Below are 72089 nucleotides of genomic sequence, written 5' to 3' on the forward strand. Positions count from 1 at the left end.
GAAGCAATAAATATTTACATTAAAACCCATGAACTTTTGGTTCTTAATTTCATGTTTCTAAAATGGAGAACATTCTCTTACTCAGTGAGGTATTGCAAACATAAATTCATGTTTATGAGACACAGAGAGACATTATTATCATTAGTTCTGCATAGAGAATTAAACATGAAACAACAGATTGACTTCCTGAGAGAATAACCTGCTGAGAACTTTGAAGTTCCCAGACTATTTGATTAAAATAGCATGTATGCAAAAGAACAAGGGTTGCTACATAAACACGACAGTACTGGAAAATAACTGTAGGATTTCTACTCGAAGTATTTGTTAAATACTCATGACTGTACTTTAATCACATATAAATTAGAACACTCCTTCAAAATACCTATACCTACTAAGAGTTAGGCTTTTTTTTTTCTGTGAATAAACTGTTTTTTTCCTTCTGTTAAGAATCTTATCAGTACATCCCAGAAGAGGATCCACCCTACTGTTCCCAAGTAGGGCAGGGGACATGAAAGGCAATGGTGAACCACTACTTGGATGTTTGGCATTACAGAACTGTTTGAAAAAGAAGCAAGTCTATTACAGATTTAGATGTAATGCACACAGGTTTTTCTTTCACTACTTAATTTGTAGGTGCTTTGGATCTGTGCAGTGTTAAGTGGCAACAGTTTATTACAAGTGAAGAGCAAAATGAAATATCTTTAGTATGGTAATATTAGAAATCTAAATAATTATTTCTCTGAAAGATTAGATAGTGTAAAGTAAATGTGCACTGTGATAGGGTAAATAAATATCTGTATTTTTTAAATTCATAATAAATTTATTTTTGGCATCTTTTCAGCCAATCCAGAATCTTGCAGTTATAGCTGACCACATCTGAATGCATCACTGGCTTAGCAATTCTATTTTTCAAGAGCACCCTTACCATGCTCCGAAAATAATGCCTTCTATTTAATTATGTTGATCAACAACTTCAGAGATGGATGTTGGTGGTATGACAGATGAACCTTCCTACCAATATTTCCATTATATTTTGTTGCCTTGTTACGGATAGCAGCAGAGAGGTAGTCAGAGCAAATGTCATCTGACATGGAAGTAGGTATGAAGAAACAGTGTGTAATTGAATTACTCCATGCAGAAAGAATGGTACCCACAGACATTCATTTACACTTGTTGAATGTTTCTGGAGACAAAACAGTGAATGTAAGCACAGTGAGGCAGTGGGCAGTGTGTTTCAGCAGTAGCAATAGCAATGTGAAAGATAAGTCAGGTTCTGGACAGCCATGAACAGCTGTCACTCCACAAAATAAAGATCACCTAGATCAGCTTGTCCATACAATTCAGATAATGGTAGCAACTATGTTGAAAAAAAGTGCTTTGTAGCTGAGAATATGCTCTATCAAATAATGCTATTGTTCTCTTTGTACCTGATTTAGTTGCCAAAAAAAGAAATAGGATGCATTACTTTCAGAGCGACTCATATTTATTGCACGTTCTCTGAAAATTATTCAAAAAGTATGAAAATTGGCTTATAAGGAGTTTTTGTTTTTTTGTTTTCTTGGTTTGTGGAGTACACATTGATGATATTCGTTGAATACTAACCTGAATTTCAAAACCATGTTCCCAATTTATGTTTTCCATTCACAGCAGGAAATAATACAGTGGAGCAAATGAATGCTGGATCTCATCCAGCCATGGAGTCTGACTACTATTCACATCTGAACTGTGAGCAATTAATGTCTTCCCACAGGTCAGTTAAGCACAGCCATAGGGACCCATTTCCATGGGTTATATGCACCTTCGAACAGGCATTTATATACCATAAATTATACACATGATTTGAAGAGCAGTGCTTTGCAGCTTCCTTCCATGTAGGCTAAGCCTGTGTTATTAACTACTTATACATAAAGCATGCACCACAAGTTAATGGGCTTAAGGCTGACACAAGGCTTTCAATAACCTCTGCAAACAGCAAGAACTGCTAGCCACACATACACATTCCTCAGCGAGAACTCAATATTCCAGTTTATAATAAAGTGCCTCTTATGGTTAATAGTTCCAACAGACTATTTTAGACCATGCTGTGCTCTGTAATATGTGAAACAATTTTGGGCTGAAATCACTGATGCTTGAATGTTTTGCCAACTTAATTGAATTCTGGTTCCCCATACTTGTAGACTGAACAATTCAGTCCATTCTTTTCCAGAATCAAAGCCAGATGCCACATGGCCTATCCCAGTTCAGCCTCTCTTCCAGTGCACGGCCAACAGCCTACCAGAATATTTTCTCTATCTTATTCCTCTTGAGGACACCATACCAACCAAGAGTCATCCAATTTCAGTGCATCTTCTTTTCCTAGTTTTGAGGTGCTGACAGCCCTCCACAATGAAATCTGTCATCAAATCCCCATAGTCTTTTGTCATGGAAATAACAGGTCTCTTCCCCAGTGAAAAAAATCAAGTCTTCGCAATTCTCCGCGTCTGGTTTTCCCTAGAAGTGTGGAATGAGGGAGGGACAGAGAAGATCCCAGAGGAAACTTCAAAGGATGTTTTGTTATTTACTATAAGGGCAAATAGCCATTCAGACTTTCTCTGCTTTTCTTTCTGAAGAAACTTGCACTAATTATTTAAAATAGAAGGTTAGTATTTTCATCTGGGAATTGTCCTATTTTTTTCACAGTTCAAATTTCTGCTAAGAACTATTTCTGCCACAGAGTAGTGAATGAAATTAGATTTATTTCCAAAATCTACAAAACAAAACAACAAATAAACAAACAAAATCAATCAACCAACCAACGAAACAAACTAATAACAGACAGGGAGAAAAAGTGAAGGAAAATGGAAATGGAAAAGGAAAAGAAAGGAATAAGAAAATAAAAAAAAAGAAAAAAGAAAAAAAGAAAAAAGAGTAAGAAAGAAAAAGAAAGAAATAAAAAAAAAAAAAGAGAAAAAATAGGAAAAGTTTAAACACATCCATGCTACTATTTGCCTGGTCCTGTCTGGCTAAATACTTCAAAACTAGATGCTATGCATACATATATATATTTTAAATTCTGTATTCACAGAATTTAATCGTATCTGATTTGAATTCTCTAGACATAGTCTTGTAGTTAATTCAAAGCCATACATCTAAGACACATTAAAAATATCTTTGACAGGAACCCCAATAAAGTGCATTTTAAATGCTAAAAATAGCAGCAGTAGTTACCTTTTTTTTTTTTCAGAAGGAGCATCTGCTACAAACCTACTATATTATAGCTTATTCCTATAATGTAATACTATACTACATTATAGTATATATATATAAAAATATAATAATTATTATAATATGTTATATATAATATAATACTATGGTCAAGCAATATATATTTTAAGATTAAATATTCCAAACTCTACTGATATTTAATATCTTTCGTTATATCCTAAGATATAATGCCACCAAATATCTATATATGCCAAATGTATACCCTGGTAGATGAAAGACTTATGTCAATATTCTTATATTGGGTAAGAACAACAACAGAATGCTCAGAAGAGAGGAACTGTGGGTTTTGTTTTAGGAAGACAGGAAGATTAATAAAGTAAATGCAGGGATTTATTCAAACAAATGCAAATGAATTGTCAGATCAAGCTCATTTTCTTTGTCTCCTCTAAATAAAATTGCATCTAAGTTCTTGCAAAGTGTTTTTGTCCTCTTCTGGGAACACAGTGTAAACACAGACTTTTAATATTTGTGTTTTTATGTATAAAAATCCATGAACAAAGAGCTTCACCACTCTAAAGGTCGCACAGCATTTCAACAATAGGTTTAGTTGATTTGAATAGCCTTTTGGCATGTTGATTTATGCTGTAAGAATGGCCAAGGTTTTTAACAGTTTAAACAGGATAAAGGGGTAGAGAGAGCATGCTGGGCAAAATGCATTCCAAAATTTAAGGTCTTGAAATGTTTGAATTAAACCAAAGTGACATGCATTCATTCTTCGCAAATTTGCTGTAATTATATCTTGAAATTCTGAAACAAGGCTGAGATCACCCGCCAGCTGATCTGAGGGGATACTGGTTCCCATTATAGGAACTACATTTCAAGCTGTTGGCCACATACCTAGACATTAAGTAAATGGTGCAATACCTCTGTTAATATAAAATTATTTCAGAACTAAGGGCATTTGACCAATCTTTGCTGAAGATGTGGATGAAAATCAAAGAGAAACATAAAAAAAATAACTAAGAGACATAAAAAAATACAATACTGAATTATCTAAAATTAGTATAACAATACGGTGCAATTTACCTGAGCCTTTTCTGTGTATGCATCTCTTCTGACTCTATTTGCTAAAATAGAGCCAGTCTGGTTTACAGATCACATATATTAGGCTAACCTGCTGTGTGAAGGAAGGCTTCACATCCAGGATAGTAAAATTACTACTCAGCATCAGTAACTACAGACTTGGAAGACTGTCCTAAAGAAGCATTTTTTATAATTATTTTTTAATGCATACAATCTGAAGTTTTGGTTCAAGATGAGCCTCATATTACTGTATGCTGCTGCATACAGAAACCTGCTCTTATAAAGTTTCCTAGGCACCTGCTCTTGGCCAGTATCAGAGACAAGATGGCATATGACAATACACAGGTCCAGTGCTGCTGCCCTTATGCTGGTCAAGTGGCTCAGGAGGTGTGCTTGCACAAATCCATTAAGGCATGTATGAGCATCTGTGCAGGGTAGAACAAACCTGATGAGACTTTCCTGCAATCTGTTACAAGCTCATTTACAGGATAAGAAGCTGCAGTTTGTATCACTGCCTCTTTGTCAGATATTTAGGCACCTAACTTGAGGTGTTCAAGCTGGATTACAACAGCTCCCTTTAGAGATTTCAGCTGCCTTTAGAGATTTCAGAGTACTGCAAGTACTGCACCAAAGAAATCCAGCAGAGCTGAAATGCAATGGATTTGCCACTTGTAATGCAGCTTCAGACAAATTTTCTACTTGTAGTTCATTTTATATTAAACATATCTTTTAACTCCATTGTTAACATATCTTCTAAGGCATTTTCTATTGAAAAGTATATACATTTATGTATATTATATGTATGTATACATATATATATGTATACATATATATACATTTATGTATATTATACATATACATTTATGTATATGTCTGCATGCATAATCATGTTTGTTTTTTTTTCTTTTACCATGACTGCCTGTATTATTTAGAAAAATATTTTTTCTTGTTTTGTGCTTTAGCAATTGCAACAAATACATACCATTTTTCTACTTTATGTTTCTGAATAGAAAGTAGAGCTGCAAAGGACTTCCCACTGAGATGCACTTTCCAAACAATTTATCTACTTTGAATGTAGATTTGGTAAGTGCAAGCTGCACTGACAGAGCTGCTGTACAACTTGCAAAGCTTTAAGCAGGTGCAAATGAATTCACTTCATCCTGAGAACCTGCACCTGGTGGAGTGCTCTCCTTATAGACAGCCGGAGTGAGATGGAGCAGCTTCTTTCCAAACTGAGACAAACATATGTGCTGAATTATTGAAACAAAGTTCTATTGCAGGATCATTTAACTCTGATAAGCAAAGGTGGAAGCTCCATTTTTTTTTTTTTTTTGAGAATATAAGTTACTAGACACAAACTTTCTTACTCTTGAAAAAGTTTTCAGTTTCTTTTTATAATTATAGAAGTTAAATTTATGGGTAGGTCAGGAAAAATAAAGGAATGTGAGAGAGCCTTGAAACTGGAAGTCATTTAAGGTGAATATTTGTTATTATTATTGCTATTTAAAAGTGCTATATGTCTCTGATGTGTACTAGAAATAGGTATATTTTCATGACATTACTACATTTACTAATACTGAGAAATATGAAAAAAAAATCAATGAGTACTTCATCCCAAATGGGAAAAAAACCCTGATTTTTAAAAGTTCACATTTACCTATTCTATTCCAATATTTTTCTTTATCGTTTCTTTTTCTTTACTGGCAGGTTCCAGACTCCCTTCCTTTTTTTCCCTTCTGTTTACCCTTTTCTCCAGTGTTCTGCTATTCACTGTTGGCTGCTTACTGTTTCCCTGTAATACCTCTTTCACTATTATTTTTGGTTGTTCTCTCTTGTTCTCCCTCTCCTCTAGATGTCTCTTTATGCTTTCAAAGGAAAACTAATGAATAGCTGCCTTTCCCTTAACATACTCACACCCAAATCCACTGAGTGCTAAGCTTTCTGCAGCTCCTCCACTGTTGCTCTTCTTTGTCTAATAGAATACTGGTTTTTCTTTTTCCCTTTGCTCAACTCCCTGTACAGAAATCAATGCTCTGCTATGCTGAGTGGAATGACCGTAATGCAGAAGACCCAGAACAACAACCTGATGCACAGAGAATTGTTCTCTAAAAAAAATCCTGCCTGCTGGAAAATGAGAAGGAGGTCTCACTTTGTTTCATCCATAGAGTGTAATAAATCCATCTTTTTTTGCTTATCCCTCCCTCACTCCCTCCAATTCAGAAGTGAACAGCTCAGGCTTAAAGGATACTAGTTCTAAGAAAGGGCTTAAAATCTGTTCCTTATTTACTGTATTGTAATCTTACGTAAGATCTCAAAACATAAATGCTATTACTCTCTTAAAGGCAAAGAGAGGCTATTACAGGGGCCAGAGAAACCTTTTGGTAGATTAGTGGGCTGTCCTCAGATTAGAAGACACGGAAAAAAAGTCTCTAATCCTTGACAGTATTTCTCTGTCTTTATCTCCTCTGGTGGCTGGTGGGATTTGCAATGTCTATCAATGTCAGTCATTGCTAGTTATGTCATGCAATGGGTTATGTTTTGAAACAACACAAAACCTGATCATTCAGAAATGCATCATCATGCTCCAGTGCCAGAAGAGATGGGTCACAGTGGATTTCATATCCGGCTAACACACAGAGGTTGAATCTGCTTTCACTTGATTCAACATGTTTTTCTACAGCAGCTTTTTGTTTGTTTTGTCTTTACCTCTGATATTTTTGTTCTCCTGCGAACCATTTGTATGAGCATTTCTGATTCTGAAAATCTGAGGTTTGATTCATTCATTCTTCAAGCTGAAATATTATTGGTTTTATTTCCTGATTGGCTGAATGTAACTGGTGGGTTCAGACCCACTGCTGAGGTGAGAGGAGAAAATTCCTCTGAGGAGACCAGCCGGGAGTCTGTTCAAACAATCACAGGATTTGACCTGCAGAATCAGGTTAATCAGAGTCTACTGGATTTCCAAATGGATTCTGTTAGAAAATTGGCTGCATATTATGCAGAGATGGGTACAGAGAGATTTCGCGATGCTTACTGAAGTGTTTCAGCTAATCTTATGCTAGACTAGTGCTTCGCACTTGACTCTCAACTCTCAGCTTTTCCACAAGTATATTTGATTTGAGAAAGTGAATGACTCCTAGATAAAAAATTGTTTGAGGCTTACTGACAATTCATTTAAAGCACAGGACGGTTAGATGGATGCCTGGGCTGTGTCTTTGCTAACGTGATTCATTCAAATATTATAAAGTTATCTGCTTCATGTGAATTTGATCTGAACAAGTGTTTCACTTTTTTCTTGGAATTATGCTAGCTGTAACAGTATTTCATCACAGACAAGCAGACAACTTCACTTGTACCAGCAAAAGGACAGAAATGAATGATTTCAGTTGCCTTCACCATTGCTTTATATTGTTTCTAAATGGACACCATTGAGTATCGGGAATATATTCTTACCCTCTTACCTTATATTTATAAAGTATTTAATATAACAATGCTGAGGTTTTTCATTTTCAAGACTTTAAGCAAGGAATGACTAATTAATTTAGCTGTTTGGCATAGGAATGATATGGCCTTGATTCCTCATGCAATTAGAGCACACTTTTAACTCTGTTTGGCTAGGCTGCTTCCCAACTAGGCATTGCGAGAGACACTGTGTTCCACCCATATTGTTATGATGCTGAAGTAATGCTGTAGAGGAACCATTAGGTCACAGCTTGAACTGGTGATTGAGCACCTGGTGAAGGGGTGTGGCTGACCCATACAACACAGGCAAATTGTTAGCAACTGTGCTCCGTAGGTGACTAGAAGGGGAGGACCCTGGGGCCATCCTGGGCTTGTAAAAGAGCCATTCACCTAAGCTGCTTCCTGTGAAGGTGTGCTGAGATCCCTTTCATCAGCTGAGTAAGTTCAGTTCTTCTGTCTATATAAGATTATTGGCTTGCTTGTTAATACTTTACCTGGTATTGCTTCCAATGCGTCAAGATCTAATATGGTGTGTTTTATTAGGCCTACTTACTAGTAAGGGAAACCAAGTCATGAGAGGAGCGGCTGAGGGAGCTGGGATTGTTTAGTCTGGAGAAGAGGAGGCTCAGAGGAGACCTTATTGCACTCTACCACTTCCTGAAGGGGGGTTGTGGTGAGGAGGGGGTGGGCCTCTTCTCCCTGATAAATGATGACAGGACGAGAGGGAATGGCCACAAGTTGTGCTGGGGAAGATTTAGATTAGATCTGAGGAAACATTTTTTCTCTGAAAGAGTGGTCAGGCACTGGAATGGCCTGCCTAGGGAGGTGGTTGAGGCACCATCCCTAGTGCTGTTCAAGAAGCGTTTAAATGAGGTGCTAAGGGATTTGATTTAGTAGTTCAGTGGGTAGGGATGGTGATAGGAGGATGGTTGGACTAGATGATCTTGTAGGTCTTTTCCAACCTAATGTACCTATGAATCTATGTCATGAAAAAAAAATGAAGAAACTTAGTAGAAAGCTGTAAAATTAGTTCGTTAAGAGGCGTAAAAATTGAAAAATTAATCTTTGTTCCACTAAGTTACAGACTCGTTTTGAGGGAGGAGTGGTGTGAATGGACAAATTAGAGTAAGGGTGAACACTGCCATTCCCATGGGAGCCCTTTCTTATTCTATGCTCACAAACACACATATAGACAAACAAAATTTCTATATCTATCAAAGAACTTGAGTGGATAACATGATAAATGCACATCTTCACCTATCAGAGGGTGAGCTGCTCCAGAAGGTAGACAGAAGTGGAAAATGTAAAAGCATATCTCTACAGATAGCTATATGCTTGCATTGCTGTAGAAGTATCATCCCATAGGTGGGATCTTGGTTTTGTACTGGGTGTTTACATCTGCTTTTAACGTTCACGGACCCATCTCAGCTGTGTGACCGCTTCGTTGTTGTGTCGTCATCCCCGTGCCCACTGCCGCTGGGTGGGAGGGGACAGGTGACGGGTCTCTCTCGCTATGCCGCCTTTCTCCCGCGCGATGGCAGCAGCTCGGAGCAATCCGCCGCTGGGAGGGGGGAGAGGATGGGGGCTGCAGTCCGAGCCCGGGCCGAGGGACATGGAGCAGCTTGGGGGCAGGGGCAGGCGGGGATGGGGCAGCGCGGTGCCGTTCTCTAATGCGGATTTGACTGCGGGAGACGCGTCATTTTTCTAAGTGCTCAGCATCTCTCGGCTTCTACTTTCCCGAGTGTGTTTTCAGAGTTCCAGTTATCGATTGGAGTATGTCTGTGAATGGATGCTTCCCAATTAGTCTGAAACTTTTGAAAACAGAAGGGTACGGTTTTTTTCCTTTATTAACTACAACTTTTCCAGCAGTTTCTCCCCAAGTTTGCAAGACCAAATATATTTCTTTTGGTGTCTGAAGCTTTCACGATAATGAACTAAGTCAAGAAGATCAAACTAGGCTCTAACTTTTTATACAAATGGAGTAACATTTTTATTTTTTGCTGAAATGCAATTTTAGGATGTACTATGAAATACATCAAGGATTGTTTGTTAGAAATGAAAAATCAGTTGCCTTTATTTTGTCACAATGTTTTCATTTATTTGCTTACTTATTTTATATTATCTGATTCAGAGAGGAGCTACTCATTTTGCAAAGCTCTAGTGGACCTTGCACAAGTAGCCCAGGGAAGTTGGGGTGTCCCAGTTCTGTAGGCATTCAAGGTCAGGATTAATGGGGCCCTAGGCAGCCTGAGATGGTGGGTGATAGCCCTGCCCACAGCAGCGGGTAGGAACTGGATGATCTTTGAGGTCCTTTCCAACCCAAGACATACTGTGCTCCTATACACAGAACCTTCCAGATTTTTATTTGGAATTGCAATAGAGCAATTAGATGTTAAACTACTGTTGTTGATTATAAAAAAAATGAAGCTTAGAAATTACAGGAAGCTAGATATTAAGTGTAGAGTCTGTGTGTTTGTGTAAAATCTCCTGGAAGAAACTGGTTATCTGGGAAGAAAATATCTTAGGGGTGAACAAATAAAACTTTAAATGGAGTTTTGATTTGAAATTTGATTCTCCAAAATAAAGTTTAAAGCAGTAGAAAACAACACTTGACACAGGCTGCAGTTAGAGTGGAGTGAGAAAACCAGAGTATTGTTTTCCACTGAAGCCCAGACGTTCCACTTAATGAGACTGGATACTGTGAAATGTGCATATTAGGGGGAAGGATCAAACCATGTCTGTTCACTGACACAAAGGCTGGAACCAGGGTGTCAGTTTTAAAATCAGCAATATTGTGTCTGTCTTCTCTTTTTATTTAAAGAAGCCCCATGAAAAATAAGTCTTAAATACATAGCTCCAAGAAATTAAGAAAGTCCTTCTACAGCTTCTTGATTTGTGTATTCCCTTAAGAAATAAGCCCATCTGAATTCAAGTCCACTTGGAAGGAGATTTGTATTTAGATTCTTTACTTCTCTAGAGACACTTTTAAATGTCAGACTGAGACTTCCTTGTTTAGAAGATCAAGCCCTGTAACTCTTCTTTTTTTTTTTTATTTTTTTTCTTTTTATATTTTTATTATTTCATTTTTTGCTGTTTTGTAGGCTCAAAACTGTATTACAGAAGTTTGTGGCAATCATAAGGAAAACACAGTGTTCAGTATTCAACAGAAAATCACTGTCAGATACAGGAATTTGGCATACAATTCCTCATGTTAGCCACGGAAGTCTTATGTACTGGTAGATAAAATCTTAGAGCTTATTTGCTCCTAGTTGGTCTGCTGGCTTAAAATAGCAACTTTATATTTTCTGTTCTTGTTTTTTTCTTTTTTTTTCCCCCCTTCTCTTAGGCATGTAATGATTCTGAACCCTATTCATATTTCCTTGTCTGCTTATAGGTTAAAAGTTTATTTATTATTATAAACCCTTGATGATTTATTTCAGCATTTCTCATAGTAGGATGAAGTCAAACTTTTACCTTCAGTGAATAAAAATGTTCAATACAACAGTGGCAGGAGTTACAGAAAGGAGGCTTTCCTTTTCTTGCCCTCCTGTTATAAATCTGAATGCATTAATGACCTTGGCATGTCTTGTTGAAAATTAGTGACAAGATGAAAACAGTTTCCCAATGGAGACAATGATTAATTCTCTAGAAAAATTCACTAGGCATCAATCAATCTAGCAAAATTGCTCAATGGTGTTGTGCTAGAACACGAAAAGATAGCATTTATGAATATTAAAAGATTTTTTTAAAGTATTAGGCTTATAAAAATAGACTGTTCAGTAACATACTATTAAATTAGAAACTGTGTAAATATCTTAAAGTACACTGTGATTGTCAGCTATCCTATGTGGAATGAAAAAGTACATTGGCATATTATTCCATCTTCGCTGCATGAAAATTAAAATAAATGTTTACTCTGTGGTAAACTATGGAGGAGAGCAGCATGCTTTATGATACTACCTGGAGTATAATCATATAGAAAGATTTTTTTATTTCCATTCTATGAATAAAAAAGGTCTCTATTTCCTAAGGAGATCTCTGTTTTGTTCTAAATTGGTCAAGTCTGTATATCTTGAGATTGGCCTTTTGGCTGAATGATAACAAAGTGTTCACTGTGTGGATTTTGTGACTCTACAATCTGCTTGGGCTACTGACATCTCAGAATTCACTGAAGAGTATATGGCTGGAACTAACCAGTATGCCAGTGAGGTTTATGTTTGTGTTAATTATAGTTCTATACATTATAAATGTTACTGATGACATACTCCTGCATATACTGCACATGGATTGTTTAATATTAATTCACTGTGCATCATGTATTTAGAGGCTAATCAATGCCCGTATTAAATGCTTAAGTAGTATTTTAAATGCTACTCAAAAACTTGTGTGTATAGTCAGTCATATTTCAGTTTCACAATAATACATTGGCATCTATTTAGTACTGGAAAACATTTTTTTTTCTGTTGACAATGTAGCACTGAAAACTGAATGTTAGCAAGTTTATGAAGGGCCAGTTTTGTACTAGGATACTCTAGAACCATCTAATTAATTAATTAATGTGGTATCTGCATAGGCCTATTAGTTGTGTGGCAGCTATTTCAGCTAGTGAAGTAGCAGTAACTTTGAAATAAAATTAGCCTTGATTATGCTGGAAGGATACCACTAGGTTTCTGTCATTATACCCCTGAGAAGACTATTGCATTAAAATAGCAATGTGACCAACATGGGACCAAAAGATCCCAGCAACAGGTAAATGTAGGCTGCTCCAGAAATAATGCCTCCTACTTATTTCCTTCGAAACTACAACAGGTACAGTGGACAGAGTAACACTATTTAATGGAGCATGTTGTCAGCTACTGAAGGCTATCTTTCAACAGTTGTCACCAGTAGCTGTGCGTTTTCGCTTGCTATGAACAAGAGCTTGTGTACCACACTCATGAAAATCTCCACCAGCAGAAGTGACCCAGTGTTTTACAGCTGCTTTGATGGCATTGTTGCTAGTAAAATGTTGCTTATGCTGTCCAGTATGCTTTATGGTCTTTTAACTGTTACGAGGCTTGGTGTTATCATCTGGTAAGAGAAAAGTTGTCTTTTCTGGCCTGACTCAGGAAATTAAAGTCTCCAGCTTCATCTGCATCACGATGTAGTGGTCAGAGTTAATGGCTTGTCCAAGTTACAACAAATCTTGAAAGTTCATCCCTTTCCTATCTGAAAAAGCCAGGGCATATCATTTCATCTGCTGAGGGTTGTTTACTGAACTTCAATGAAGAATTCATTTGTCACCATTTTATTAACTGCTTTCTGGACTCCACCTTATAGTAGTGATACTACTTCTCATCACTGGCAATGATGCAATACAGGAAACTGTAATGTTCAGCCTTGTATTGGTTCAGTGCATTCTGACAAACTTTTATATGGTGTTCTTTCTGTTCCTGTGTGAGAACTCATAGTACTCCCATGGCACAAACTTTGTGGTATTCTTACACTTACTCTATTGTTTCCAGCACACTGATGCCAATATTCAGCTCTTTCTGCAGTTCCCTTTTTGCAGTCTGCCAATTTGCATGAAAGAGCTGATCAGGATGCTTTTCATTTTGTGGCACAATAGCTATGCATGGCTATCCAGAATCTGGCTTGTCTTTCATATCACTGTCACCACTGTTGAAGCATACCATACAGTACCTTGCTGGAATCACATCACTGTTTGGTCACCATAATGTTCAAGCATCAACGAATGTCAGTGGGTGCCATATTTTTCTGCACGGGGAAATGAAATTCCACTCTTTTGCTGTATATGCACTTCCATGACAGACACCATTTTTCCAGTCTGCCCCTCTGCTGACATCTGTCACACGGCAGTGAAATGTAATGGGTTACTGGTGGGAACACTGATCCTCTGGTCATGGGCAACAGAATGAAACGGGAGGCATTACTTTCACAATTACTTTTAATTCATGATTATTCAAGCTCTATAGTCTCAAAATATTCTGGATCATCTTAAATAAAGGACTTCAAAATGTATTATTTTTTTATGCTGAAGAAGGACGCGTAAAAGAGGAGAAGCATTTGAGGTGCATGGGTAGAGTATTTGCTGCTTTGATAAAGGAAGCTGTAAAAATGATGAGCCTCTAGTCTAAGAACATTTTTGTCTTAAAGTTGATCATACTGTCAGCTTCATATATCACCTGCAGAAGTCTCTGTTACAAAGAAAAAAAAAAACACAACAATTTTCCTTTTTCCACGTTCCTCAAAGAAATCTATTAAAATTTTTAGTATACCTAATCCTGAAAGGGAATACGTAGGTGTATGAGCTGTGCTTTGCTTCAGCAGGACTAAGCTTTTAAATGCAATAGAGTTTGACAAGCTACAAAGGTTGCCATAACAGTAACTGTACAAAGGACTACAGTGTGATAGATTATTTGGAGTTTTTCATTTAGATTGTGTCTCAGGTGTGCATGTCCTACTTCAGAGTGGGGATACAAGCTGTGGCTAAGTTCAGTGACATTCGCTGTTGCTTAAGGGTCTAAGTAGGATTCTGAGTGAGGAAATGCCAGAGTTAAGATGTTGTGTGCCATCAAGGTCATCCTGAGTTTGAACTTGTTCAGCATCACTTTGTTGTGTGATATGGAGCTGAAAGGCAGAACAACATCTGCTGTTACATGAAGGAGCTTTGGTTTGCCAGTAAATCTTAAACGAATACCAATTTTAGTCCTTTGAGCAGCAGATTCTTTTGAACTGTTGGATACAGGGATCACAAGGATCAATCAGGCTACTGCAGGCAGGATGTGTTCATTCAGTAGCAGCAGCTTTGGCACCAGAAAAGGATTGTTAGAGCCTATTTTCCTTTTAGCAGCAGGAGTAAGTGCTGTAAAAACAAAACAAACAACAAAAAAACCAACACAACAGGACTCGGTGATATTGCATGATGCATAAACAGTGCATAATCCTCTGAATGTGCAGGGAGTTATTTACTAATGAGGAGTAAGAACAAAAGTCCATTTGTTACAGTTATAAATGCTTTATGCTGAATACCTAAGTTTGAATTGTTGGTCAGGGATGCCTTTGTCTTCAGAAAGGAACTCTGAGAGCATGTAGCACTTTCTAGCTCCTTCTTTGGAATTTAATCAGAAAAGTCCTGACATTAATGGATCTGTATTCAGTGGCTTAAGCTCCACAGGTTTCTATTTTGTAAATCAGATAAAATGCATTCATTTTTTTGTTAACAACCTGAAGAAAAAAAGAAGTGTTTATTGGATAGATTTCTATAAACTATCATGGAATAATACCTAGGACGTTAGTAACTAGAAGCCAGAAGGGAAGGAGAATGAAAAAACATTCTGATATGCACCATCCTGGAAGTTACACTACTGAATATCAAATAGTACACTGTCAGAAATTGGTATGAAATAAGATAAGCAGAGACCACCTTATAATAAAATTCACTGTTTTTATCTTGTCTTAGGAATGCTTGTGTATACTCAAAGAAATCAGCAATAATGAAAAAAAAACTAATATGTGTTTATTTTTTGTATATTTTTTTTCCATGAGCACAGCTTTGGCAAAATAGTCAAAAGCTGTAATAATAGGATTAAAAGATGTCTGCATACAGGCAAGCATGCTTACAAGCACACATTCACTTTGTATCTTGACTAGCAAATTTCTATTAATTATTTTGAGACAATAAATTAAACTTCAAAACAGAAACTGAAAGATCAGTAGCAGAAGGGTTTTGACAAATATAATACCTGCAGCTGCATCTCTGTTTCTTTGAGAGATTTGATTTGACATGTAATCATGTTAGCATTTGGAAAAGAATAAAGTTTGGCATATGCTAGTATGTATTTTCCTCCTACAGAGGACAGAAGTGGCAGGCACCCTGCTATACCTTTTAAATTGTTCCCTTATTGCACAAATTGAAAGAGAAATATTTAAACATACTTCAGAGGTTAATTTATAACAATTACTTTCTCTCTTTAAAGGCGCATTTGTTTCCTGTTGCTTGAAATCTATAAAAATACAAACCACAAGAGACCACTAAACCTTTTCAATTCCCCTAAAAATAAATAAAATTAAAAAAAAAAAAAGACGAGCTTTCTGAAGGAGCAAACTGATTGTATACAGTGGCCATAGACGTGCATCATATCATATATCTTTGCCTTTCCCTTCTTTGGAAAATGGAGATGGAACCACCTTGGAAACACCTCAAGTACATTGAAAGAGATGAACCCTCAACATTCTGTTGAAAACAGAAATTTTATTCCAGTTATAAGTCCCAATTTTATGAGACATTGGGATCTAGCCTGCAGAGGATTTTGAGGTTGTGCAGATATGCTGTTTGTTAAAATGATGTCAGTGATAATGTCTAGCAGCAAAAAACAAAGCAGGACTCAAGAACTGAAGCCAAACAGTGTGGAAGAGAAAAGCTGAGAGACCTGGGTGTATTCAACCTTAAAAAAAACCAAAAAAACTTAGAGGGGATCTGATCCACATCTATGAATATCTAAGGAGTGAGAGGCAAAGGGATGAGGCTGGAATCTTCTTAGCAGTGTGTGGTGATAGGATGAATGGAAATGGTCACAAACTGATGTGTAGGAAGTTCTGCACAAATATGCATAGGAACTTCTTCCCAGTGCAGTGATGGAGCAGTGGCACAGCTGCACAGAGAGGTGGTGAAGTCTCCTTCTCTGGAGGCGTTCCAGACCCGCCTGGACGCCTACCTGTGCAACCTGGGCTAGGGAGCTGCTTTGGCAGAGGTTTGGACTAGATGATCACTAGAGGTCCCTTCCAACCCCTACAGTTCTGTGGTTCTGTGAATTCTAAGGCAAAAGGTCCCATTGAAGTGTGGGAAAAAGTTCACATGCTTCAGCTAGAGAAAAGGAAAGCAAAAATATTTTAATGTAATGTTGTTACCCAAATGAAAGAGCATGTTGATTTTGAACTATATATAATACTTTGTTTTCATTATTTAAGTGCTAAACTTTCTCCAATACAGTGATGACACCATGCAGAATAATATGCTCAATCTAAATAAAATCAGGAGCCTGATATAAAGGTGTTTGCAAGTTCTTTAGTTGACTTCAAAGAACTTTGGTTTTACATCATTTGATTTATTGATGTTTAATGTAATTTGATTTCTGCATGGAATGTGTGAGGAAGGAATGTAAGAAGTTTCAGAGATTAAGCCACTCAAATCTCATTCGATACTGATTAGGGGAATATAACAGAGCATGCAAATAATAGGCACATGATCCTAGAAAACTGTGGACTATGTGCTTCCCTGGAGGAGGAGACAAAAGGGACAATTGTCATTGTGGGGTTACGAATGGTAATTTCTTCTGTGAAAAATTCACTCATTGTAGTGACTGAAAACTCTCTTTGCATAGAGAGATAGAGAGGGAAAAAAATATGTTGAGTCTTGTTGACAGACTAAGTAATCAAGTTTATTCATGCACAGCCTGGAAGACTCAGTGTTCAGAATTTTTTCTGCGCAGATTTATTCTGTTTTTACCGAGGCCAAGCATTTATTGCTATCATTTTTTGACCTAGCAGATTATCTGCACTCAAGTTTCTCTGTGTAGCTGGACATTAGTTTTCCCGTTTTTATTTCATTCAGAATCACCAGTGACTTGTGTTTTCCAGCTCTTAACGTGACAGATAACAAGGACAATAGAAAGAATTCTGTGACAGATACAACCTTGTTGGCATCTGCAGGTGCAAACATATTTTCAGTTTAGCTTGCTAAAGGGCATCAGTTCAGAGCCTCGGGTGGTTTGGAACATATGCTGCCGATAAAAATAATAAGAAATAAACGTATTTTGAAAGTAGTTGTGCAGGTGAGTTTGTACAGAACATTTAACTGTTTGAACACTGAGGAGAAATATTTGATTGTGTCAGGTTAATGAAATACCCATGGTGAAAAAAATAAGCCTGCTAGAAATCTTAGAAGCAAAAATACATTAGTGCTCTTGTACACTGTTACAGCACTTAATGTTTTCTCTTGCAGTTTCTTTAGAAGACAATTGCCCTTGGTATCTGAGTGATATTTCAACGCTTCTTTATGGCATCTACCCAGACTCTTATTATTAAGCATTTCTTTTTTCATTAATAATTGATAGCCGTGTTTAAGGTTTCCAGTTGAAAATATCTCTCAAATCTACTTTATTAGATTTTGAGTAAATGTTCCCCAAATCTCCTTAGCATTTTGTTAAAAATGAATGTCATATATCTTTTGATAAAACCCACAGAGTTAAGTGCCTAATAAAATACTACATGACTAAAATGACTATTAATATTTTAGCATTTTGCTGAAGTATGAGTGTTCTCCCAGCAAAGGTATGAATCACTGGTTTTTCATTTCTTTAATTTTTTATTAATTGGTACTTGAGGCAATAAACCATAACGCACAACTTTGGCTTCAGATAAGGTTTAATGAGTGCCTGACCTCTGCTTGGATAATTCTCTGTCAGTGAACTGATTCAGGATAACCCTTTGAAGCTTGAATTTCTGTATTGAATGCTAGTTGCTTTTCACTGTCCTTGACTTAAATACACAGTACTGAAAGTTGACTTTTTATCTAAAATAAAAATGGGTTTCTATATTAAAAAAAAAAAGCTGTATTTTAAATGACTAATTTAGTGGAAACTTTTTTGTGTGTGTTTCTCTGCTTCATCAGTTACTCTGCAGTAGAACAAAAGTCTGATTATAGCTTCAGCTGAAGAGTACCCATATTAATATAACTGTGTTATATAGCCTACTAAGTTGCCATAATCTGCATGACAGCTCTTCCACCTAAGTATATGCCATTCATATGAATACATAGTAAAAATCTAGCAGAGTAACTCCTGATTCTTTTAGAAACACACAGAGTGTATCTACAGAAACCAGAAAAGTTATTACCAAAATGAAACTGTAAGTTTTGTAGGGGTACTTGAGTAGGTTTGATAGCTTCCTGGTAACACAAAAGAATGCAGACATCTAACTGATATAAGCTTGACTCAAGTCTCCTGAGAACAGAATTTACCAAAGGGATCTCTAGTATTTTCTAGTTCTGGCTGGAATTTGAAATACTTTGAGTGCAACCATTCATGCTTTAAATTGAGATTTATGTTTTCCTCTCTGAACCCCGTTGTGCAGATGGGCATGAGAAAATGGAAAAATAACCAACTTTTTATGACTCTAAAAATTTGTTTCCAAAAAAAAAAAAAAAAAAAAAAGGATGTAGATTGTTTAAAAAATAAAAATAAATAAAATAAAAAGCAACCAAATATTTCAGCACAAGTAGCCCAGTTCTGGGCTCTGAACATATTTGAGGGAGACAAAAATTAAATATGTTCTCTGACCTTTGGTAGATGCACAGATTAAGGGCAAATACCTCTTATGAGCATCATGCACACTGACCAGTGTCCTAAGTGTGTACCTTATATTCCCTGTATGGAAAGTCTCAGGCTTCTGAGACATTTTAAACTTCAAAATAAATATCCAATGATTAGAAAATACCATGTACTAGCAGTGTTTGGGGTTTGAGCTTTCAAACAGGAAACTTGAAACTAACAGTCAAGAATATGCAGACAAGGGAGAGCTTACCCCTTATTTTGTGAAAAGAGATAACTAACATGTATTAAAACAGTATCCTTATACCTCTATGATGCCAGGTTAAATCAGAAGACCTAACATGAATGTTAAAATATTTCTATTTGTCAGTGTCAAAGCAACTTTAAAAAAAAACAATACCTTTCTAATATTGTTTTCCTTTTTTTAATAATTCACATCTGTGCAGTCAAATGTAATCTCAGGTGAATTCTTCAATAAATATTCTGAAGAGAAAATAATAATAGTCTTAATTTCATTCCTAAATAAATATGTGCTTTGGTGCTTTGCTAAAAATTGTGACCCAGGCCCTGGTCTCATCATTTGCACAGATTGATTTGAAAGATTTGAGAATTTTTACCTGTGAAATCTGCCAGTTCCCTTGTGGAGTCACATTCAATTCTGTATGAAGATTTGGACTCAGTCTTCACATTGAACACGCCAATTGCAAAGAAAACATATCAGGGCTAACCTAGAAAGGAGAAATAGATCTAACTGCTTGCAGCTAGCAGCATAAACCTATAGAAACAAGCTGCCTCTCCATGGTTAAGATACTCCACTCCAGTGAACAGAATTAATTAAGTTCATTTCCATGCAGGACTGCCCTTGGTCCACAGAGAGTCAAAGGGCAGTTGAAGAGTATAATTACTTGTGTTAAAGAGAAAATGGCAATGGGAGTTAGCCCAGCCTCACAATGTGATTTAAAAGAACAGCATGCCTTTATTGTATTTTTAGTTTGATGTGGGTGAATTACAAAGCAGAGGAAAAAAGCTCTGTGTGAAGCAGTACTTACTAGATATAAATGGAAACACTCATTCAAATTCTTTATTCAAACTAGTAAAAAAGGGAAAAAAAAAGAGGAAAAAAATTCTATCACTTCTGATAACATATCCTGCAGTATGAACAAATGTTTCCTTGAGGTTGTCATTTGAAAAAAAAATAAACTTCCAAGTAATAATTGTTAGTAAAACCTTATTATTTTCTAGATGTTGTGTCTGGTCATTTCCTTAGATCTGGTAAATACTAAGAACTTTTTCTACTTTATCTTCCTTTGTACTGCACCATTCACCAAATGTTAAAAGCTTAACTAACTTGACTATAGACTCCATATTCCTCCAGACCTTTTCTATACCTGTGTAGATACATATAGATATTTTTGCAAGATATTTGTCAAGTTTCTGTGGCCTTTTTTTTTTTCCTCTACTCACTGTGATATCTGGGATAATTTCATACAATTTGGCTTATGTTTTTACACTTTAAATGAGAATACATGTTCTTTTCTGCCAGAAACGGATTTCTCTGCTACTTTAACCCTTTTTGTTGCTATATTGAGTATTTTTGATTCTAATAATAAACAATCATCCTGCTGTTGTGCTCATGGTATTCCTGTCATGCATCAGGACTATAGTTATGCCCTGTTGACATGGTATAAATCCGATGTCATGAAAGGACTGGAATTTACCCATTTAGTTAAAAGCCAGTCAGTTTTAGGCTTAAGCAATACTGTCTCCAGCTTCCTGTATTACCACTGTAATTCAGACATCTAGGTTATAGTATCATCTTAACTGAGAATTTTTATTTATGTATAAGTTTTTTGTAATTTACCTCCTCAATTTTATAAAAGACCATGTAATTGTATCTCTAAATTTCTCTAGACTCTCCATAGTCTTTCGTGAGATATATTTCTGTTAGATGTTGCTTGATGAAAGCATGTTGGCAGATCTGATAATATAAAATGAATAAAAGAGCAAGTCTGCGCCAGGACTTATAACCCACAAAAGAGAATTCCATTCTGTTGAACTGCAGATATTAAAAGGAAAAACACAACACATTTACACACCAAATAAATAAATAAGAATTAAAAAAAAATTGAGAGAAGAATTTTAGAAAAAGTTTTTGTTTATGTTGAAGTCACTGTGCTTACTGACTTGGACTGAACATTTTGTGCAATTTCAGTTGAAAACACTTCAACATGAAAGCTAAAACAGACAATATCGACTGAAGCAACGATAATGGCTGAATAACTTGTGTAGCAAAAATAAGATTGCTCAGAGCAGCCTTCAAAATTTCACAATGATTTTAAAAATATTGGAAGGAAATAAACGAAATATGAGACTTACAATTCAAAATGCACAGATGCGTAAGAAAAATGGTAGAAACAACATAATAATATGTAGTTATGTGACAATGTTCATAGACTAGAGCAGCATAAAACCAAATTGATAAGACAATTCAAAAACATTCAACATGGCTATTCTGCTTGTGTGGATCTAGTCCTTTGTAGATAAAGGAAGGGAAGGAAAGAAATTATTTGAAAGAGCTTTCATGACTGGAAAAAGACATGGTTGTTTGCCCAGTTGTTTGTGTAGTATTGTGAAGTGCTTGTGAAGTTTATTGTATTTCAGTAGGAGATACTAAAAAAACAATTAGAAGAACACAGAGGCAACCACGTGTAGAAAAGTCTTATAGACTTCAGTGACAGTATTGCAGTTTCGTAGGCTTGGGTATTTGATCTCATTTCATTTGGAGCAGCAGTGGACAGTTCAACAATACTGCAATAAACAGAGGAAAACTTCCAGTACCTCAGCCCAATATTTTGTTCTTTGCAGTGAATCTAGTTATGTTTAATATTACAGAAGTGAAGGGGAAGCTGTTTTCTGATTTTTTCATACCTACCAGATTTGTTATTTCACAGTGTTGGTGCCTGATATCATCAACAGAAAGTTCTGGAGGAATCTTTACCCAACCATGTTGTATTTTACGGGGTAGATAATATTTGGCAGGGGTCTTTTCAGTCTCTTTCATAGGTTATAGAAAAAGCCATGGACAGCTAGGCTTGTGACTTTGATGGCTGAGGACAGGTGACATAAGTCTCCCTCACAATGGGTCAATGTGTAACAAAGCTTTCTGCAGGGAAGAAAAGCTACAAATTAATGGGAAAAAAAGAAAAAAAAAACAATAACAAAAGCAAAACAATTACTGATTTAGAAATTTAACATTACATAACCTGCAACAAGTGTTTTTCTTGGGTGAAACTGTCCTATCCTAAATGAACAGGTTCTGGCAGTGTCAACCCATTTGAAGAAGTCCTATGTTATCCAAGTAAGACAGGAGAAAGCTGGACTAAGCCCCAACCAGCTTCAAGATTGGATAATTCCTGTCTGTCAGCAGAGTGCCTGACTTTCTGCAGGATTATGAGAAATCTTTTCAAGCCTTGGCTTGAAATGGCAGCCTTGCTACCGTTGAGAATGGGAACTTCCCAGCACCAGGATAATGTTCTCAGAAGAATTTGCATTGCCCACCTGACATGTTTAGGGAGCTCCATTCCCTGGACTCAGCATGTAAGTAATGATAAAAAGCCTTCAGAAAGATATTCTGAGCTGAATGCATCTTAAAATCTCAGGTTTCCTCCTGCAGGCTATAGAGGAACCATGGAGAGACAAATTTACTAGTTTAGGCCCAAAGGGTTGCCTGTTCAGGGACTCTAATCGTAGTCTAACCTGGTAACTAAAGGATGTGAATACTCCCATAGAACCATATTAATTTATTTGATGTTTTGAGATCTTAGGAATGTCAGCACATCGTTTCTGATTAAATATTAGAAAGTATAAATAACTCAAATTTAGTAAACTACAAAGCCAAATAAAAAACTTTAAATAATTTTCCAGTAGTTAACACCATCAGACATTTCAGTTCACTCAGGTGATTCTAATGTTCTCAACTCAGTACGGCATATTACTGTGTAAGTAATGACAGCATAGGTCAGTAGTGACGAATATCAATATATACAGATGGGTACAAAATGTGGATGAAGCATATCTTGCATTTTGGAAGCAATCTAGTTCCCAAATAACCACATAAGTTATCTGGAATCCTTCAAAGCTCTTATTAGGTTCATGTACCAAAAGGTACAGGTTATCTCAATGTTAAAAAGCACCTCTTGCCTTTCAGGCCTCCAGATAACATAACTTAAGTTTTGACCTTCAACAATTGCAAGTCCTTTATTGCATTATTGGACAACTTCTGAAAGTTAAATGATGGCCAGTGTGGAACTAGTCCTATATTTGTGTGCCTAGCTAAGCAGATTTGTTTGTTTTCCTAAAAAAAACTTTATTTTCTGAACTTATTTTTTAATTTTTTCATAAAATACAAAGATGTCCAAGTAGTGCACTAATACATTGAAGTTTCAGTGTGCTTTTTTAAATCAGAATTTGGATGTGTCATGGTTTTATGATTTTTGGTATTGGTATTCCACGTCATAACATCATGTAGGGCAGTTAGAGTTAAAGAGCTCATGCTCCAGCTGCATGCTGGGTACTTTTGTCCAGGAATCGAACCCAAGTCACAGCGGTAAGAACCCCGGCTCCTAACCACTAGCCCAGGAGCATTTTCTGCAGTTTGCCTCACCTGGAGCACAGTGCTTTTTTAACTCTAAATGCACTACATGACATTATGATGTGGAATACCAATACCAAAAATCATAAAACCATGACAGGATGAAAAAAAGATATGAACATTAGCTGAGTAATAATTATGCTTAAGATCAGAAAAGAAACACTGATGAAATAATTCAGACCTCTTATTCTTTGAAGGATTTAAGAGAGTAATAAGAACATATATGCACACACAGTATAGATTTACTTTTTTTTTTTTCTTTGCAACTATATTGAGATGAGCTTTTTTGGTATAGATTTTCAGTCTCTCTGACAGGAATAGTATCAACACTTTTCATCTAAGAGTTTCTTCTGGATTGAGTTTGTAACAGGAAATAGCACAAAATTTTTGTATTATCACTATCTGAACAAGATGTCTTTTCAACCTGTTTCCTAATCTTAAAGATACCAGGAACCTCAGATCCATTTTACAGCCTTAAGCTCTTACATCAAGTATGTGGAGTTCAGAATAGAAACTTTACAGTTAGTGATAACAGACATTGTACCAAGCAGGTATGTCAGCTCAGTACAGGTTTTCACATAGCAGATTTGTCTTCATCTCACAGAGTATTTCAGATTCACTCTCCTTAAGGCTGATGAGCTGGTATTTCCTTCAGGATTTCAGACTACATACTGAAATGTATATAAAAAAAAAAATTCCTTAGTGATTTCAGTTCATTTTTGGAATTTGGGTCATTCTGTCTTCCCCTGCCTTGAGATAACCAATTAAAAAAAATAAAAGCTAAAGAATCAGAGGAAATATCTCAAACTTTGATGGTCAAATAACTCAAACACATGGTCTTCAACAGCATCAATTTAATTTTTCATAGGGAAAACTTAGTATCTTGGGACACTTCATAATAATCATGACAAAGTTTTTAAAAACAAAAACATTTAACAATTTAATCATTACCAGAAGAGCATATGATGAATCTAATGGAAAAAGATGTACCTTTTTATAAATACTGCCAACATGTAACAGATTTTCAAAATTCAGTCCTAAATTTCTTAAAGAATGGCACTTATAATCATTTATAATGGAATATTTTTTTATTCTAGTGAAGTAGTTTCTATGGTTACTTTTTTTTTTTTGTTAAGAATTTTGTTCATGCATTATTTAGAAATCATATTTCAAAAACTTAATTTTGTTTAAAAATGACAAATACAAGTTTTCAGGCAATGTAACAAGGCTACTTAATAGTTTACACCCATAATTATATTTTTGAATTTAAAAATTCCTATTTGGATTACAAATTATATTGTACTTGCTCTCACAATAAAGCAGTATAAAAAGGCAAATATGAACTGAAATATTTTGTATTGGTAAAATAAAAATTTTCTATCAATAACAATATTCTTCCTGGTATGGTAAAATAAAGAATTTGAAAGATGTTGTATATTGATTATCTTGAAAATCATACATGTTATTTTCCAGAAGGCTGAAAGAAATTTGAGAATGAGCAGCAAGTTTTAAATAATCACAGATTTTGATATCTGCCATGAGCAAAATAATAGAGAATATGACATAGGATTCAGTTATTAGAAGACTAAGGGATAGATATATAATTAATATTATTTGACAGTATTTCCAGTACTTATATTTGGAAGCCATGATGGGGATGGTTGCTTATGTTGATGGGAGATATTAGAAAGAAGCACGAATGTTGGATGTGGTGTGCTTGCAAATATTATGTATACATGACATTTAAACTGGCATGCTCTGGGCAAGCAATTTGTAAGCACGATTAACTTCAGGCTCAATTTAGCTAATTTAAGCATCTAAGTAAGAGTCATGTATTTGTGTCAGATTCCTTGACATCTAAATGACTTAAATTGGGGTTCAAATAATTGTACAAGAAAAAAAAAGTGTGTCCAGAATTTATAAGAGTTAAACATGTAATAAGATTGGTACCCTCAAGTTGTTGAAAGACAATGTAGATGTGTCTCTTAATTTTAGGTAGTGATAGGCAAACTTCACTCTCAAATTTTTGCTATATCCTTATTCCTTTTCCTGTTTATTTCACTGCTGATCTGAGATACTTCTCCCACAGAAATGTGAGCTATGTCATGGATATAATAATTTCAAAATAAAATCACCTTAATCTGTATAACTTTCTCAAAATTTGAGACTGTTTCACTGAAATGAAGATATGAATATCTAGAAATGCTAATATTAACTACCAGTGGCTTAATTCTTTATTCTAAAATGGCTAATTGAAAAATGAAATAAAAAAAAAAAAAGCCAGTTTTCTTCCCAGATTTCTTGTATTCTTTTAGTTTTTATTACTAGCCCACAGTGTCATGTTCTGTTTCTGTGTTATTAGAATCAGGTTAGCTCACTTGACAGAACGTTCATGTGGCAGAGAAAAATAATTCATCATTTTTTTTGTATTTAAAAATACTTATGGGTTGTCTTTGTCATTAAGTTTGTTCTATTTTATCTTTTTTTTCCTCTTCATCAACTTTGTGAAAATTTTCACAGCAAAAAATGACCACAAAAATGCCTCAGTTAGCTGTGTAACTCACTGAAAATGAGAATGATGATTAATACAATCTTTGGCTGAATTTCTTTACAGCAGCATGTAGTAAAGGTGTAACTGCATTTATTATATTCGTATTTAGACAGGCTGGAAATAACATATCTATCAAGCTTTATGTAAGTGACCTTTCATGAATGTGAAATGTTTTCCCCAACTCCTGCCCCACAAATTAATAGGAAATTATATGGCTGTTACATGAATCTGTTAAATGGATTCAGAAATGTCTGACAAAGGAAACATTCATAGTGGTAACTATACAAATCCGCTCCCACACACTTTCTATCTTTTTCCTTTCTCCAGTATTTTTCTGAATATTTTTTCCTCTCCATCTTACTCATTCATGACTTCTCTGTCTCCAATTTTGAGCAACAAGGATATTTTCTTGTTTATTTTGTTTATTTCATTTATCTAAATAGCACTTAACAGACATTTGACAGTCACAGAATAAGAGAGTTGCAGGGGTTGGAAGGGACCTCAAGAGATCAAGTATAATTCCCTTGCAAAAGTGGTACCCTACCTTAGGTTGCATATGTAGGCACTGAGATGTTGAATATCTCCATAGAAGGAGATTCCACAACCTCTCTGAGCAACCTATTTCAGTGATTAAAAGCACTGAAAAGAGGTACTTCTTTTCAAGTTCCTTTGTTCAAGTTTTAGGCCATTACTGTTCATCCTATGGCACTGTGCCACCAAGACGAGACAGGCTTCATCCTTTCGCCTCCCACCTCCCTTCAGATACTTATAAACATGTATCAGATCCCCCCCCCCTCTGTCTTCTTTTACCCAGGCTGGACATACTCAGGTTATTTTGGAAGTTTTGCAGGCTAAGTTCAGATTGTTTGAACCAACTCAGGAAAAAAGTGATGTGTTTTATTAGCAGCTGTAATTAACCAGCAATTAGTGATCTGTGTCTTAAAGATAAAAAACAGCAATTCAACAGATAAATCACTTACTAAATGTTAACACACATTTACACATTTCTGAACAGCTTCCTACATTTGATTCTAGCAAACTCTAATTGCATCCACATTCCCATGCCTCCTACCCCAACTTACATGCACTCACTACACTGGGGACAATTTCTTACAATAGCAAGAATGGTTTTGGTTGCTAATGCCATCTTGGACAGTTTGGGGGTGTCCTACTGAGATGAACAGTGTACACACACATTCCTATCTCATTTTCCTATCTCATTCCTATCTCTCTTTTTCTGGACTTTTCTACCAAGTGTGGACCACGCATTCTAGAGGTACACTGCTCTGTCTGACAGAACAGGAATATGCACACAGCCAGGACCTTGAAGGAAGATAAGAGACTGAGTGAGAAAGGATCTGAGAAATGCTTCCAACAAATGTTCTATTCCAGGTCTTGTTGCATTATGTGGCCTCTGACTGCTTTTCAGTGTCATTTCTCCAACACAAGATTTGACATCTCATAGCCCATCACTATTCTTTTGGACATACATGTGGCACAAACTTTGCAGAGAATATGCATTGTGACGTGGCGTTGGTAGTACAGACCTAGAAAATATAACCGAGATTATCTTAGGATGTGATAATTAGTGTTATGCAGAAGTTTCACCCTCCCTCAAATGAAGACTCAGCCCTGGTTATTGTTTCCTGTTAGGCATAATAACCACTTGGCTGCTGGCCAAAAATAAATGACTTTTCCTCCTACAATCTGAAGGCAGGGTCCAACCTTGAAAAAACATTTGAAGATGTCTAGTGTCTTCAGCCAAAATTTACAAATTGTTTTTCAGTGATTAAAATCGTGTTTGTGGTAGGCAAAACATTTTCTGAAAAATTATTTACTCTCTGGCCTGAATTACACTATGTGTTGTGGAGCAGACATTATTGTGCATGAGGTGTGTTGGAAAACATATCCAGAAGGAATGTTCTTTCTATAAACTTGAACAACTTCAATATGAATGTATTTTCATTTATTTTTAATCTTAATATTTTCTTAATTAAGGAGATATTGCATTGCATAGTATCAGTGAATTATATCAATTGTTCCTTGTTAAACCACAAGTCATGTTACAAAGCAATCCTATAATAAAGCTTCAGGGCTTTCCTAATTACAATGACAGTTCTGTGCACCATAGAAAGTAGTGTTTTTAGAAACACCAGGCAAGGAAATTAAAAAAAAAAATAGTTCTTAAGACAATCAAGGAAATATTAAGTATCACAGTATCTTAAAAAACATAAAATGCTCCATTTTATGTATGTTCCATCAACAATCTTGTAGTCTTCTAAAACAGGAACACAATGCTGTTAGATAAACACAAAGGTGGTACTTGTTATATTGTTTTTGCAAATGGAAAGTGGATGAAGTTTTTACATTACTAAAACTCTCTCTACAAGAAACCAACCCAGGTTTCAGTTCTTTTTCTCTGCAGCTGGCCAGAAAATGCTGTTTGTGAATAAATTGAACATATAATTGCAATCTGTCAAAGGGATAGTTTATAGGAAAGGAGTATAGAGTTGGCTAACAAGGATGAAGCAGAAGGAAATTGCACTGTGAGATGTTGATTATTTATCTGATTGTGTAACTGACAAATTTAGCATATAGGTCATGTCCACACAGGACAGAAGTCTGAAAACCAGAAACATTTTTGTTGGTGTTTGTTGCTAAATTGCCATTAAAAAGAGTGACAAGTGATAGAGTACGCTTGATTTAGAACATCTCAGAGTGTATAGTTCTTTTCTTCCATTTCCCAAGATATTTGATTATTTGAAGAAAAAAAAAAAAACACAACAAAAGCACATTTTTTAAAATGTAAGTTGATCTTAAATGAAAATGCCCTCTGAAATAGAAACACTGTCATTTCCTGAATTGAATGTGTCTTGTAAAAACTATGAATTAGTACTTTTGAGAATTTTCAATGATAATCCTGTCTAGCCATTTCTTTTTTCTCTTTTTATTTTTTTTCCTTTCCCTTATTTACCAACAGTAAGCTGTAGGCTTTCCCTACAATGACTTCAGTAGCAAATAGATTGGACTCCCTGTAACGGTTCCCAGAGTAAGGTGATTGCAGATAAGAGGTGCTTGTCTTAGGATATTAGATGTGTGGAAATGAATGAGAAGTGGGAATTAAGTACTTGAATACACAGAGGAATAGGCACATGTCACATTTAAAGAAAATATTCTGAATAAATAGAGCAAGGAGATGAAATAAAAAAAAAGATGAGATATTCAACAAAATATGAAATCTGTATTGAGTGCTACAAAAGGTCAATTGCAATGATTTATTTCTTTCCTCTCCATCAATGATACCTGAACTAGCTCATCACAACACACCACAATTTATATCAATTTATATGTTCATTTAATATGGATCAAAAATTCCACAAATAGGCTCCAGTGGTGTTAGATATAATAGCATGTAATTGAATGTAGGATGTAGAATACAGGAAAATTATAGGAAACATTGTAAGAAAATAGCAGATTCAGACAGGAAAGAGTACTTTATTGTCTAGCTTTATCTCAATCTCTTATAGCTGTAAGAATTCTGATTCCATCACTAAACTTCTCAAAAAAAATGAGTCTGTTGTAGAGTGGGATTTTATTCATGGACATGTTTCAAGAGATTTCTTAAAATATTTTATTTTTAATGATATCTTTAGATAACATTATGATATTTAGATATTATATTCATAATGAAGGACTGATTATTCATTGATTGTAACCACAGTGGCTACTCCTCAAGTGAACAGCCCCAATACATGTACAATAGCTAAAATTTGCACATGAAAATAAATTGCATTCTGAATTCTTTAATTAGTTGTTGATTTAGGATATTCTGTGCGAGATATTCATTTACTAACTGAGATTTGCAGTTACTAACTTACTGTGACTTAGGGAAGGAACTGAGGCAGACATAGTAATTTCTTAAGGAATAGATGAAGTACGTGTCTTCAGGTCAGCTTTCACTTAATTTTATGAGAACATCAAACAGTTTCAAGTATTTAAAACAAGTGCTCAAAATAAGATTATCACCTGAATTTGTATCTGTTTATTTACTCCATTTTTCTTTTGTTTATAAATATCTTGAGGTCACTTGTCTAAAATCTCTAAAAGATGCCATCACACATGAAGAAATATAAAATAAGAATTTAAAATTAAGTGGTAAATAATAATATCTTAATTTATAAGAGGGGAAAAAGTGGTATTGTGAGGGATGACTGATCTTTGGACCTAGAGGGAGACGTGAAAATTTAAGTGTTTGGCAAAAGAAAAAGTATTCCCGTTGAACCAGAAACTTATGAGGCAGACAGAATTCTGTACAGACATTGCACCCGTAAACTGTCTTTAAAAAAAAAGAAATAAATTATTGGCTTAAGGTTTAATCTTTCCTCCAAATTTTGAGTGGAAATGCTGTTCTGAGTTGAGTCAGAGTGTGTAGAAAGCCATAAAGAAGAAGTGATAAGCATCCATCAGTGGAACATGAACAGCTGAACCGTGAGAAGCTGTTTGCCTATGTCTCATAGACTGTGTAACTGGACTTCGGCTGTTGCTTGTAATAAAACTTCTCAGTAGATTTTCTTTCATTATATTTCAGCTAGTTTTGACCAGTAACTTCTGAAAAGCAACTGAGATAGATGTCTTTCATAAGTTCTTAATTACAAGGTCTTAATCTGAAAGTTGCTAAAAGGGAATGGTCTCCATTTGCTTATAGTACACCTCAACAAATCTCCCTGATTCCAGATTCTTAAAACTAAATAAAAATACACTATTTTTTTTCTTCCTTTTTTTTTTCTCTTCATTTGTTTTTTAAAATTAATAGAAAGATAAATTCCAACCTGACACTATTTCTAAACTCCAATATGTATTACAGGGTTTGAGTGCTTGAATGTATAAATATCTTGAATTTATTTGCAAAAAATTATAATTGTAACAGATTTGCAAGAATCTGAGCCCAGCTGATGCCAGCCCTATCAAAAATAGCTTTGCAATTTGAAAGATTGCACATGCATACAGCTTTTACGTTTTCAAACACTTCAGTGGTTTATGTAACCCAGATACCATTTTCCATTGTTTCAGTTTTTCAGTATTTCAACAGCAATGTCAGCAGCTGAAAAAGCTGCCAAAGGAAAGTCTCTGCTTTATGGCTGTCTTTATTTGGTGAGCACTGGCAAAGTCAGCAGTGATGCACACTCCTCTTTTAAAACAGTGTTTTTAGTGCATAAGTTTCTCTCTAAGAAATCTGGTATTGTGTCCTAACCTTCTTTTCTTTCTCCTTTGACTAGCTCTATACATAAAAATGTGCTCTCTTAACCTCTCATGTATATATCATGGCAGTGCTTAAGGGTATCTGAGAAAGCAAGGGAGCTGGAGTTTTCATGTGAAATGATATCCAGACACTGTCTCCTTATCTCTCCAACACAAACTGTTTCAGCGTCTGTGAAATCTGTAATGTTTGCAAATATACAGAATTGCAGCGGTACAGCAGATTGGAAGCTTTGTTTATGGTGCAGAAGCATATTGTGGGATCGTCCTGGACCAGATTTTCTTGTTAACATAGAAATACTTTGGAAAATACTTTATTCTGTATTTTCATTGAGACTTACTGCCCCGTAGTATAACACTGGATTTTTTCCTTCCTCAGAAGCAATATGGATGGAGCAGGGAACACGCAAATTATTTGTCATTTTGGTTTAAAATTCTGAAATGTTCTCTAAAAGAAGAACAAGGGAATGAGCACAATTTAGAGCCTGTTGTATGTGAGTTCTAATCCTCTGAGTAACTCCCTGAATTAATGCCTCATCGAGTGACCATGATGTTATAAAACCCATAGAAGGATATCACATCTTTCCAAATTGTGTATGTAGTTGAAGGATTCAAGACGGAAAAAAACAATGTCAGTTCAACCTCAGCCTGGTTAGCTGACTTCTAAACTCTTCCTATTATTCTTCCCCTGAAAGTCATTACAGTGTCTCTTATGAAAAAAAAAAAAAAAAGATAATCGAAAAAGTGGGCACATGAGAATCTAATGAGGTTTAACAAGAACAAATCAAGACAATTCCAGATAAGAGTACAGACTAGGAGAAATCATTGGGAGCAGCCCTGTAGAGAAAGACTGCGGGGTCCTGATGGATGAAAAGATTGGCATGAGACAGAAGTGTGCTTTTGTATTCTGCATTAAGAGGGGTAGGAATGGAGAGAGGATAGCTACTGTCCCTTTCTACCCTCCCCTTGAGTGGCCCAATCTGGAGTCTCCAAGCCTGGGGCTTCCAGTTTCAGCTTCATGGAGGGTTGGGAAGTGTTGGAGTGGATCCAGAGAAGGGCCAGGAAGTTTATCAAAAGGCTGGGACACCTCTCCAGTGAAGATATTTTTTAGGGAGCTGCGCTTGTTTACCTTGGAGAAGAAAAGGTTCTGGGGAGACTTCATTGTGGCCTCCCAGTACATGAAGGGAGCTTACAGGAAGGAGGAGGACTGATTTTTTACGTTGTCTGATACCGATAGGGCAAGGTAGAATGTCTTTAAACTAAAAGAGGAGATTTTGGTTAGATGTTAGGAAGAAATTCTTTACTTAAGAGTGTGGTGAAGCACTGACATAGGTTGCCAAGAGACATAGTTGAGGCCTCATCTCTGGAGGTGCTCAAGGCCAGATTGAATGGAGTCCTACACAGCCTGATAAAGTTTCACCCTGCCCATGACAGAGGGGTTGGAAGTAGATGATCTTTAAGGTCTCCACTAACTTAAAACATTCTATGCTAATGCATTTACACACAGAGTTTTGTTATTCAGTTTTCATCCTGAGTCTTTTTAGCTAAACCCTAGTATGTTATGAAATTACTAGAAGCTCAACAGAGGAAATAAAAAAAGAGAAAGAAAAAGAAGAAAAAGAAAAAAAAGACAAAGGAAAAAGAAAAAGAGAGAAACAGATGGAAAAAAGAAAAAGATTAAAAGAAAAAGGAAAAAGGATTAAAGAAAAAGGAAAAAAGATAGGGAAAAAAAAGAAAGAATGTTTCTAAACAGTTACAGAGCTCTGTTTGCATATTCTTTGCATAAGTTTGGGGCCTAGATTAAGAAGAACCAGTGACAAAAGAGAGGATATGGAGGGGAATGAACGAATGCAACAGCAATAAGATTATGGTAGTTGTGGTTGCTTTTGTTTTTGTTTATTATTTTACTATCTGTCTATATAACCTGATTTCTTCAAATATAATTATATGCTCAATATATAAAGAAAACTCTTATAATAGTCCTCTGTTGCTCTTTATAAATCCTTAACTGTTGCAAATATTCTCTAAGGAAAGTGAGTATAAATTAAAGTTTAGAAATTACATTTTATAAAAGAAAAAATTAATAAACGGTTGTGATTTCATTTATCTCTTGCTGCATCTGTCAATTTCTTCTTGTTTTCTTAGTAAGTATCACTTTATCTAGCTGAAATATTTACTATGGCTCCCATCGCCAGGTTTCCCAAGGTAGAGATGTGATGATCTCAGAAGGTATTTCTCCTCAGAAATCTTTTGATAAAAAATTTCTTTTCCTTCTCTCCCTGTACTTCTGCCTTTCCCTTAACTTTACATTTTTATATCATTACATATCATTTTACCGAGGCACAGTTAATCTTTTTCTTTTGGTAATATACACAGATGCACTATGTAAAACACCATTATTTTGATATAGTCACAGTTCATATGTATGACACGCAGGTATGGTCAAACACAGCACAGTGATACAATGATGAATGATATGGAATTTAGTTTTATATTTTAAGAAATAGTAAGAGAAGACTAAGTAATATGTGGCATAGCACTTGTCTCTCAGAATGCAAGAGCACTAAATCCAAATATGGACACTTGATTCAGCAAAATGAGATGAGAGTTCTAAGGAATGCAAAGCAGCTTGTAGCTTTGCCATAAGGGAGTAGGGTGAATTTGAGATTCAAGATGGGAGAACATATGGCTTGTGCTGTAAAACCTACCACAGGTGTCACAGTAATCTCATTTTACTATTTACGCTCGTGTTCAAGGTCTTGACTTCCTTTTCAGTGTAGAACAATTTTCCTTAAAAATTTGAAAGTAAACAGAATAGGACAATAAAGGACAAATAACTGGAAGTTATTTACAGTGTGACACCTCAAACCCACTTATGCAGATGTATCTCGGGTGGGTTCATGTCCAGAGTTTGCCATCCTTAATGCCATGTGCATTTCCTCTTGATTCACTTCCTACAACTTTTTGACAGAAATGGATTATACATAGCATTTCAGTCCATCCCTCCCCCCACTTAATATCAAAGACTATAGCAGGACGTTTAATATTGAAGATTTTGCTTTAAGTATACAAATAGCAATGGAAAAACTGTATTACTGTTTTGTAATCCAAAATTTCAATCAAAAATCATCCTTCATGCAATATTGTTAAGGCTGGTATTAAAAAGGATTTGCTAAATACTCAATAGAGAATCAATCAAACATTTTATTGAAAAATGACATTTTAAGTAAATCTTTCCTGTAAAAGAGTGCATATTTCATTTTATGCAGTTTGTTTTCTGTTTTCTCTCATGTGCTGTAGACAATTTAAATATAATTGTGTGAAACAGAGAAGATATAACATAAATATGAAGCTTCATCACAAGTTAAATTGTATTTGTAAATGCTTCACTGAGCAAAAGTTTTCAAATGCAATTAATCTATAGTAATAATGTTTAAAATATAATTTTTTAAAGTTACATCCCATCTGCTCAATACTGATAAGAAATTAAAAAGAAAACAAACATTTAATATCATGTATGTATATTATAAGATATAGATTGAAATTTTGGAAGATCCATTTTAATTACAGTTAGACTATCCAAAGTTCATAGGCACCATCATAATTATTTTTTGTTTAATCTGATTCTACTTTGAGAGGATTGTTTCACTGCAGGTAAAGTGTATAATTTATTCCTAGTACATAAAAAAAAGAGCATATTAAAAATCAGTGGTGCATAGTGAGTAAAGCTTAACATAATGTGCCTTCCATTGTTTAAAAAAGAAGTCAGTAAATTTAAGACTTACGTTTAATTTTCTTAGACATTACTTTTAACTCCAGCAGCATCATTTAATCAGCTGGTGGTGCATGAGGCATTCAGGTCAATTTTATTGGTACAAGAAGGTTTCATAGCTTTTCTCAGATCTAGATCCACAAAGGATACAGGAGAAAAAGAAACTGAATTAATGATAATTTTTTGATATGGATACACATGGCTGCAGGAATAGTCATCAACAAAAACAAAGCTTATGTTATTAAAACAGCAACCTTAGACCAGTGGAAGTGGCAGAATACGAATGACTTAATTAGAGGGTTTATGAGCAGTTACTGGTAGGTTTGTGTCTAGTTTTTATTACAGTAAACTCTGTTCTGGAATCAGCAGACACATTTGAGAATAAAAGTAGCCAGTACTTCAGACAATTGAAAATGATAGACTATAAGTCCATTTCTGTCTTCAGCAGTACAGACAGAACTTGATCCTGCCATTAAAGACTCATCACACATTTGTGGATATTTCTGCATTGTAAAGGGGTGCAGACTTCCAGAGCAGTTCTGTGAGTGGTATGCTCTGTGTTCTACCTCCTTTTTTTGCTTTGCCATTTCCAGTAGGATCTGAACATATATACATTGGAGATGTGTTTTGGTACATGGAGGTTGAAAGCATGAAAATGCTTTAGCCTTCAGTGCAGAAAGATCAGTGGATGTCTTTCTTGGGCTGGTCTTTCAACATGGTGTGCACAGGCCATTTATCCTACTGATCTCTTCAGGTTGAGATCAAGTAGAATTTCATCAGGCCGACTACAAATAGAATAGTTACATATCGTTCAAAACAATTCAAGAAAGATTTATTTCTGAACCTTTGAAAATTTGAAAAGATCCCAGCCAGAAGAGCAAGATTTCTCTTTAGAGTTCCAATCATATGGACTTAAAGACAAATAGCTTATTTTCATTTATGTCAGTTTTAATTATAAAAAATTCTTTTAAATGTCATTTTTTCGCATGAAATATTTTCTATTACTTTTATATTGATCTTATGGATGAATCTTCTGCCACCAGAACAGGAATGAAAACTGATAGCCTTGTTTCAGAGCAACACATTATAATCATTGTATTCCACACTAGTGCAGAGTATTACTGTTTCATAAATAACAAGATAAACCCTTATGGAAGAGAAACATTTGGGAAAAGCAAAAACAAAAGTGTGTAAGGAAAGCCTAGAAGGCATATTAGGTCATTTATGACTGATATCAATGACCAATAAATGATCTACTTACATTTGCTGACTATCTGTAAGACACAGCAACTCTATAACACTGTTACTTAAAGCTGTAAAGATACAAGACACTAGCATACTCGTGCATGGCCAGTTGAATGTTTTTTTTTTATTATTTAAACATCTGTGGGAAGTACCATAATATGGCCAAACTTGGCCAAACTTCCTTGATATGTAAATCAACATTTTGCTGCTTTATTTCCTTAACCATAAAATGACCCTATAACCTTTGATAAAGGATTTGTCTGGCTTAGTTAAGGTTATGAAATTTTCACCTGACCTAAATTTCAAGATCCAAATTCCATTGTTAGCATCTTAAGGTATTTTCTTATAGGGTCATCTATTCCTCAAATTCAGTTGTTTCATTTCCTTTCTAGATGTTTGTGAAAATGTTCATGTGACTGTGGTAGGTGAGAAGTGATTCGTAAAAGCTGGAAGTGCAAATGGAGTGCTAGGTTACTTAGTATGAGAAAAGAATGTAATAATAAAATAACAGACTTCACATGTATTTATTTTTTTTTAATGTAAGCTACAGTATTCTCTTTAGCATATCCCTGAGTGAAAATGCTGATTACTTTTGGTCTTAGAAAAAGTTTTGTTGTTCCTAATTCCTAGTTTTGATAGTTTAAAATAACAAACACATGACACACGTATGCACACACACACACACACACACAATCATAGAATCATAGAATGGCTTAGGTTGGAAGGGACCTGTCCTGGTTTTAACTGTGACGTAGTTATTTTTTCCATCATAATGTCTGATACAATGCTATATTTTGGCTTTAGGAGAAAAACAATGTCAATAGCATATTGATGTTTTAGCTGCTGCAGAGCAGTGTTGCACAGAGCCAAAGATTTCAGTTTCTCAGCTTCTTGTGCTGCCCTCTCAGCAAGAGGGACTGAATGCAGCACAAGGAGATGGGAGGTGACAGAACCAAGACAGCTGACTTAAATTGGCCAAAGGGATGTTCCATGTCATATGAATAATTAAGAAAAAAAAAAGGTGGTCAGTTGGCTGGGTAAACAGCTGTTGTTTGGGGACTGAATGGACATTGGTTGGCAGGTGGTGAGAAATAGCTAGTGTATCATTTGTTTTGCATATATATATATGTACATTATTATCATAACTATTTTTCATCTTTCTTTTTGTTTTAGTAAATAGTTTTTATCTCAACCCATGATTCTTTCTCCCATCCCAGTGGGAAAGGAGGGAGTGAATGAACAACTATGTGGTGCTTAGCTACCAGCTAGGTTAAAAGCTCTTCTCAATCCTATTGATAGCAGAGGTTGGTTATAATCCATTGACCTCTTTGTATGGGTTCAACATACTTCTGTTGCACCACTCTGCTCCATCGTTCAACTCTATCTCAGTGGAAACCAGGACATGATCTTGAAGATCATCCATTTCCAACTAGATGCCACCTCTAGATCAGACTGCCCAGGACCTCATCTAGACTAGTCTTGAACACCTCCAGGAATGGGGCATCCACAGCTTCTTTGGGCAACCTTTTCCAGTGCCTCACCAGCCTCTGAGTAAACAATATCCTCCTAACATATCATATAAATGTCTCATCTTTTAGTTTAAAACCATTATCCATTATCAGACTGTGTAAAAAGTCAGTCTTTTATTTTAAGGTATAATGTATATAATATTTCAATCTGAATATTGGAGAAACTAATAGTAAATGGAAAATATCAAACTTAGTGCCTCAAGTAATATATGCCCTACAGGTTTTTCTGCTTTTCATATTCTATTCTCATGAAGGCTGTCAATATATTTGTACATTTACCTTCTAGAGATGTCATGTTGGTAACATTGTGTACCCAGATTCAATTTCTGTCGAGAATTTGGTAGTTCTAAGACCTTTCATAGAGTAGATGGTAAACAAAGCAGATTATGATTCCCTGCTAGATGAAGGGTAAAATAGAGTAGATTTCTGAAAACCCTCCCTTACTCTTTTATAGTTATCCTTCCTTTTGGTTTAATTATTTCAAAATCAAGTAATGCTTAAAAATAATAAAATACCTTAAGTATACAAATGTCAGTTTTGTGGGGTTTTTTTGTTTGTTTGTTTGGGTTTTTTTTTTTTTTTTTTTGTAAATTCATTGGCTTTCTGTTAACAATGAAATTTTAAAGTAGATTTTAAAATTCTCAAATTCTTTGGATTTCAGCAACATTTACTGAACATATTCAGCATTGCTTCTTTCTTTGTGGGTAAAACTTCTGTTTTATATAGAGGCCTAGATAGATGCACATACAGAGTAGAGTATTTAGCATACACCTTGAGTTTTGTGGGAAAATAGTAGAATATTAGCCTTTTACTAGTCTAGTGTATATGACAAAAGAATTCAGAGTTAAACTGTGTGGAAATTATACACTGATGTTGCCTGAGACTTAGGAAATTATGTATATATTTAAAAATTAATAATATTATCTAGTCTAATTTTTGAAGATATAATTACTTTTAACCGTTCATAACATTTTCCTACGACTGCATAAATTAATAAGAAATATAGTACTATGCTCCCTTTCACTAATAGTAGCTGCTTGAGGTTTAGAAATCATACCTGCATTATTTATCTTATTGAGTTCTTACATACTTTGATTATAAAAATGCATGCTTCCCATAAACAATTTATGTACTCCTTTGACATGATTAGGAAAATCTAGGTATTTACACATATCTAGAATTTTACAGAGGAAGCACAAAGATCCTCTTTAAGTTTTTTAAAGGTCAGGGCAACATATAAGCTCAGAAAACTTTTTGGGGCTTACTTTTTCCTTTTCCTTTAAAGAACAATTGCCTCATTTAGGAATAATTGGTATTCACAAAGGAAATGCACATGTTCTGAAACCTAGTAATTTCCAATTGCCAAGATACCTAATGAGTTGTCTTAACAAGATTACCAAACATATAAAGGGAACTAATTGCATTGCATTTAATTCTGAAATCACAACTAGATGCAAAATAGGTTTTGCAGCTGGCATTTTGCTTGCAATGCAAGACGAAAATGAGGAGGTAGCTAGAGATCAAGGGACCATACTGCTCAGTTTTCAGGAAGAGTCACTCCTTCTTCCCCAAATAGACACCAAAATTATATACCATTATTGCTTGAATAGAGAAATATTTTAACAATCTGTGACATTACAAAGGATTAGCCAAACACATCCATTCTGCAGAAATGTCTTTAATTAACTGTCTTTCATTTATTTATTTACATTGTGATCTCTTATTCAAATCAGAGCCAATAGGTACTACTTCATGACAGAATTTGCAGCTTATGTATTCCATCCATCTTTTATCTATCACTTATTGATCAGTCTGGATATTCACAGGTACAAACTGTTGCCTGTACTCCCTAGTATTTAGTGCTTGAATTCTTTCCTTAATTATTAACTGAAAAAATAATTTAATGATTCCTTTTAAATACGAATGTACTATTATTCTATTCCCCAGTATGGATAAGAAAGCTTTTTTGTATCCTTTTTCCTTCTCTGTAATCTTACTGATGTATTCTCTGCACTCTTATGTGAGATAATTGCATCTAACATGGTTTCTAGGATTAGATTATAGCTATATTTTCAGAGAAAAAGATCCACTCTTATATGAAATATAACGGATGTTTTTATTTTCCTATTGCTATGTTATTGCCATTACTATCAATCCTCCTATTTCCAAAGTGTTGCATCATTTTATTTAATAAATAAAAACACAGTAAATAGAAATTATAGAAACACAAGTTTTCTGAGTTGGAAGGAATGCATAAGGATCACTGAGTGCAACTCTTGGCTCCACAAAGGACTATCCTACATCAGACCATAAGACTGAGAGTGTTCCAGGTCCTTCTTGAACTCTGGCAGCTTGGGGCAGTGACCACTGCCATGGGGAGACTCTTCCAGGGCCCAACCACCTTCTCAATGAAGAACCTTTTCCTGATGTCCAGCCTAACCTTCACTGTACCTCCACTCTCCTTGTGAAAAACCTTTAGGCCACCATAAAGCATTTTCACAGACTCATCTTTTCTGGGCTGAACAAACCAAAGGACTTCACAGCTGCTACATCTTTGTAGCTCTCATTTGAACGCTTTATAATAGTTCTACATTATTTTTTGTGCTGTGGCTTCCAAAACTGCACTTAGTACTCAAGGTCTACCAGTGCCCCACAGAGTGGTGGGACAGTCCCTTCCCTTGACTAGCTAGCAATGCTCTGATGTACTCCAGGTTACAGGCGGTCTTCTGGCTGCAACTTCCTGTTCACTATAACTCCAGAACCCTTTCAGCAAGGTTTCTCTCCAGTGTCTCATCCTCTAGTCTGTTTGTATAGCCAGGGTTGACTCTTCCCACATGCAGAATTCCAGGATATAAAGATTCTACTTTTTTTCCCTTCCCTTCCCTTCCCTTCCCTTCCCTTCCCTTCCCTTCCCTTCCCTTCCCTTCCCTTCCCTTCCCTTCCCTTCCCTTCCCTTCCCTTCCCTTCCCTTCCCTTCCCTTCCCTTCCCTTCCCTTCCCTTCCCTTCCCTTCCCTTCCCTTCCCTTCCCTTCCCTTCCCTTCCCTTCCCTTCCCTTCCCTTCCCTTCCCTTCCCTTCCCTTCCCTTCCCTTCCCTTCCCTTCCCTTCCCTTCCCTTCCCTTCCCTTCCCTTCCCTTCCCTTCCCTTCCCTTCCCTTCCCTTCCCTTCCCTTCCCTTCCCTTCCCTTCCCTTCCCTTCCCTTCCCTTCCCTTCCCTTCCCTTCCCTTCCCTTCCCTTCCCTTCCCTTCCCTTCCCTTCCCTTCCCTTCCCTTCCCTTCCCTTCCCTTCCCTTCCCTTCCCTTCCCTTCCCTTCCCTTCCCTCCCTCCTTCCTTCCTTCCTTCCTTCCTTCCTTCCTTCCTTCCCTTTTTTTCCCTTCTTCAGCTTTGGTGTAGCCTTAGAGGTCATGCAGTTGGACCAGGTGATCCGTTAAGGTAACTCCAGTTATTCTATTTTCTATTCTATCTTAAATATTGTTCAAGATTGCCTACAGGAGACCATATTAATTAGTGGTGGCACCATCATCTTTTTTTAGTACAGCACTTTACTGGTCACTACTTATTAGTGTTGCATGATCATTTACCTAAATTGCAAACAATTCTTTCTTTTCCTGATTATGTGACAAATAACTTGTACATGTCAATTTGAAAATGTAATCATGTTCAGTTATTGTCTTCTACTAAATACCTTGGAACTTCAAACAAAGATGGTAGGAGTGCGATTCTGAGAAATTCAAAGGAATGGCATTATTTTACCCTCATATACTGACCTGTGAAATTTCTTGTGAAATAAATTTTTTACAGACTAGAAAAAGACCTGGAAGAGAATCCACTGAAGAACTAGAAATGTGTTGAAGAAACAAACAATTTACACAGTATCTGACCTAAAAATAGTTGAATTTCAAGGAAAAAAATATCTTAAACTTTTGGCTCATTTTTATTTCCTATATATCAGTTTATATTCATGGTTAAAGAAAAGATAGTGGAATAAATTGACATTGACTTCACCCAGCATGGTCCTTCTGTTTTTTTGTTGTTTTTTTTTTTGTGGTGTTGCAAGTGAAGTGTTTGATGTCACTGAATGTTTTCATCAGTATATTGCATATATATCTCCAGTCTCTCAAATATTTCAGGATATGACCATAAGAATCACAGGAAATCCACCTCAGCCCTTTTTCTCACAAATGAAATTTCTTCTTTTCAGCCAGTTCTAAATGCTCCTATTGTTAAGATTATATATTAATTTCACTTTCAATTTCTATGCCAAATAGGTACTGGGAGAAAATAATGTTGCAGAGGCACAATTTAACCTGGTAATATCGTTTTTTTTTTAATCTCACATTCTTGTTAAAAGATCCCATAAGAATGACCTTAAGTACTGTAGCTGTTGTAAACTGAGATGGACAAATTGCATAGTGCATGTATAATTCCTTCTCAAACAGAACAGAATGCATTTTTATACCCCTTGACAAGATGCGTGCCATATTTTCTGTAAATACACAAGACTTTCCTTCCTCCAAAAATTGCAAAACTAAAATGAATCACGCTTGTAAAATTTTACTATCATATTATTGCTCTGCACATCTGTTTGAGGCTCTGCTATGATTGACTTGAGTAAAAATAGAAGAATAGATGCAGCTGCAAGTAGAAAAAATAGAAAACAGTAAAGGGCAGTACTCACTGCTATTTCCTCCTTTATTTCACCTATACACTCTCTAACTCCTGCACTGGATTTTTCTAGTTCAACAATAATTCCCTTAATCACAAGTAATTTTGATTCCTTCCTTCTAGGTTGGGCTATAAGTCCTTGTAGTTAGCACGTGACAGTGGGGGAAAGTTATAGAGGCCCTGAACCAAATTGCCTTTTTACTTGAAAGAGTGTGTTTCCTCATCCCTTTGAGGCAGTTAGCCAGCTATCATGTTCTTTTCCTTACCTTGCCATTTATATCACATTTGACATTTCCATTTTTGACAGTTCTAGGGATCATGCCTAGGCATTGTCTTAGCAATAAAATAATTCTTAAAGAAGGAAATGCATAAGAAGCCATCATTTTATACTTCACTTTGAGAGGTCTTTCAGTGTAACAGAAGTATTGACAGAGAAAGATAAATATGTACATCCACTCACATTGATACTCAGGTGGCCTCTCAGGGATACTGTTCTGCAGAACTGAAATAAATGATAGAAACAAAATAAAAATAAACAGCAACAACAGAAAAACATTATTTAAGCATTGTTCAGAGAATTTTATGTCTTGGTGACCTTATCTTCAAACCTGTGTACACAGATGCTGAGGAAGCATGACTTGAACCCTTATTCAGATAGGTGAAACATCTGTGTGCATTTTGCTGTCTCTAAAGCTGAGTGTCTACCTACTGTCATAAATAGACTGTGAGGCTCACCTGCACAATGTAGCTAAAAGCATCATAACTTTACTCTTATGGGCTGGTATCTATTTTTATGGTTATGAGTCATGAAGACATAGAATCATAGAATCATAGAATTGCTCAGGTTGGAAAAGACCTTCAAGATATCAAGTCCAATCTCAACCTAACCATACTACCATAACTCTAACAACCCACCACGAAATCGTATCCTTAAGCACCACATCCAGATGGTTTTTAAACACATTCAGGGATGGTGACTCAACCACCTCCCTGGGGAGCCTATTCCTGTGCTTAACAACCCTATCTGTAAAGAAGTTTTTCCTTATATCCAACCTGAACCTCCCCTGGTGCAGCTTGAGGGCATTTCCCCTTGTCCTGTCACTTGTCACCAGTGAGAAGAGACCAACCCTGGTCTCACCGCAATTACCTTTCAGGTATTTGAAGAGAGCATTAAGGTCTCCCCTCATCCTTCTCTTCCTCAGACTAAACAGCCCTTCAATCTTTCAGTTGCTCCTCATAGGACATATTCTCCAAGCCCTTCACAAGCCTTGTTGCCCTTCTTTGGACCTGCTCTAGCAGTGGGTTGTTTTTTGTTTTTTTTTTTGAGTTGCCCAAAACTGTATGCAGTACTTGAAGTAGAGCCTCACCAGTGCTGAGTACAGGAGGAGGATTACTTCCCTACTCTGGCTTTCTATACCATTTCTGATACAGGGAATTCTAATTCACAAATATCTACAAGCATTTATGTGATCATATTGATATGAATAATATATTGCTATTATCTCTTCCAGTCCCTACAAATATATTCAGACATTATATAATTTTTTATTAAATGATGTTCTCAAAATAATTGTTTTGGCCTTTGCAAAAGCACGGATAAGAGAACAACAGTATATTATAAAATTGTAAGAGAATTCACTGAAGATAGAAATCACCTGACTTGCCAGTCAGTCTCCAGCACGTAGAATTACCACCACCAAAAAACTCCATGCATAATAAAATGAAATCTACTCCTACAGTCCAAATGGAGGAGAAGATGAGATTATATATACTCCTACAAATTCCTAGACTTACACTTAGGAAACACCCAAGGAAAATGATCATAATACACCCACTGATCTCCCACTAGTGTATGCCTAGTTCTAAAGTGGAAAAAGGGTGGGGGAAGAATAATTAATTTTCTTTACTGTAAAAGAAAGTAAATGCAAATGTTGGCTTAAGAAGAGCCTCTAAAGGAGCTACAGCATACTTTCTATACTATTAGCTCTGTCACATTGTATACTCAGATGTCTGTGGGACAGCAGTCAGATACTGAGGGAAGCAAAGCAAAGCCTTCTTTTTCCACTGTTCAGATGGAATAGAAAAAAACATTTTTTCTAGGACTGTAATTACCGCACCAGAGTATAAGTGAGAGCAAGTTTTAAACAACTATCTCCAGTGAAAAAAGAAAAAAGAGGATAATAGCATTCAAATAATTAAAATAGAATTAATTTTTCTAAGCAAATATGTAAAATAATAAGCCGTTTTGCAATTGTGAGAAGTCAAAACATAAGTATCAGTAAATTGTACTGCTAAAACAGATGGCTAAAGAAAAAATATTAATTTTTGTCTCATTTTATGTGGTTAAAGGTACACTGATGTTTTGCTAGCATTTTCTGTGAAGCCCTTTAAGTGTAATTAGTATGAATGCCAATGAACTGAGCTTTTCCTGATCAATGCAGTCATTTTTATTTATTTTTTAGCTATTTTTCTTAGTAGTAAGGGAAATTTTTACTTCTAGCAGCCTTTCCTTGTAACTGTGTCTGTTTTGAATAAAAATTCAGTTAATTTTTTCAATTCATGTGACAGTCTGGAGAGTGATGTTACTAGAAATGCAACAAAGTCTTTATGAACATATTTGTATACAATCCAATATGTTTTGAAAAACCCAAGTGATTTTTTTTTCAATTTTTTTTTCCATAAGAAGTTTTCTTTTTTATTTTATTTTCTTCCTATTTCATTTATTTATTTGCTTGTTTCTGTTGTGACTTCTATAATTCAGTGCAGTAACTTACAAATGTCTCTGCTTGGGTTTGTATTAGTAGAAATGTAACCTGTTCATGTTTAGCTCTTAAAGTTACCACTGCTCTACTTACAGTCTGCAATACCTGGGAATGGTCACAGTAGCATTTCTAATGGTAGATGAGGAATCCTGATTAGGTTCCAAACCAAGCAATTGTGGAGGCTGATTTCTTTAAAAATTGAAGTCTGTATTTGGAAAGACTGCACAGAGAAATTTGCAAGACAAAACCTAAACACGGTGTTTGTCCTGAATAGGAAAGTGCACCTATAGTTTGCTTTATATTCAAGGTGTGGGAATGAACTATAGATCAAAATGTCATCCAGTAGAATGATATAAAGAACTGACAGATGCTGGAGTGTATAATGCCATTAGAAATGGTAATTAGTAATACAAACTTTATCTATTCTTTGTAACAACATCTGGCTGAGCATCCATTAAACTATAGAATATAAATTATGTTTAAATGCATACAGTACCTGCAGTTCTTACTTGGAGACTCTGATTCTCTCAAGATGTACTGGCATATTCATTTTGGTTCTGAAGTCTTTTGTAAAAGCTTTTAATTTTTTGTGCAATTATTTAAAAGTTTGGGCTGGAAGCCAGCCTAATCTGATTAAAAACATAGATGCTTTTATACAATATTTTTTGCAATCCACTGGAAGAAATTGAAACCAAGGTTTTTACCTTATGAATTGCTCAAATGTATGTAAGATAAGGTATATTTCTTTAAGAATATTGTTTCAGACAAGTATGTAGAATATCTATATTGCCTTTTGGTTTCAATGAATATGGTGCCAAGATTAAATCCCCCATTAAGTTTTAAAATAATGCATCTCAGAATGTACTTTATTTGTTTCAACTTGTTTGAGATACTCATATGATGTGATTATTTGTTGTCAACACTTGTGTGGAAATCATATACTCGTGCTATCATTCTACTAAAATTTGTACAGAATAGATAAGTTTGCTAATTTTTACTTATATCCGTAATACTTTCCTTAAAGACTAAGCTAGAATGACATTATTAGGTGTAAAGCAAAGGCACTAATAAAAATAAAAGCAGTTGAAAATAGGCATATATGGACCTCTTTGAAGATGTCAAAAGTAATATTATAATTCTGAATTTTAACTTGCAAGCTGGCAAGAACTGGAGTCTGAACTTACATCAGGAAATTACATCCAAATCTTGTGCACAAAATTATATTCTCTCATTTATGTCAAAGAGCGGTTCAGTGCATCTGTGTTATATTATTTACTTTACAGTTATTTGAAAGAAATGGAAAGACTTGCTGGAGAGAAGAAGGTATGGTCTTGTGTGTGAGCAATGTTGTTTTATCACCTGAGAGCACTTCTTTCAATCTTGACAGATTCATATTATTATCTGGAATATTACTTATAAAGTTATGATCCAATACTACAGCAATCGTGAATTGTGTCTAACAGGTCTATTCAGAAATTCTCACAGTATCACTGGGTTTACTATATTAAAAGATTTTCCTTTAGTTTCCTGTAGCTACTGATGCATATAGAAATAAAACTCCTTTGAAAATGCTCCTTAGCAGCCAATAGAATCTAGAAAGTGTGTATACTTATTCTGCCTTACTTTAGGTTGATACTTAAATATAATAATATTTTCACTGGACACCCAGAAAAATATTTTTTTTAATATAATTTCTAAAAATGGTAGTTGATAACATTTTCAGGGAAAATAACACATTCGGCAGCCAAATACACTGGAGAAAAACTTGCACAAAGAATCCAACTATAAGGGAAAACTCAGTTATTTGTCTTTATCACTCAGAAAACTCTCACAGTAAATGTATTATGGAAAGCAAAGTCAAAAGTGCCCTAAAATGTTCATTTGTGAACTGCTATATTAATCAGAAGAGCAGGAATGAACAGTTTGTAAAGGTGAGAGAGTAAAACTGTTGATCATTAAGCTCTTTTAGACCTGCCTCAATACACTTGTTAAGTTAGTATGCTACGATCTAGTCTTTTTGACAGATGTACTTAAAAAAAATCTGCAGCGTAAAACTAATAGGAATGAGGCATTTCATTGAATCTTTACTTGGAGAAGGTAAACATAAAAAGCTGATTTCTTCTGTGGGGAGTCTGAATCTGTTTGGAAAAGGGTATTGCTTGCTATTTTGAATCAGGAAATAAAATTCTTGTCAAATACAAGGTTTCTAATTAGTGTCATTTAATAGATCTTGTTTGCCAAAGTAGTCAGAGAGAACTCACTGAAAATGGAGAGTCCTATGTAATTTTTCAGAAATAATACATTATTAGGGTTCTTAAAGAATTTTTGGATTGTTTATACTTATGCTATTTTTATAAGGTTTTTCTTTCTGAAACAGAAACGTTCTTCTTTGAGATAGTAAATTTCTTATGTGATTTTGTTTGAGGAGTAAGCAATCTTTTAAATGGAAATAGGAGTATTTTCAGTTAATAAACCTGAAATTCAAAGAATTGAGTCCTTGTAGGGCTCCTCTTCAGTTTCATACAAACTTTACTTCAGAGCCTCCACTGTGTATATGAGATGCCTGAGGAGGTCTTTAAGGTCTTCCTTAATTTTCATTCTGAAATTGAGGGGAAACTTTAGCTAGCTAGCTTATAGTTTGTGACTCCTCGTAACTCTTGTAGGCAAAAAAGCTGTTCCTGGGTAAGCCTAGCAATTTGTTCATTGTTCTTTATCAGTTGAATTGGTGAAGATACGGAGGAATCTTTTCTCTAATTGCTGTAGACTGATAAACACTAGAGAACCCACTTTTATTCAGTGGAATTTTCAGTGTTTTTGTTTTGTTTTGTTTTGTTTTGTTTTCTGGAATTGACAAGTAAACTAGAGATTAATTTCCCCATTTTTTGGAAATTAACATGTAAAAATATGGAAACCATAATCCCAGAGCTAATCTCTAAACCTGCAAAGAATATAGTTAGCAAAAAACAGTTATTTGGTCAAATTTAATGTTAAAATACATAAATAGGTAATTTTCCTTAATCACTGAATGTTCCATTTTTCTCAATTCAGAATTTCACTTAAATTTTCATTTCCATTTATTTGTAATAGACATTGATAGCTGTCCAATCTTGCTCTACTAATTTCTTTGCCACAAAAATTGGTCATTCCTGTTCATAGAAAATTTGACTCTATTGAAAAATGTTGAATTATACCTTTTGTAGGGAATAACAGTCTTAGAGAGCTTGCATGATTAGTACATTCATTCATTCATTCTATAATATTGCACCCTTCAAATACATATTCTGTGATTATAATACATTTGTAACTTCCTTCAGATTATAATATTTTTGTTCAACACTGAAATACTGGATACCTTGGAGTTGATCGCTGCCTTCAGAAATACTTAAGTCTTATCATTCACTTTAATAGAATATGCCTGAAAACATATGCTGTCTTCAGGAACTGAAAAAGGCAAAACAGGATTAAAAGTCTGAAAATAGGTGAAGTTCACCCAGTCAATGTATTTCAGAATGCAGGTCTAATTTTTAGCCTTCTGTCCTACTAGATCAATAAAGTGCTATGTATTGAGGTTATCCACAATTGTTACTTCAAAAGATTCTCAAGGTATATATTTAGAAAGCGTCAAGTTCCAAAGACTATTTGAGAACACTTCCTTGAATAAGTTGCAAAACAAAAATTAAGGCCTTTTTAATTATTTCCAAATTCCCAAAACTTTTGCTCTAAGATCTGCTAAGTTCAATTGTTTGGAAAGGCGTTTTTAAGTGTTGTTGTTGTTATTGGTTGTTTTTTTTGTGTGTGTGTTGTTTTTTTTTTTTTTAAGATGCGTTTTGACAAGGTTCAGATAAAGAAAAATCGAAGAAACTGGATTGTTTGACTGTGGCTTGATTGTTTCCAATCAGGAACTGGAGCAGAGAAAATATATGATTTAACATTTGCGTAAGCTTTTACTAGAAATTGTAGAACACACTAAAAGCATGGTAAAACACTGGAATTGATATTGATGCCCCAAAGATAGACCATGCCTTGTCTTCTTGTAGCTTGTCTGTATTACAATTTGAAGTGAATGGATTTAGCAAACTGCAGGACACTGCAGACCTGTCTTTCACTCACCTCACCATGGGCTTCACCAAGTGCTGATATATAGGGACTGATTTTCTGTCTGCTCAGGGAAATTCCTGCCATTGTCCTGGATATCTTCTTTATCTTTAAAATGATTCTAGATATAGATTCACTACAATTTCTGTTTGCTTTTCTGAAGAAGATTGGAGGTGGGCTATCCTGTCAGTAGCTTCCCTAAAATGCAAACTTTCAAGTGGACCCATAATTTTCTCGAGATGAATTATTTATTTATTTTAACTTCCTACTGGTGTTACCACTGATAATGAATTATGAACACTGCCAAACAATCCAGACTACTATGAATTGCACTTTGCCAAGCGAGTCATGCAAATTAACACTTATAAACCCTTATTTTTGTTTATTCTCATAAAACACAGTTTTAAAACAGTTGCCACGGAGAACTGCCAGCCTCAGCCTTCAACTGTATAATTAAAATAACAAAAGTATGTGTCTGCAGCACAATATTTACTTTGTTGAGCTGTTAATATGAAAAGACCCCATACTGATGAAAATAATATTAAAGTATTTAATACTCTGTGTTTTATTAAGACAACCCTTCCCCTCTTCCAAAAATGTTTCTCAGCGTGCCAAATCCTGTTATTGAAAAGGAGCTTCTACTAAATATAATAGCAGTTTGTTTTCAGACAGTACCATCTTCTGGGACAAGGCTGTTTCTTTCCTCTTCAGAAGATGCCGCAATGCTTTCAATTACTATTGAACTGTATAAACAATTTGGAAGCAGCTTTTGGTGTTACTAGAAAAATGTGCATGTGTATTTTCAGAGGTTTGCTTGCAAATGCCTTATAACAGGGAAACTCTTAAACTATTTTGAGATTTGAATATATAAAACATTTTCTTCAGATTTTCAATACTATTGCTATTTAAAATTACTATTAGGCCAATGGAAATTCTACAGTGTACATTCATTTTAAAATATTTAGCTTTCTACTGTTTCTAGGATTTGAATTTCTTGTTCATTGAGGACAGACAAAGAATATATAGAGAATAGTGGCATAAAATAGTACTGACTATTCTGTATTTACCATTATACCTCTGAATATTACTTGTTAGATAGTCTGAAAAGAGATCCAAGATCATATAATTCTTGCTATCGATAAAATTATCTTGACATATCAAGAGTACATTGAGTTGCTAGTATTGTTCTATTCTTCTGATCAGAACTTAGTGATCTACAAGTAATGGTCTGGTTTATTATCCATGCACACGGCTTAACAACTGGATATTCTTAGTCATGCAGTGAAAGGTCATACAAAATCATTCATGTCAAGTCATCCAGTGCAAGACAAACCCTCACTTACAACTTGTCATCTTCCTCAGGGTGGCTTGTCACAGGTGAACTTACATCCCCTATTTATACCTACCTGATCTGAAGCTGTTCTTAGCTATTAGAGGTAAGACTGAGGTGATGCCACAAAAGTTAAGCTAGTTATAAAGCAGCAGGCGGAAGGATATCTGTTATGCCTCTGAAATCAAGGAACAATTAGAAGAGTGGAAAATCTTTTTATGTCTCACTAGTCACTTCATGCTTATACTCATCTGTATAATTTTTCTATAAATATTTTAATCCACTAGAAATCCAAAGCAGAGTAGGTTTTTTTTTTAATTTTTGAAATTATTAGAATGATATAAATGGTTAGCATATCATTTCCAGATATAGTGCTAGAAAAGAAAGCCGCTATTGTTTAAGTCATAAATTAATTTTGATCAGAACAAGTTCAGCTTCAGCTGAAGACTCAGATCCATTCCTTATTGTAACCTGCACTGGAAAATGTATAATAGAGTGCACATACCAGGAAGTGAAATTAGTCTGTTTTGTTTCCCCCTTTCCACTATAATGTTGTGTGCAATACAGAATCTAACGAGCTTATCTTAATTAGTTACTCCATCATTTAACACCATGACCTTTATAAAATTCCCTTGGCTTTTTGTAAGAGGAAGATGTCAATTTTATTTTTTAAATATGCTATATGATTTTTCCCTAGAAAAAAGTCATATAGTATAAACTCTTCCTCAAAGAGAATATTTCTGTTAAGATTTCATCATTTTATTCCTGTGAAAGACAGCAGCATATATCAATAAATATCAGCTTACCTGAGGTACTGAAGACAGTTCTATCTTTGGATCTATTAGAAGAGAAAGAATAAAATCTAACGCTTAAGATGTGCAGTTTTTGTGTTTTTTTAAAGGATAATTACATTGTATATAGTAAGAAAATAAAAGTATTATAGGATTCATAAGCATGCTTATTTCTAATAAAACACTACTATACTGCTTCTTCAAGGCATTTAATTTTGCAAAGTATACATAATGGTTAGTGCTGGGGTATATTTACCATGAATCGTGCGAGAATAAGAGCTTTATTAAATGTATTTACAGTATAATTAAGAAGACAATAAAATGTCACTTTTTAACTGGTTTTCTACAGTAATATAATAGAGATTTTAGCATCTTCAGTAACATAAAATGAATTACCGGTGACTTCATTACACTGAGAGTATGATTTTCAACAATATAAGTGTGACATGGTGAAATTTGCCTTAAAAAAAAAAAAAACGTTTTGCAGGGCCAGTTATAATACACTGAAATCTGGTTCCCTGAGTTTCCAGGTATCACCTCTTTCTCTTCATGAGGAAAACAGCTTTTATAATTAAAACAGTTAAACCCAGTAGATTTTAATGACTAGTTAATAAAGTGTGTAATAAAGTTATTTCTTAGATGTGTCTAAATCAGAAATCCTACAAGTGGAACCACTCTCTTCCTGGTAAAGTTAAAAACCTGAGTTTAATGGAGCTTGTCAAAATAAAATTCAACACTACGTCTTGCTGAGTTTACAAATCAGTTATGTTGGGAGGCTGGGAGAGCAGTTTTCTGGATGTTCAGTGATAGAGATAATACTGCAGGGATCCCAGTTATTCAGAAAATTTTTTAAATTTTGTTTTTGTTGCGGACAATTCTGACTTCAAAATTGTTCTGTCATGCTATCTAGTGGCTAAGTCAAATCATGACTTTTGTACTAGTGTTTTATTCTGATAAGAGTACTTCAGAACTTATATGTTCTATTTTAAAAAGATAAAACATCAAGTAGAAGTTGTCATTCTATCTTCTTAAGCATGGTTTGTTGTTTTTTTAAAGATAATTTTTCTGAAAACTAATTTAAAATGAAATGATTAGTGTTCTTTATATGGATGATTAAATAAACTTACTGTTTTAAACATGAAGATCAGTGTATTATTTGTAGATAGAAAAGATAATCAATCATCATAATGATTCAGTAGCCTTCAGTGTTTTAACTTCAACTACTTTACCATTTATGAATAGCTGTTTTGCATAATTCTCTTTTACTTCTTTTAACAATTCTAAGTGACCATTTGTCTTCCATGTGTACTGTCAAGTACATTGAAGACATTCTTTAAATGCAGAATTACAGAAAAGTCATTATATAAAGTTATAAATTGAGTTTCAGTTAAATAACCTTAATGCTCTGGCAGAAAGCATCAGAAGATCTGAAATGGAAAGCTGAAGCTTGAAGGAAATCACAGAGCCACGCTAACATGAAGGAAAAAATGCAGTGACTGAAGGAATCTCTGTCAGCCTACAGGTTGCTATGTGTCTTTTTTCAGCTTTGCAACTCAGTGTTTTAAGCATAGATACATATTTTAGGTTGGTGGAATTTTCTTTTAACATTAAAATGAGAGAGAGAGAGAGAGAAAGAAAAAAAAACAGGCAAGGAGAAGCAGAAGAAAGGAATCTGTATCATTTTTTTCAATAAATACATATCACATGAGAGCTTGATATGACTATTTCTGTTGACTTGAAACTGGATGTGATTCTGTTTTAGGAATGGACTCCCAGTGTTCCCTAGAAGTTACTTGGGATTCTATAATAATAAAATTCCAATTCACCCATGTTTATGCTAAAATATCATAAGGGCACTAGTTTGAACAGAAAAAAAAAAGTCAACAAGGAGATCTGTACTATAAACATGTAATTGATAGATTTATTTGCATGGAGCAAATATTCATTAAAAAATTTCATGCTTTACATTGTATTTCAAGGGGTTTCCACTCCCAGAGAGCAATGCAACCTGCAACCCAGCAAAATGAGCCTCTAATATTGTCTTGGAGAATTGGTCAAGATCATTTCTGAGAACAATCAATGTTCTTAGTGGCTTTGAATCTCTGGAAGTGAGCTAAAATTTTATGATTTGAAATAACTATCTTGGGAATGCAATATCACAAATCCCTGTTGATGATATACCTGAGCATAAAGGCTCCACATTAGAAGGCAATATGGTAGGTGGCAAGTGATGATGCTTATGATAATGCTTACGTAGGCAGTGTCTACTTTCACTTGCAGTTCATGGATGAATTATGTTATCTCATGCAATTGAACAGAACTATGCTGATCAAAAATTGCATATATACCTGCTCTGTTCATTTTTGTTGTACCTGTTTGCATCTCATGGTATGGGCCTCAACATGAAGAACCAGCGTAGGCAATACTGTGCCAGACCTCCCATTTTCACACAAAAATCATATAAAAATATGCAATTTGTATTTTAGTCTATAAAATATTTCATATTGTAAAGCATGCATGTGTTAGCTGCAGTATTTGAATCTGAGGCAATTATGTCTCAGAAATTCTGAATGAACAAAACATATATCTGTAAACAAATCAAAATGATTGAAGGATTTTATAATCAGAGATTTGTCAAATATCATTCTACAGCGTACAGCTATTTGATTTTAGATGTAAGAGTGAAATTCATTAGGGTTATATTGAAGAAAAATGTCAAAATTAGCTAGATAAATTTTAATGAATAATTCATTAAGCTCTGCTATAAACACATAACAAATCCTTTAAAATAGGTATGTGTAGTTGTGTGCTTGTGGTTATTCATTTCTATTTGTGTTCATGATTTTTAAAAGATTTTGTAATGCTTCATGGGATATTGAAGAGAATGAAATAATTAAAGATCTTGTCTTGAGTAGATCTGTTCCTCAATGTTGTAAATATCATTATAAGATCAAATATTACATTGTTTTTGCCTGAAAACATCTCCAGAAAAAAGAAAACAGAAAAGCAAGTTATGAAATATTTAGTAAAATACAGTGAAATGCACTAGTTCATCTGGAAGTGAGCTTTTTGTAGTGAAAGTTGTAGTAAATGTTTATGGTGTAATATCTGTCTGTTATTTATATGATCTTAAGTTTTTTAATATGCTTGCATTTCAGCTATGCCAGTCAAGATGTTTTGCTACCATACAGCAAAAAATTACAACATTATTATCAAAGACCTAGGAAGAAAAGTATTTTTTCCATGCAAAATTCTATATCAATGTTGGAAAATGTTAGTAAAATTATAATAGAGTTTTCAATTTTCCATTGCCTTCAGTATGCAGTAGTCATTGAACCTAGCCTATCACAACCTAAGTGCAAATTACACATGTGCAATTGAGAACACTTCACATCCAACTTGCAGCTGAGGGTGATTTTTTGTTGCTTAGTAGTAAATCTTTAGAAAATAAGGTTTATAATTAAAGTGCTGATGCAGCTATAATTGTAGAAGCATATGCAGTTTGGCTATAAATATTGCAGCAACTGCTGTGGCAGAATTTGTCAAGTGTTTTGTATAGGGCAGCTAGGCTGTGGCAGCTGATGTGATGGGGCAAATTATGTTGCAGTCTGCTGATCTGTTGCTTTTTGAAGTTATTGTTAAACCTCTCTCTTCTTCAGCAAAAACTGACATTTGCTTTCTATTCTATCATGGGGGCATTGCTTGAAATGAACAGTCACAATTTAAGTAAAACACACATCTAGCTTTTCAGTAAAAGAGCAAATGATACTTGACAGACCTTGGCCCTGACATTTAAAATTGTACCATAGCTGATGTTCTTAAGATACACAGGACTTCAGAAGTGGAGTGTGCTCAGTAGAGTTAGTATTGCTTGAGATTATTCTGCGAGGCGTAGACTAATGTGCATGCTATAAATATTTACAATTCTCAAGAAAAACCCAGAAGATACATAATAAATTAAAAGTTGTGTTTTCAAGCAGATAATTATCAGTATGAATTAGTGTACTTTCACAATAGTGTAAATAATTTGATATCTGGGTTACATGATGGACACTATGAATATTGGAATAAAATCAAACCTACTGTATCATACCCAAGTAAATTCAGTCGTGTTCTGTATGTTAGCCTAAAACTCATTTGTACTGATGATATTATTTTGGCCACTGGTTGCACATACATTATATTAATTACTTCAGTGCAGTGATAAATCTCTTACCAGGTACAGAAACTGTTATTAAAAATGTAAGCTTCCACATAATTATGTAATGGGAAGTAGGAGCACCATGGAGGGAAGAACGGGATTTTTCAAAGCATTGAATGTGATTGTTGTAAAAAAAAAAAAAGTCAGGTAAATTACAGCACTTGGACTTTAACCCAAAAATATTTTACATGCAGCATGGACTGTTCTTGTAGTTTCAAGTAATGGTTGCTATAGGTGACCCAGAAATGAAACAAATCATGGCACTGTAATTTAAAACTAAAACAGCTGGCAAAATATTTCCTCTCAAGCCTGTTGTCTCAGAAGAAAATAAAAAGGTTGGGAGACTTTCCATTTACTCCTGAAACAACATGGACTGCTTGAACTAGGGTACATATTAATGTTTTCACCACAGCTTTCTATTACATGTCAGGAACTCCATTCCAGGATATCACAGTGGAAGTGATGAAAAAAGACAGATGATAGAATGAAATGTCTGGGCCTAACACAAAATAATCAACTATCTTTATATTTCCACTTTACATGCTATCAGGAGTCCTGATTGTGTTCTATAGGTGGTGGTATTTCACCTAGAAATAACAGCTGCTGCAAAGTACATGGCTGTCCACACAGTTACAGTTCAAAATGCTAAGAATTTGCATGTGACATTATAAGCCTGTCAGAACAGAGCTATTTTTTTGCATTGAAATAAAAAATGTCAACCTAGGCTAGACGCACAGTTTATGACTAAGTTTATCAATAGTCACAGATTTAGAGAGCAGGAAAGAAGAGAGAAGGTTGAGAAGTGTTGTCCGCTTTAGGAAGAATTCATGTGACAAGCAATATGTTCACAGTAGTAGCCTCCTAAGTAAGAAAACATTCAACAGTGGTTCCTAGAATGGTCATCTGCAATGCAGGTCAGGGTTTGGGGTGAGCTGTGGCAGAATAACATACTTCCATTCCATGTCTGAATTAAATATACACCAATTTTAATGGTATATTGGTCTGAGGATTAAAGTTACAAACATCCTGTGTAGACTATTTTTAATGATAAATCTATCATCATTGTGTCTTCATTAATTCAATGATTTTGGCAAGCTTGATGCACTTTTCCTAGTAGTTAGCCTGTAAGAACAAGTACAGAGTGTCAAAGTAAAGCAACTTGAAAAGCCCTCCTGTTTTAAGATCAAGAATCCCAATACAGTCACTTGGAAAGAAAAAAAACAAAACAACAACAACAAACCAAGTTGCAATGGAAAATATTATTGTAAATAGAAATCAGTAAATAAATGTTTTTCTAAAAGCAGCTCCTAGTTGCCATTCCTTGCTAAAGTAATGTTGCTCCCAGAGTGCTCTCAGTAATACAGATGATTGTAGTAAAACAGCACAATGAATAAAGTCCACAGCCAGCACATAGAATTTCAAACACGACCCAGATTACTTTTTTTATTAAAAGTCACTAGAATGCCTAGGCTTCCTCACAATGTGTCTTCATTAAGCCTCTGATTTTGCCAAGTTGCATACAAAGGGAGCTTGAGGTGTTAAGGGATTTTGAAAACATGCAAGAGACATATAAAATAGGCTAAACTAAGCCAACTAAAGTTTTTTACATAGAGAAGAACCTGAGTCTTTGAAACTGTGGAACTTGGCAATCAAGCAGCAGGGAGACCCCTTACCAGTAATTATTTTAACATTAGCCACAATCAGTGAGAAAATAGCAGAAAGTACTTTTCTTCACAGCTATGAATTCCATGATGCACTGCTGTGTGTTCTTTCTTCCAAGCTTTAATAAGAAATATGATGATAAATGGCAACCATTGCTAATATTTTTAAGGCAGCCAAGATTAGAAGACTGACTTTCTTGTTAATAATTTTGTACCATGCTATATTAGATGTGGGAATGTGTGTAATAATGGAAAAAAAAGATTAAAAAGAAAAGACTAAAGTAAAGGAACCACTGTCTCTGGGAGATGCAATACCAGTTTTTCTTACTTTTGATTCTGCATAGTCCTGCAGCTATAAACAAATTTCCAGAGCTAATTCCTTGTCTCTTTTATTTCTTCTCAAACACACTGCTACACATTTGTAGATTATAAGTGCCCAGTGTAATAAATAGAGGATATAATGCTTCCTCTGTATGTATTAACTGTACTCTTAATTATCTGTGGAAACAGCTACATACGAAAGCAACACATGTAAATTGAAGTGCTGTTAGATGACCACACGATGCATTTAATTCATTTCATAGCATACTGTTTTAGCCATAGACAATTGTTTTCAACAACAGCAAGATCTCCTGGCAGAATATGATTTAGCTCACCACAATACAATTTTTGATGACATCTTTTTGTGGTATTTTTCTACTTTGAATATTTGCTGTGGAAGAAGCTTAAGGAAGAAAACAAAAACAATTAGAAAATCACATATCTACATCTGTAGGTAGCTCACATGCTTTCAGTTTAATTTTACATGGAATTCCATGTATTTTCACAGTTAATACTTGATTTCTCAAGAGCTTATTTGGTCATTTTGCCTGTTTTCTGTGTAATGTTATGGTTTTCTGTTCATAAAAGTTTCATAAAAAATAAATAATGTTCCAAGCAATTTAGCTACCAGAAGTTTTGTTTCTGTATAAATGTTAACAGCAACAATTGACAGCAAAATGAAAACTAAGGACCACAAAATGAAGATTAATAATCCTTCTTCAATATTTTGGCATTTGTCAATGTTTTTTTACGTGAAAACCAAAATGCATATGGACATATTCCAAAATGTTGAGTGACTCTTCTTCGATCATTTTGTAATTGTAGATATGAAATGCACCATGCGGACTAGGGCATATTTTGTGAAGGGTTGGAGCTATATCACAGGAACTTTTTCTGAGAGAACAGTGCCTGTTTTAATATTGTTACGAACTTACAAGCACCTTAAAAAGCACATAGGCTACCACAAAGGAGCTGACATTTCACTAATACAGATTTTCACTGAGATGAATAATATGAGTCAAGCAACATAAAGCAGTTTCAAATAGCTCAGAAAGTGAATCAGAAATGTGAACCATGCTGAATAGCACCCTTCTGGGTTAGCTTCAGTTCTAAGCCAAAAGTTCATCTCTGCTTTAACAGAAAAAATTGGGTGTAATGCTCCGAAAAAAATGCAATTTCAGTTGGCCCGATTGTTCTAAGTACATTGCCAGACTGGATTAGAGGGGCTTTAAAGATCTGAAATACTGTGATGCCTCCTGTGGTTTGCAAAAAATATATAAAATAATAAAATAATTCATCCTGTCCCTTTAACAATAAAATCAATTAAATCTAATGCTTCTCTGTTAATAACCAACCTCTGCAGGTACAAAAAAAAAAAAAAAAAAAAAAAAGCACATGAGAAACTGTGACCTATTTTATTCCTTTTGTACATCAAAGTGGTCAGGCGCTGGAATGATTTGCTGAGAAATGTGATTGAGTCACTGTCCCTGGAGGTATTCAAGAAATGTTTAGATATTATACTAAGGACCATGGTTTACTGGGGAAATATTGGTGGTAGGTGAGTGATTGGACTGAATGATTTTGGAGTTCTTTTCCAACCTAAAAATTTGTTCCTATAATGAGGCAGGGGTCCAGAATTCCTTTTCAGTTTTTCCATAAACTCTGTCTTCATTGTCATCAGTGATCCAGGTGCAGAGCACGATGCACAGATCCACGTCACATCATTTTTTTCAAGGGGACCATTCTCTTGAATGAGGCTCCCATCTTTCTGAGTTTCATTTTTAAAACTCGTCCTAATGCTAAAATGGTTGCTATAAAAATGCAACTTTTTTGGAACCTCAGAAAGCTTGACGCCATTTATATTATTTGTTTTGGAAAATCGTACAGATTCACAATCTTTCTCACATATTCTGAACACAAAACACTTATGCATGTATACAAGCAAGTTCCCTTAATATTTCTATTTATTTACTAGACTAAATCAATCTGAAAGAGTACATTGCCCATGGTGACTGTGAGAACCACCAAGCATTCTGTCATTTCAGTAAAATAAATCCCTCTATTTTTCTTCACCAGATTGATCCAGCTCTTCTTTATCTGCCCACAATGTACCCCAACTCCTGCAGCTCACTGCAGCTTTCATATGCCTTACACATTAATCTGGCCATGTATTGTCACAGGCCACTGCAAAATGGCAAGCTCAGGTAGAGAGAAATGTATGAGGCTTTATGGGGGAAAAGCCTGTATGATGAAACTCTTGGTATTTCAACTTCTGCCTTCTTGTTATCATTTTCTTAAAAGTAGAGGCACTGTATTGATCCACGCGTTTTATCTTTCCTACACAGAGCAGTAATAGGCCTCAAGTATTAAAAAACAGATAGGGCAGGTGCACAATTGGGCAAACATACTATGATAATTACTAAAAAATTGGAAAATAGGACTCTGATAAGGGAAGCTGAATGATTGAAGGAGGTTTCCTTATAGTCTAGCTATCCTTAGGGGTGGTTAGAAAACCCTAAAAGGATATATATATATTTATGTCCCTAAGGTTTACTAAGCTGAATTCACATGAGATTTTGTATTGTCTAAAGAATGTGGAACAGTACACCAACACTAAACAAATGGAATTATCCTGTCATAGATTTCTTGATGTCTTTTAACACCATAAATACAAGAACTAATCTGAAGAATATGAAGGGAAAAATGAGGATATATTATATCACATACACAAACACACACTAAAATAAAATAAAATAAAATAAAATAAAATAAAATAAAATAAAATAAAATAAAATAAAATAAAATAAAATAAAATAAAATAAAATAAAATAAAATAAAATAAAATAAAATAAAATAAATAATAAAATAAAATTCCTTTAAATCCCAGAACCCAGAAACCCCATGCTTAACATGAGTTCAGAGCTGGTATGCCGCCTCACTATTCTGCTCTGTTTTTATGGTGCACTTTATTTTTCATGTCACTTATGTTTCATCACTGTAAAGTTCTCTTTGTTCATTAAAGAGAGAGACAGGTCTGTTAATTTGCTTTGCAGTGCACTGAGGGAGAGGTGACTGCATTACTGATAGTCTGCCCTACTCTATAGGGAAACCCTACTGTTCATGAAATCATCCTCCTGAATGCAAGCTACTGTCAAATATTAACAGTGAATTAAAACTGCAGGTAAAAATAGTGACAGTGGCATATTCCTGTCACTGGGCTTGACAGGAAATTTATTTTGCTATAGCTAAAAAGTAATTAACCTCCACTGTGAGAAATCCTATTACTAGTAGCTATTCTGCCATGCAAAGTACACTACATGGAAATGTTACAGGCCATCAAGCAGAAAAGGCAGATTTGTCTGCATTTTAAACTAAAGCTCCCACCCACCCCCACTTTCCATTCTCATTCTTCTTCTTCCCTCACTCTATCTTCACTGAAGCTAGAAATTGAGATGCACATGCTGTAAAAAGAAAATAGTATATAGCATAAGGATTTTCACAAGGTATTTACAAGAGTTAATTTCTGTGTGTGTGTGTGTGTGTGTGTGTGTGTATGATAAGTGTGTCATTTATAACAAATCCAAGCTCTTTATGAAAGATATTTAGCAATGATCTAGAATATCTTTCAAATCAGAGTACCTTTGGTACGGACACATACAGGAAAATGTCAGCATATCAGGTGACAGACCTTCTGTCATCTGGCTCTCCATTACACTTCTCTGCTACTTGTGAAAAGTACAATCGTCTTCTTTTGATAAATTACAAAAAACCCTGACACTCAGAACTGAGACTGTATGCTGAGAGCAGAAGTTAAGCTTTTTTCAAGTACATTTGATGATTTTACTTAACAAAATGTGATTGCACAGCCTAAGGAACCTGACAGCTTCTCTGTGAACTTTTGCCTGGCTAATGAACCAGCATTTTTGGAAACAGGAAAATCAAACCCTTCCCTCTGAAATCAGAGGCTGCAGAAAGTTGATATGTATGAGAGAGAATTCACCAGTTTCTGTGTGTGACAGAGGTAAAGTTGAGATGAAAACAAAAATTGCTTTCTTTGACTCATCTGGCTTTGTCATCATACTATAGTTGTAGTATGAATTGGTTGTGGTGGGTTATTGCATTTTGGAAGCCATAAAAAAATCTAGGAAAAAGTACAGGGGATGAAAATTTTTTGTGTTACAGACTAATGATTTTGTCCAATTGCTTTGCAGTCACCTTTGTGAGTGACAGCTGTGCATTAACAGCGTGCTGTCCTCCTCCTCAGGAAAAAGAGGTGGCTACCGCTCTGCAGCTATAAAATGACTTCAACTTAATAATGGACTATGGGGAAAAAAAGTACATCTCTAGATCTACATTTTAAAATGGCAGTGCACTCTGGGATTCCAGATTACTGTTATTAATGAAGGAATGTTTAATACCTTTTTAGTAGGGGTTTCTGAATCATGCTCCATTTAAAAGAGATTTCACTTCTCTATTTAAAAAGAAATGTTTCTGGGAACAAATAATTGAAGTTTACAATGTACCACCAAGGAACCTATTCAAAAGTCTTTTATTCACCTTTTACAAACCCTCTGTGATCAAAAATCAGAAAATGTATGTACTAAAAATGAGTAATGGACCATAATTGGGCTTTCTGATGTTTTCTATATTAGCAATGACTCCCAAACCACCTGCAATCAAAGCTTGAAGTCAACAGTTTGCCTTAGAGATTATAAACAAAGCAAGACAAAGTTGAAGCAATTGGCCTAAGACAACAAATTGCAAAAACATGAACACTAGGAGTCTGGCATTTAATATGATTCAATTTCAAACCTGTAGAAATGAATGTACCAAGGCTACTATCTTAGGAAAATGAATGCCACAAAACACCTATGTATATGTATAAATATATATAATATGCAATATATGAATATATATATTCATGAATTCTTTTTGTGCAAGGTACATCGCTTAAATCTTCAAACATAAATAGTGGAGCTCTTATCTAAATTATTTTCACGTTCAGTCTTTGTGCTTATTCAAACTTATGTGTCAAAATTACACTTTCAGCAGGCTACAGGTGGTAACAGAAATCTATCCAGAATAAATTATTATTCAAAAATGTTCATTAGGTATTTTGAATAGAGAGTCTGCTTTATGCAGGTAAAACTAGTGTGTATAATTTTCCATAGTAGTTTACATAGGAGGCAGTGTTTTACTGACGTTTTGGAAACCCTGTGAGCTGCCTGAGTGTTATCAAAATGTGTGTGCTGCAGTTTGCCTCTCCTACTTTTGTCATAAAGACAGTGAGCTGGGGCATTGGGTAAAAGAGATACAGAATACAGATGTCTCAAGCACCTCTGTTGAGACTGTGATCCCCTTTATGAGGTGAGATAGTTCTTAGGTTTTCTTTATCAGTAACAATTAAGCCAAGACAAATGCAGCTTTCTCTCTGAGTACATGCAGTCTAGCACAACTAGAACAGAAAATATTTTAAAGTCACTGGAAAAGTATTCACAAATAAGTTAACATTGGTTACCACGTGCAAAAGCATATAGGTTATCTCTATTCAATAGTCACCCATAATACGATTTACCATTTTTAAACCAAAATGGCAGCAACAGTACTGAAGTGCCTGTAGCTCAAATCTCATCCACACCAAATTATTTGCTTTTTTGCCAGTTGCTTGCTGTAGCTCCAAGCTGTCCATAATGGCATCTTTTATTTCACTTTTAGACAGTTTTATTCTCATTCAGCAAAATATCTTCATAGATTCTTTCTGGTTCATGTTCCATATTTATCAGGTGTAAATTCAGATTATGGTTGATAGTCCCATAGATCCTTCCTTTGACTGTAGGTAAGGGAGCTAACAGTGAAATACTTGAAGAACATTGCATTGTTAAGGGGTCAAACTCTTTCCCACTAACTGTAGTCCATTGTCAAACATTACTATAGCAGATTTGGAAGAAAAAAATAAAAAGACTGAAATAAATTGATTATATAAGTAAAGAAAAAAAAATAAATTGATTATATAAAGATGCATTTAAGCTATCTTAGGAGATAAGAATAATAGATAGTGCATTTTTTTCCTCCAGCTACTGTAAGCAAGTCTTTGCTAAACTCTGGAAACAAGATGTTTGTCATAACCTGTTATTCCCTAACAACTCACTATTACATTTTGACAAAGAAAGGATTCATTCTGTGTCTGAGTCCTAATACTCAGCACCATTAGGCCTGGAATGTCTCCTGAAGTCTACCAAAGGTACTGCTCTTCACTGTTGGCAAGATTTTCACAGTTTTATGTGGCGTCATCTAAAAAATAATAGTGGAAATCTGATACCTATTTTTATGTATCAGCATACAACATGTATCATTTTAGACAATTATACATTCTTTACCATGGATGAGAATGTATTTAACTTTTCATAGAATCAAAAAATCATTTAGCTTGGAAAAAATCATTAAGATAATCAATTTGTAACATGTCTCCATCACTTTGTTGCCAGATTTTTCTGCACAGTTGATTTTATTTTCTTTGTCTTCTCTGCGAGCCCTTTTCTAACTGTCAGCCAGATCAGTATGAAAGAATCTTTTTTTTTGCTGACCACAGGATGATTACCTAATGTGGGGAAGATCTTTAGCAATACAAAGTGGTACCATAAATATACATGACAGAGGTTTTCTTCTAGAAGTGGAAGTCATCTAGCAGAAGATTGTACGATGTCCTATAAACTGCAAGCCAGCGGTGGAGACTCCACAGGACTGAGCTGCTGCTGTGTGTGAGGCTCAAACGCAGCTGCTATGGACAGTGTTTCAAAGAGGTTTAAAAACTGCTGTAAGCAGTTTGTGATGAAAATGCTAGGAGCTTCCAGCATCCTGAAAGTCTGGCAAGATATGCATTGATTTCTTGGGAATGTAATAACCAATTTTTCCCTCTGTTGATCATCTGCTCATACAATTGGAAAGTAGTTACCTAAAACATCCATTTGAAGCCATAGCCTGCATTATATCCTAAGTATATCCCATTTCAAAATGCATTAGCAATAAGGATAACTTGTAGATCATATTGAAAGTTTCTGATTTAAGTTACAGTGATCAAGCAAGAAGCTGGAAGCATTCTGCCAGAAAGGCTTAGGAAAGATAAGCAGGAAGTCTTAAGTACAGTATTATCTATATGGTCTACTGCCTATATTGCTATGACAATTTATAGTCTTCTGTGTCCAGTTCTAGCACATGATCTGGGGAAAGAGAAACAAAACATGTATTTTTAAGAAGATCAGAGAAGGTGGCAGTATATGATTTATCTTTTATTTTGTTGTCTATATGTATATCATGATTGCAAATTCTCATTTTCTCTCTCTGCTAGATTTAAATCAGTGATGACAATGAGCAAACTGAATATAAATTATTGAAATAAAAAAAATAACACACAATAAACATAGCTCACAGAATCACAGAATTGTAGGGGTTGGAAGGGACCTCTAGAGATCATCTAGTCCAACCTCTGCCAAAGCAACTCTCTAGCCCAGGTTGAACAGGTAGGCGTCCAGGCAGGTCTTGAACTTTTCCAGAGAAGGAGACTGCACCACCTCTCTGGGCAGTCTGTGCCAGTGCTCTGTCACCCTTACTGTGAAAAAATTCTTACACACTCCAGGTGAGGCCCCACCAGGGCAGAGTAGAGGGGGAGGATCACCTCCCCCAACCTGTTGACCACGCTGTTTTTAATGCACCCCAGGATACCATTGGCCTTCTTGGCCACCAGGGCACACTGCTGGCTCATGGCAAACCTATCATCCACCAGGACATCCAGGTTCCTCTCCTCAGAGCTCCTCTCCAGCAGGTCACCCCCCAGCCTGTACTGGTGCATGCAGTTATTCCTCCCATATACTGATATCCAATGAGATCCTTTTACCATATCAAGCTAAGGCAGTCTGAATGGCAAAACTTGCTGAGGTGCCCAAAATTAGTGGATAGTGTCAGAGCAGGAGAAAATAAACTTACTAAGAGACTACTAGTGAAAGTGCAAATAATAAAATAATAAAATACTGTATATGGCAATGAAATAATAAAATTAGGTAAGTGAACAAATAAGTTTATATCTTGTTCTTCTCCAAAAACAATATTAAAAATTATTTGAATTTTTCTTCTGTACCTTTCTATTCTGATAAATTCACATTCACATACACATTAATTTATGCTTCATTTATGCTTAATCTTTTTTGTAATTTACAAATTGTGTCAGAATGCATACATATCAAACACACACGTTCATGCACTTAGAATTTATATGTCTCAGCGTGAGAGATAAGATGAACAATTAGAGGACTTATGCCTGCATGATTTAAAGTACAAGAACTGAGAAGTTATCTTAGAAAATTTTTAAGGCAATGGTTTAACCCCAGTAGCAGCTTAGTACCGTGCAGCCACTCACACATCCTCCCAAGTGGAGGTGAGAGAGAAAAGGTAAAAGTGTGAGAACTTGGGGGTTGAGATAAAGCAGCTTATTAGGTAAAGCAAAAGCAACTTGAACAAGCACTGTAAAATAAGGAGTTCATAACTATTCAGAGATCAAATTTTTCATTGTAGTGAAAGAAAAACAATTGCAGCAAAACTGAATGTCCTGCAGAAAAGTAGCTCAGCTCCAAGATGATACAGACAATTATCAGATAAACTCAGAGCATCATTTATATAATTGTTAAAAAGAAGAAAATATTCTAAAAAAGAGTGGTGAGTGTGATGCCTTATGAAATTCTGTAACAGATCCTCATTCACCATTCTCCTTTGCTAATCTTTAATATGAGTGCTAGCTTCAATATTTTTTTGTGCTTACAATAAAAGCCTCTTCAGATAGAGAAGATGCACAATATGCACCCATTTTTTGAATCCTCCCACTTTTTCCTGTTCACAGTATCACTTATTTCCTCCTTTAGATGTGTTTTTCCAAAAAAGCTAGAGATTTATATTAAAAGTCTCTGCAAAAAAAAAAAATCTTCTCTTGTTCAAGTAATAAATAGAGAAAAAATATGTTGGCCAAGCTTTTCCTTTGCTGAAACTGAAAAACGATGACAGAAACACCTGGTCTTTTTGCCTAACTAGGATTCTTTTGTATGCTTTGCAGTGTAAGTCATTCCAGTGGAGATAAAATAGTGATGTCTTTTTAAGCTAGTACTGAGGTAATTGGAAGAGAATGTAATCACTATCTTGAGGCAAGAAATATGGAGGGAGCAGGAGGGAATAACCTTGGTAATAGCAGGCAGGATGTAGCTTCTTAATACAAGGATCACCCTGAAGCAGAGTCAGACAACTGATGGTCAAAGCATAACCCAATTATTAATGAAAGCTTGCTCTTAACAATGTTTTCATGCAACAACTTGAGTAGTGTGTTTATTTGTAATACTAGGTTAATATATCTGACAATAAAAGAACACAGATATTTCAGAAAATGGACATTGTCCTGTAAAGGAAGATGGAATCCAGAGAATATCAGAAATGACAAATACTCTGTAGCGTCTGAGAGTATAAAGAGACCTGAGGTTATGTCTACATTGTGAACTGCTGGACAGTAAGGACATCACTAATCTAAGTTCTCCTATGCTGAGGCCTGCAATATGTTGAGAGTTTTTTTCGATGGGCATTCTCATAGATAATATTCATGGCTGCAGTATATAAACTCTTCTTTCATTATTTTACAACTAAAAATATCATGCATTTAGGTTTTGATGTGAGTATTCTAGTTCCACTTATCTTCCTATATGCCTAAATACATAGCTTACTCTGAAAGTATGAAAGTATCAATAATGCCTATTGATTCTGCGGGATTAGATGGTCTTTCAAGGTCCCTTGCAATCCCTGACATTCTGTGGTTTCCATGGAAACTACAACAGATACAAAGAGTACAATAACACTATTTGATAGAGCAAATTCTCAGCTACGAAACTATTTCTCAACATAGTCTCCGCCATTAGTCATGCATTTTCATCACTGATGAACTATAGTCTGCATGCTGTGCTTGTAAATGCACATTCCATTAGAGGTGACTGTTTCATAGCTATGTTGGCATAATTGTTAGGAAAGCGTTGTTCATGCAGTCCAACTTTCAATGTGCACACATCCACCTTTTGGTCTTCATATACAATCTGCAAGTGTCAATGAATGTCAACTGTTGCAAATTTTTTCACCTGGAGAAATTCAGTTCCACAACTTTGATTTGTACACACTTTCATGTCAGACACCATTCTATCAAACTCCCCCTCTGCTGCCATGTGTCACACTGCAACAAAATGTAACAGAGTTTTGGAGGGAAGGTTCAACCTCTACTGCCATACCATCAACATCTGTGCCTGACATTGTGGATCAACGTAAAATAGGAAGTATAACTTTGGAATGAGCCCTTGTATATCATTAATTTTTATTTCTATCTCCTATTGTAGTGTTATAGTTGTCCTACTTTCAGTGTAAAAATTCCTAGCAATTAACAGGACAAGAGGGAATGTCCACAAGTTGCGCTGGGGAAGATTTAGATTAGATTTGAGGAAACATTTTTTCTCTGAAAGAGTGGTCAGGCACTGGAATGGCCTGCCTAGGGAGGTGGTTGAGGCACCGTCCCTAGCGCTGTTCAAGAAGTGTTTAGATGAGGTGCTAAGGGATTTGATTTAGTAGTTCAGTGGGTAGGGATGGTGATAGGAGGATGGTTGGACTAGATCATCTTGTAGATCCTTTCCAACCTAATGTATCTATGAATCTATGAATTAAGGAAAAAAAGTGAAAGAAGAGTAATAAGATTACTTGCATTTGTTTCCATTAAAGTAAGTGATCTCTTCTTATTATAATTTAGATGTTTCTAAAACCCCACATTCACCTATGTGGGTAAATATTACAAAAATATCTGTATACAGAAATTTTAATTCACTTTTGATACATTCTGAGGAGTTATATCAGATTATCAGCAAGATGTTCTATTGATTCTTTAGCAAGTAAGTCTTCCATGTGTCATGGGGTAACACTTCATGTTTCTACTGTGCATGCATCTAGGCAGCACCAGTCTCTTCTAGTACAGATTACTTATTTTAGAAACACAGTCGATTTGTTTTGGTGTGATATGGTGAACTGGAAAGAGTAAATGCTCTTAACATGCCCTAGTCTTAGGTGACCCTGCATTGTCATGTATCTACAGTTAATGCTAAATAGTTTCTGAAAGACTAACTATAGTAATCTAGAGTATAAATGGGATTTTAACTGTAGTAAGGAATAGAAATAACAAAACGAACATGCTGGAAAATGGATAAATTTGAAATGTCCTAAAAGCAAAACCACATATATTTTTTCTTATTAAAGAATTGTTAAAACCCAAACACAATCATAACAGTCCCTGCAGTTCTGAAGTACAACTTGCAGAGATCCCTTGCTTCCATAAAGGAAACAGAGGGTAATTATCAGTGAAGAGCATGGAAAAAAGTTAATTAAGCCAGAATCTGGAAGAGCAGAAGTGTGTGTTTACACAACTTGGTCCTTCAGAATTATTTTTCAAAGACAGAAGGAGTTTGTTTGTATTAATAAAAATGATCTCTGATTCCAGACATTTGGCTCTGGTGGTTTTGTTGATTCAAAATTCACGAAGTTAGAATTATATAAAGATACTTCAGCCTTTTACATTTCTTCTAATATTCACATTGAAGATAATAATATTTCATTTGAAAATAAATATCTCTTAGAATATATTGAATCAACACTCTCATTAGCCAGAATGTAAAAAAATCTGAAGACACTCAACTTTGCTGTGAGCCAACCCACAGTTTTTAGATATCAACCCCTGGTACTTTCTGTTTATTGGCATAAAAATTAACCTTTTATCATTTACTTTGCTGTACTATGATGTGTTCTTGTCAACAGTTTATGGCTGGTTTAGACTGGTTCCATGATGAATGGGTGTGGGACCCACAGGCCCACACCTGGGAAAGGAGAAGGGGAAAAGGGAAAAGGGAGATGGGCCTAAAAATAAAACAGCAGCAACAATCTGAGGAGGAAAACTAATATACTAAATAAGATATCAGAATGCAAAATAACACAATATAATAAAATATAATTGTAATTGAAGCTAATAAATCAAATAAAATGTGAGAACGTGTCTGAAACTGAAGGCTTTATGTTAATGCTGAAGGTGAGAGAGCTAGGGAGCTCATGCTGCTGGGAAGATCCAAAATGGAAAAGAGCTGTGTCTTGTGACACATGAGTAGTTTTTATCTTTCCTTCTGAGTGGAAAAGGGAAAAATGCAAAGTAGCTCAAAGTCCTTTGCAGTATGTAGTTCTTCTGTTCTGACACAAGTATACCTTGAACTATCAATGCTATGAAACTGGAGCATTAACTCTAGCCCCCAGTGCACTACGTGATGTTATGATGTGGAATACAAATAACAAAAGAAAAAAAAATGACATAAGGGAGTTTGTGTTGCTGTACTACGAATTTTTAAATACATTTTGGTGGCCTTTTATGATGAAGTTACAGCACCAGTGGGCAAAAGAAAAGCAACTGGCAACATGCCAGGCCTTGTGCAAAGTGTGTGACCCTGTCGTGCATGACATTCTGGTCACCAAGTTGGAGAAAAGTGGATATGATGGATGGACTACTTGCTGGGTAGGGAATTGGCTGGATGATAATACTCAGAGTTGTGGTCAACAGCTCAGTGTCCAAATAAAGACAGGTGATGATTGGCATTCCTGCAGGACAGATGTTGGGACTGGTGTTATTTAACATCTTTGTAGACAACATGGGATCAAGTGTACTCTCAGTGTTCCAGTGCGTCACAACCCTCCGAGTGAAAAATTACTCCTAATATGTTACCTAAATCTCCCCTATCTTAGTTCAAAACCATTCCCCCTTGTTCTAACACTATCAACCCAAGTAAACAGTCATTCCCCTTCCTGTATATATGCTCCCTTCAAGTACTGTAAGGCCACAGTGAGGTCTCCCCAGAGTCTTCTCGTCTCCAAGCTAAATAAGCCCAGTTCCCTCAACCTTTCTTCATAAGAGAGCTGGTACAGCCCTCTGATCATTTTAGTGGCCCTTCTCTAGACCCATTCCAAGAGCTCTGCATTTTTCTTGTGATGGGGGCCCCAGGCCTGGATGCTATACTATCCTGTCTTGCATTAAGAACATTGTAACATGCTAACATGTTAAGGGAGGTGATTCTGCCCCTCAACTCTGCTCTCGTGAGACCCCACCTGGAGTACTGTGTCCAGTTCTAAGGCCCCCAGCACGAGAAGGACATCAAGCTTTTGGGCCATGAAGATGATCAGAGGGCTGAAGAACCTCTCCTATGAGGAAAGGATGAGAGCTTTGGCTCTTTAGCATGGAGAAGAGAAGAGCTCTGAGTATACCCTGCAGCTGCCTTCCAGTAACCAAAGGGGGCCTACAGGAAAGCTGGGGAGGGAATTTTTATAAGAGCATCTAACGCAAGGTCAAGGGGAAGTGGTTTCAAATTTGAAGAGGATTTAGAGTACATGAGAATGGTGAAACATTGGAAAAGATTTCCTGATGAGGTTGTGGATGCCCCCTCCCTGACAGGCTGAATGGGGCTTTGAGCAACCTGGTCTAGTGGAAGGTGTCCCTGCCTAGAGCAGAGGGGTTGAAACCTGATGATCTGAAAGATCCCTTCCAACTCAAACCATTCTATGATTCTGTGATTCTGAAATGTATAGCACATTAGTATGTTTGACAAAAGGAGCCTGAAGTAAAAGGCATTGTATGAGTAGCAAATGTATGAATTTCTATTTATCTTATCAATTGAAAGTTCAGTATTGAATGTCTGTAAAAAAAAAAAAAAAAAAAAGGAAAAGTAAAGAAATAGATACGCAAAATTAAAAAGTAACTTATACTGCTCCTGTTACTGATGTGTGAAAAAAATAAGTAGAACAACAAGCAATTCTTCTTTTATATTGTTTTAGTTCAGTGGATTAATTGTTATACCTCAATCCAAGTCATAAATTTAACTAAATTAGCAAGCAAGATTGCTAACTAGAAAGCTAATAAGTATTAGCATATGTGATGGAGGCTATGAATAAAGAAGAACTAACTAAGGTTTTTGCTTTTTTCTGAACTAAAGAAAATAGAGGACTAACAAAAAATAATCCAGTCAGCTGAAGTCACTCAAGGACATGGGAGCCATTCAAATTACACATTTGCTGTTTGGCAATCATACGACTAGA

Source organism: Cyrtonyx montezumae, unplaced genomic scaffold (assembly GCF_038088225.1).
Source record: "Cyrtonyx montezumae isolate F1298 unplaced genomic scaffold, pur_monq_1.0 scaffold_8, whole genome shotgun sequence".
NCBI lineage: Eukaryota > Metazoa > Chordata > Aves > Galliformes > Odontophoridae > Cyrtonyx > Cyrtonyx montezumae.